The sequence below is a fragment of the Mustela putorius genome, unplaced genomic scaffold (genome assembly GCF_011764305.1).
Source record: "Mustela putorius furo isolate JIRA1106 unplaced genomic scaffold, ASM1176430v1.1 tig00003836_pilon_pilon_pilon, whole genome shotgun sequence".
NCBI classification, from domain to species: Eukaryota; Metazoa; Chordata; class Mammalia; order Carnivora; family Mustelidae; genus Mustela; species Mustela putorius.
In genome coordinates, this window is record NW_025421989.1 from 32,852,378 (window position 1) to 32,909,751 (window position 57,374).

A 57,374-nucleotide genomic window follows, 5' to 3' on the forward strand; every position below is an offset into this window, starting at 1 on the left:
TCTTGCACATGGATGTAGATCTTCAGAAAGGACCCAAATACACACCTTCCTCTCATACTTTCAGAAATTATGAGCACTCTAGAAAGATGAGGAGAGAAACATCTGAATGTGTATAATACAGCCTTTTAAGTAGAGTAATACCGTCCTGCTATTGCTTTCTATTTTGTGTGTGGTGTTGATTTACATGCTTTAATGTGTACTGTTTTTGCAAAGTGTGTAAGCTTAACAGCTGTCAATCTTCAGCAAATGATCTTTTTGCCTTTATTTTAGTGGGACCTCTGATGCCGCCCCCATACGTTTTGCTTTGTTATCTGTGCTTAAGTGGCAATTACCAGTTATCAACTTCTGTCGCTGAATTTGGTCCAAGTTGACTGCAGTAACTCTTAATAATGTGTATGTATTCAAATAAGATTGATCTTAACGATCAGTTTTGTCTCTTGTTTTTTCGGACTTTAGTATTTCAGTAGTAGAAACGTCTTCTGAAAACTAACAGCAGAATCCCTTTGCTCTTGAAAATGCAAAATATACCATCGGGTTTATATAGACTCTCCAGGAGTAGGAGTGGAACATTTGAAATGCAAGAGTTTGGTTTTAGAATCTGTCTGATCATGAAGGGCAGCCCCTTCTCTAAAAAGGAAACAGCTTTCCCAACTTTGAACATCTGGGGGAGCTCTACTTGGAAAGGCAGTCTGAGTTTTAATCTCATGGATTTAATGGCGCTAAATTAACAAACATTTTTAAAATGGATTTTGTAGAATTTAATTATTAAGGAAACACTTTGCAAAGCCATATAATGGGGAATAGTCAAGCACCACATGTTAGTTTTGGAATGTGTATTTACCAAGTGAATAGGATTTACTTCACCAAAAAGAGTTTTTGCACAATTCACAATACTTACAGAAGTATGATTGTATCAATGGAGAAAAAAAGCTCACCCTCCTAATGATACATTTCACATTCTCTAGTAAACTAGTGCAATTCTTTATTATTTTAGGGGATACAAAAGTATAATCTGTCAATAGAATATAACTGCTTATTCCTAATTGTATCTAGGAATGAATACACACTATTATTTAAAGTAGTCTTAAATTTTGAAGAACTGATCAATAAATTAATATTATTAATAAAATTGTACTCTTTGCAATACACTCGCCTCAGCACAAATGCAGATTTAACATAAAATTATAAAAAATACACCAAATAATAGAGATTAGTTGTTATTACTTTAAACTTCTAATTCCCATTAACGTTATCTCTTGCATATAACTAAAATTTTGAAAGTCTTGCACACAAAATGAGAGGCTTCTTCAAAAATGTCTTTTTGCCAAAAACAGGTTCTACGACCTCTTGCTAATTATATTATATTTCTTTAGGGGTACTTTGAGGCGCGTTCAAAGACGTATTGTTAGCAGTTAGGTCTAAATTTAAAGCAGAACATTCTGCCAGATATTTTACTATATCACAAAATGTTGTAGTACTGTATTTTATAATGAAACCAAATTCTCAAGTATTCTGGTATGTTAATATTATTATACCAAAAAACCACTTTCTATAAGTCTATTATTATGTACATAATATTTTAAAAAATGGGTATTTCAGTCCTAGAAAGAAAGTATAATGTAATACGTGACATTAAATTGATCTTTAGTCAAAGTTCGCTTAGGTATTACAGGGAAAGAGCAATCAGAGGCTTGAATGTATACATTATTCTCAAGGACAAAATGGTAAATGATAATACATAAAGACACGGTCACTGGGGCAAGTTAGCTGGGGTGCACACTGAGAAGGATCAACTTGAAAATGCTCATTAGATTTTAGCTGTTGCTATTGGTTGTTCCCGGAGGGGAAAGTGCTACAGTCAGTTGATCTTGCCTCCCCTTCGTGTGGGGGGAGTTTCTCACCGCCTTAGCGTGGTATAATGAAATCTCTTTAGAAGCAAGCTTGAGTCAGAAGCTTAGAGAAGCACCTTACTGTTTTAAAAACTGCTGTTACAATGTTCTAAGCACTGTGATCTTTCCAAATGTGTTTTCTGTATTTTGTACTGTAGAAAATAATTCACCATAAACTGGGCTCTATAGTGTTTAAAGCAATGTTATTTATTGGCTTATCCTTCCCCATATTTATGTACAGTCTACTTAATCATATGGAACCTGTGATAATCCTTTGCCTTAAATTAAAATTCAATGCTAAATATTGAGTGCGCTCTAATTAATAATTCTAAGCTACAAATTAATTTGTCCTTTAAAGCTTAATACAGTGTCAAATAAAATATTACCCAAATATTCTGTGGAGTGTTGCTGCCTATTCTGTGTTTGTGACAGTGTGTGTATCTTGATCTAGGACATGGTGGCCTGCTGGGTTCTATAAATAGATATTAGTAATCCTTTCAGAGAATGGGCCTGCTACCTCTCAGCTGTCGGCTGTATCCTCCCCTCAACCCTTGTAAATAGATTTTCCCATGCCACACAAGAATGAAGAAAAACAGCCCTTCGTGTTCTCTCCCTCTACAATTTTTGTCTTGATGTCTTCTGAATCTTCATATTCTATTTGTGTCGACATCATTTTCCTAAATAGAAAAATGACAGATATGCCTTATGATTGATGGACTGCCCTAATTTCAGCTGGGAAAGGGACCTTGTAATTATTAAGGTCTAATCCCTTATGGAACAGGTTAGGACCAGAGTTTTAGGGAGATTTAGTGACTTGCTCAAACTCTGAGGACAGGGGGGTGGGCTGAGCCCATCCTGATGTTCACAAGGTTGTCACAAGCTCAGTGAGTGAAAAGGAGTTAGTCCTGGGGCTGGCACACACTAGCAAGCAGAGGTATGCCTTGGGCTAGAAAACCGTTTCCTTATTAGGTCCTGGACTTCCCTCTGTGAGTTAGTCACAGTTACAGAGGAATAGATTGTGTAGGCAGTTTTTCTGGGAGAGCAGGCGTTGGCTCCTAAGGATTGTCTCTGATGCTCTTCAACCACAGCAAACAGCGTTTTAGACCGCTGTATCTGGAAGACTGAAGGGCATGCTTATGGGACCCACTGGAACGGTAAATCCTGGCTACAGAACTTTACACTTGTACTTTGAAAAGCATCTGTGTGGCCTGGGTATTTTTAAATGACCGGAAACGCTGGTTCTTTGAGGAATTAGGCGTTCCCTAGGCCCACAAAATACAGACTGGGATGAAAAGGCGTCCAGACCCGGATTCTGGGCCCCATTGGTCGCAGTTTTTCAAAAGGATGTGAACGGGAGCGCGGCCCAAGGGCTCTAGGACCCAGAGGCTGAGCGCGGGGCCAGAAGGGCCCGCCGCAGCCGTTGGGGTTGCGGCGCGAGCAGTCGCAGGACGCAGGTTCGCGGCCCGCCTGAGGACTGTCGCCGCAGAGACGCAGCGGGCAGTGTGGCGCGCGGGCGGCGCACGGTGCGCGTGGGCGTGTCTCGGCGGGGCCGCGCTTCCCGCCCCACCCCAGCCCGGCCGGTCGCCCCCAGGCCCCGCTCCAGCGCCCCGGCCTCTGGGCCGGCCCGGTGCCCTCGGCGGGCAGCGCAGGGCGCGGGAGCAGTCGGGGCCGGGCATGCCGGGAGCCCCCCCAAGGGGCAGGCGCCGCCGCTACCCCGTCTGCCGCCGGTGCGCGCCGCTGACGCGCGGAGATGAAATTCCCGGGCTCCGTGCTGGCGTCCGTGTTCCTGTTCGTGGCCGAGACGACGGCGGCGCTGTACCTGAGCAGCACCTACCGCTCGGGCGGGGACGGCATGTGGCAAGCGCTGACGCTGCTTTTCTCGCTGCTGCCCTGCGCGCTCGTGCAGCTCACGCTCCTCTTCGTGCACCGCGACTTCAGCCGCGACCGGCCGCTCGTGCTGCTGCTGCACCTGCTGCAACTCGGGCCGCTCTTCAGGTGCGTGCGGGCCCCCGGGTCCCCTCCCCGCTGCCCTGGCCGCGAGGGGCGGCCTTCCGGGAGGGGCGGGTGGCTGGACTGGGTGCCGGGCCCAGGCCCGCCCAGCCCTGCTCCTCGGGCCCCACCGTTCCAGTCACGCGAATGCGACAGAATCCGGGGAGAGTGGGAATAAAGCTGGGGCGGACCGCCTTCTTCTGAGGTTCTCGCGTATGAAATTGCCAATATTCAACTGAACTTGACCAACAGAAACGGTAGTTGCATATAGTTCGACCTCGTAAAATACAAGACTTCTCTAGGGTCGGGTGGGCTCTGGCAGGATTGGCTTGTGTCGTGACAAACCCTTGAGAAGTGTGTGGGCTAAATCGCCTTTAGAGCAAAAGCGTGTGCAGATTCTTTAATTTATCAAACACGTGGAGTTCCCTGTGTGCCAGGCACTGTTCTGAGCGCTCTACAAATACTAATTTATTTAATTCTTACGCAGAGCTCTAGAAATCCACGCATCATTCTCTTGGTGTGGAAACAGGGTTGTGGAAATACCTTCCGGCCCTGCCTAACTTAACAAACAACAGTCCTTGAAGCTGGAACACAGTGTGCCTTGAAGACACAAACTTGCCTGCGTTAAGGAAAAAAACCATTAGTGGCATTTCTGGAAATTAATTTCTATTAACACAAAGCAAGTAGAATGCATGGTAGTGAAGTAGACTGGCTTAAGGACCATGAAGAGAGTTTAAAATGTGTTGTGTTGACACCTTTCAGCCCTGCAAGGAAAAGCAAAACAAAGGATTCTTATCTGTATTAGAAAGCAAATTATAATACAGAATTTATTTTATTTTAAGATTTTATTTATTTATTTGACAGAGATCACAAGTAGGCAGAGAGGCAGGCAGAGAGAGGGGGAAAGCAGCTCCCAGCTAAGCAGAGAGCCCAATGCGGGGCTTGATCCCTGGACCCTGAGATCATGACCTGAGGTGAAGGCAGAGGCTTTAACCCACTGAGCCACCCAGGCACCCCTATAATACAGAATTTAGACACAGGAGAGAGATGAATTGGAAGAGAGAGAAAGGCTAGAGCTCATCTGCAGGAAGATTCAGGTAGCCAGGAATCTTTCCCTACCGGTCATCTAGTCACGAATCTTTCCCTACCAGGCAGTATCTCCCCTGCCCCAACACACCCAGAGGCAAAAAAAAAAAAAGTCCAGTAGCAAGATTGATTTGAGAGAGGCCTATTATAAAACTTTGCATTTCATATTAAAGACAGCTGTCCCCAGCTGACGCTCAGAATACTGCCCTGCAGCTCACACACAGGACAAACTGGGTGAGCAAGTCTCCCAGCCTCCAGAAGCCACAGAATCCTAGAAAGGAACAGAAACAGGTACACTAGCGGAACTAAAGTGTTGCTGCTGACATCTGAGAGCAAGGGAAGAGTTAGGAGGGAAAAAAAGAAGGACAGAGAGAGAGAGGAATTTTCAAAGTCGTGCAACTTGGAACTATTTAGTGAAGAGTTAGTCCTCTCTGGCCAAGTAGGCGACAGCATCCTGACTGTAATTCCCCCCCACCCCCACCCCCATTCAGTAAATCAACGAGATCTGACTTTGGGCAAGGCACTCATTCTTTATTAACCTCATCTGTGAAAAGAAAACTCATTGCTCACGATGTTTAAATGAGGTGACAGATCAAGGGAAACTGATAATTCTCAGCTTGTGCTACATGGTTTGCTAAGATCCCTCAGGATGCTGAATCCTCGCCGTGAAGTAGATGTCACTGTTCCCATTTTATAGATGAGGAATAGGACGCCTCAGACCATGTTCGCAAAGCTTCTTAGAAATTGAGTTCGGTTAAAAAAAAAGAAAAGGAATTGGGTTTGGTTAATTATGTTCCCCACACTATGAAAGAAAGCAAAAGAGTGTGGAGTACATTTTACCAATAGTCCCATCCTAAATTAAAACCGTTTTTGTTATCTTGGCAAAATCTAAGCAAATGACCTAAATAGCTATCCAGGTGAGTGATCTCTATCGTTACTGCCATTTAAAATCTTTCTAAATTCTAATAGTGACCCAAGACAAAGCTAGTGACGTGATATGTATAAAAATAGGATAGCACATATGAACCTGAGCTCAGGGAAATATGCCAGGTTGTAGAGAGTGGTAATTTCTGGATGACGGACTTATGGGCACTTTTAATTATCTCCTGGGAAATACAGAAAAGTATATCATTTTCCCCTTGTTATATACTACTCTACATTTTTCCATTTTTACAGTAAAAATATTTTAACTTTATTTTTAAAAAGGGTGGGTATTTTGAAGAGAACTTCTCAAGCTATATAAAAAGTTTCAATACCATAAAAAGACCTATTTCCAGAAAATTCTGAGTGGGTCATTGTCTTCTTGGGGGAAAAACAAGATAAGACAAAAAATAAAGCACCGAACCACCCTCTTCTGTCAACAAGGACTCTCTCATTCTAATGGAGCTGATTTATTTCGAGGAGATATTGGGCCCATCATCTTAGAGCTGAGGTACACAAAGCATGGGTTCAAACCTCTTAGCTTCCAGATTAAGGGAAAAGTGATTTGCTGTTGTGTATTCTCAAGACTTAATGTCTTTTTAAAAAAATTTATTTGACAGAGATTGAGATCACAAGTAGGCAGGGGGGCGGTGGTGGGGCGGGGGGAGGTAGGCTCCCTGCCAAGCAGAGAGCCCAGCCCGATGCGGGGCTCCATCCCAGGACCCTGTGATCAAGGCCTGAGCCAAAGGCAGAGGCTTCAACCCACTGAGCCACCCAGGCTCCCCAGGACTTAATATCTTATTCGAAGTTTTTCCTGCTGACAGTTTGATTCTATTTTAACTCCCAAGGCATCAGCTTTACTTCAAGATCAAAATTATTTGCCCCAAAGGAGAGTTACGGTCTGTTTCTTTCCCCTCTTTACTGATCTGACTTACTAATAGTTTGAATTGTCTTTGGAAAATTTATTTTTGATTGGGTGCTAAGTAGCCAAACTCATGTTTTTGAATTCACTTAGTTAAACTGTACTGCATTACACTGTAATAATTACGGGCTAAATACTAAAAACTAGGCCCCACTCCTTCTTTCCCTTAGGAAAGCACTGGGAAAGCACCATATGTCATTTATCAGTCTTATATTTAAAACTGTAGTTGCCGCTTTTGTGGTTGTTTCCTTATTAAGGCTAGATTTGAATGATGTGATCATTGAATATTATCTTGAATTATTTTATTTTATTTTATTTTAAGGATGATCTTATTGCAAATGATAATGGATATTCTGGAAAACCAGAGGGGGGAAAAACACCTAACAACAGTAAAAAATGTTTCTCATCCTTTTACAATTATGTTAATTTTTCAAATTAATTGGGAGAAGAAATAAATATAAATGAATTTCAAGTTCAAGGAATTTTCCTCTCTTTTTATTTACTGGTATAGTGAGGAAAGTCTGGGTTTGTAAAAATGAAAGCTAAGAAATCCTAGTAATTTTTTACAGAACATTGCAACATGATTCATCACAGTATTTCTTTGTATAATAGGCTTTCAAAAGATTTTAAAATAATAATAGCCTATATTTGAAGAGCTTTTTTTTGTTGTTTGTGAAGTGCTTCTACGTACAGTATTTAATTCCATCCACTCTAAAACCCTGAGACCTGTCATTTTCTTTTTTGTTACATTTGAGAAATTGAGACACTTGGAGATTATGCAAGTGGCTTTTAAAAGGTCAGGTGGTGCTTTCTATGTAACTAGTTTGATTCTTGTGTAGCCTCACTGAGCATGTGTGTCACATGAAGACAACATGGTATGTTGGAAGTCAGAGAATTTCTTTTGGAAACATGTTTTTATTAACTGCTTTAAAGGGTCTCTGGTACCACAGATTATTTGTGGAGACACCAACAAGCATGGTTTCAGCTAAGAGATAATTTCCTTCCCCTATGATGCTTGAAAATGGGGTGAAGTGAAAAAAAATGGATCAGCCTGCTGATTATCTATGTTATGGGTTGGTAGACTATGCCTCATAGACCAAATCCCCACTACCTGTTTTTGTGAATAAAGTTTTATTGGAACACAGCCATGCTCATTCATTTAATGTATTCTATATGGCTGCTTTTGTACTGCAGTGGTAGAGTTGAGTAGTTGGGATACAGACTATAACCTGCAAAGCCTAAAGTATTTACTCTTTGTAAATTCTTTACAGAAAATGGTTGCCACCCCTCAGTCTACATGATACTGAAAAACAGCCTTGAAAGATTTTGATGAAAATATTTAACTTATAGCTATATTTAGACAATCTCCCCCCCCCCCAAAAAAGAAAGGAAAAACCCTGCATTTGGAGTAATTGGTTGAGTCTTGCAGAATTCCAAGAAGAATGGTAGTTTTTTTCTTATCAGTTCTCTTTATCAGTAGTGGCAAGTAGGGGAAGTCTTAGGACCATACACACATTTATTAAACACCTACTATATGTAAAACTCTGTGCTGAGATAAATTTATTAATTGGGAAAAACAGTGGATTGAGAGGGTGGCCACTTGGGCTTCAGGGCCACCTTTGTCATTAGCCATTCTGGAACCTTCTATAATCCCTATTGGTAGACCTTGAAGTTTCAGTTTGTCAACAGTTCAGTACAGGCTTCCTGTTTCATACAGCACCCTCCTCAGCATCAAGAGACTGGCCTTCTCCTCTGAACCTTTGTTTTCATACATTCACCTCTTAGCCTGTGCTGGTGTTTGGTAGTTTGTTTAGTCTTTAAAAATTCTAAGTTTGATTTTATTATTCAGGTAAAACATATTTGTTGTTGAAAGGACAGAAGAGCAGAATACAGACACAATTAAAAAATTTTAGAAAAACCTAATTTGACCGCCTAAAAAGAATTTTTACCCTTTTGTTGTATATCCTTACTCATATTTTTATAGCAGTAAGTTGGTAAATTATCTTTTGGGGGAAAAAGCCCTGAATTGCGGAGTTTCCTGGTTTCTGTGATATAAATATTCCCGTCATGGCCTATTTCAGGCTACCAGTTTTTTAACAACTGGCTCACGATTCCTAACTATTTAACAGTCTCTTGAGTCAGTATGAGTCAAATTAAGCACTCCAGTGTTTATATGTATGTGTGATTTATATGTTTTTATATATGTGACTTTTTAAATAAAAAATTGAATTTTCTATATGTATTCTATTATAATTTATTCCTTTCACTTACCAAATATAGTAAACATTTTTATATATTACTAAATGTATGTCTGTACCATCAATTTTAAGGATTGGGTAATACTTCATTGACTATATATATAATGATTTATTTAATTATTGTTTTATTTTTTTTATTTTTTTTTAAAGATTGTATTTATTTATTTGACAGAGAGAGATCACAAGTAGGCAGAGAGGCAGGCAGAGAGAGAGAGAGGAGGAAGCAGGCTCCCTGCTGAGCAGAGAGCCCGATGCGGGACTCGAGCCCGATGCGGGACTCGAACCCAGGACCCTGAGATCATGACCTGAGCCGAAGGCAGCGGCTTAACCCACTGAGCCACCCAGGCGCCCCAATTATTGTTTTATTTTGGAGCCCTTAGATTATTCCCAGAATTTTGCTATTGCAAAATAATGCTATGATTCAAATCTTTGCAGTAGGCTTTCTGAGTTAATATATGAGAAATATTTTGTAAACTGAAAGTGCTATGTAAATATTAATTGTGTTCATTAATATCCTCATTGTGTATATGTACCCTTTTCCATTTAAATTATGAGCACCTCTGTGAACGAGGCAGGTGTACCCCAGCTGTCTTTGCATTTCCCACAGCACTGGCAAAGTCCATCTGCATTCACCACATATTTGAGAATTAAGACGATGGTCAATTTATTCTGTCTTGTACTCCTTATTGCATGAAGTTGCTAGGCCTCAAATAGTTCTTGTAGAAAAGTCAGTTGCATTAGCTGACCTTGAACTCATAACCTGTACTTCATTATTTTCAGTTGAACAGATTAGCCCAGGTTGTTTTACCTGTTTTTATGTATTATATCAAAGTGTCTTTGACCCCATTGAACAAAATGTACTAGACAAACCTGTCTTCCTCACCTTATCTCTCTTTCTCTTACATACACACATACACGTACCTTCTTCCTCCCAGGAAGAAACGAACAAAGACAGCAGTCACAAAATATGTCCACTTTGTATTCGTCAGAGAGCCTCTTGCATTTCCTTTCTTACATCAAGTTTTATTATTTAAAATTATAAATGTATTCTTGTTGCCATAGTGGCCTCAGGTGAGAGTACAAAGTTAATAACTTTCAATAAAATAGATGAAGCCATAAAACCTTCTGGCAGCATTATAAGGTTGCTATAAAAATGCACATTGGGAGAAAAAACATCCTTTAACGATTTTTAAACCTAAGGCCATGAGCATTTTTCTTGTTTCTAAGAAAAACCCATTTTCTCCCAACATTTTATTATGAAGCTTTTCAAACATACAGAAGACAACTTGGAAGAATTGTACAGTGCTCACCACCTAGGTTTTATAGTTAACATTTTGTTTCATACGTGTTTCCGTCCCTCGACTGACCCCTCAATCCGTGTGTGTGCGCGCGCGCGCGCACGCTTCAAACTAAATCATGCACATCAGCACTCTACTTCCCTTTAGTATCTCTATCGTTACCTAGAGAGGAAAATCTAAATTTAAAAGCCGGGTGCTGTGTTATTCTAGAAAGGTGACTGGTTAAGTCTCCATCCCTGGGGCAAGCTTATTCATAAGTAAGACATAGCTGACAGACCTCCAGACAGGACTGACTTTAGTCATGTCCCGTAAGGGTTTATGAGAGCAGAGAGCTAGGTAGTATATTGTGGTCTTATAGGCGAGTGCTAGATGGCAAACCACTCTCTGCTAGGGGCTCTCCCAACCATAGCTGCTGCTTTAGCTGAGGTGATATGGGGCATCTACTGGATGTGGAAAAAAAAAAAAAATATATATATATATATGCCTACATGTATCAGTACACACACAAACATACACACCCTTTTACTGTATTATTGCCATAGCAGTGTGGCCAAGTAGGTATTATCTCTGCTTTATAACTGAGGGAAAGGGCTCAAGGGTTAAATGACTTGCCCAGGACTGCACAGCTAGTAAGTGTCTTGGAGGGAAACTGAACATTCTTTTTTTTTTTTTTAAAGATTTTATTTATTTATTTGACAGAGATCACAAGTAGGCAGAGAGGCAGGCAGAGAGAGAGAGGAGGAAGCAGGCTCCCTGCTGAGCAGAGAGCTTGATGTGGGACTCGATCCCGGGACCCCGAGATCATGACTTGAGCCGAAGGCAGCGGCTTAACCCACTGAGCCACCCAGGCGCCCCGAAACTGAACATTCTTCTCTGACTCTGCAGCGTGAACCGCTTCCCATTCCCTACTCCGTTTCCTGGCCTCGGAGGCCTTTGGTGTCATCTCTCAATTAGGTTCACAGTCATTTCCAGCCGACCTGCTGGAGGGCCGCAGGAGGATTCACTTCATGCTCAGAACACCTCGGAGTGGATGATTTGAGAGAAGCATCTGTCGTCTAGAGTGGCCAAGTCAAAGCTTTGAGAATCAGACTCATAAGTGTAAGCAGAGACAGAATCCCGTCTGTCTCTGATTACCCTGACTTGCTGATTTGTTTGCAGGTGTTTTGAAGTCTTCTGCATCTATTGTCAATCAGGCCACATCGAAGAGCCTTATGTCAGCATCACCAAGAAGCGACAGATGCCAAAGAATGGCTTCTCAGAAGAAGTCGAGAAGGAGGTGGGCCAGGCGGAAGGCAAGCTCTTCACGCACCGGTCTGCGTTCAGCCGCGCGTCCGTGATCCAGGCCTTCCTGGGCTCAGCCCCGCAGCTGACTCTGCAACTGTACATAAGCGCCCTGCAGCAGGACGTCACTGTTGGAAGATGTATGTATATTTTTCATTTCCACCTCCATTCTGGGGTCAAAGCAGGGAGTTGAACATCAAGTTTCTTTTGTTTCATGTGAATTTCATGCATATGGGCCTTCCGTTCGGAGTCTGCATTCCAGTTACTAAACTGAAATCTTAGTTAAAGTAATAACAGTGTTTTGCTTTATGAATCTGCAGTTTGTGCAGGCAGCTCAGAAGGGTTCACCTGTACTTCACTGTACATCAATTGGGGTGGCTCAAAGACAGGGAACTAGAGCCCATGGAAGGTTCCTTCCCGCACATTGCTTATGGCCGATGCTAGCTGTTTCTGAGTGCCTCTGATCTTCTTTGTTTCCTCTTAGAGAGTGGGCTAGTTGGGGCTTCCTCCCAGCGTGGTGGCTGATTTCAAGTGTAGTATCCTGGGAGCGAAAAAGGGCAGGTGGAAGAGTATCACCTTTTGTGAACCAGCCTCAGAAGTCACGTGACATTATTTCTGCTCTGTTTTCTTTGTTGAAACAGTCAAAAATCCCATGAAGGTTCAAAGGAAAGGGAGGGGAGGAAAGCTCTGACTCTTGACGGGGAATGGCAGAGTCCTAGAAATTCATTGCCATGACCATTTTGGAAAAAGCAGCTTGCCATTGGCTGAAAATACACCTGTCAGAAGCTGGGTCTCTTTGGATTTTGCCTCCATCGTTCAGTGGTAGTTCTAAACCAGCTGAGAGCCTTGGTTGTAATGGGTTCTTTGTCATGAATGATGGAATCAAGAGTACTCTCCTGTCTTCTTGAAGTTCTAATAGGTAGCTCAGCTTTTAAATGAACACATTTGTCTAACTGTTAGACTGTTCTTACATCATCAAGTTGAGGGCAGGTTTTGTTTAAGCCAGATTTAAAAAACAAAAACAAAAAAACAAAACCTCTACATGCCTAAGACACAAGTGAAAAACCTTTATATGAGGCAAGGAAATAACTCCTCCCAAATGTTATAGGTAAAGGAAAACCACGTATTCAGGTAAGTTTTACTATATAGGTAAGCAAAAATGAGTTAAAGCCTTCAGTTGAAAGAATACATATTTAAGATAACACTGAAAATGGAATTAAAAAAATAAATCGCTCTTAATGAATGTTACTCCCCTCAATATTCTCTTCTTTCTGCCTAGGACCCTCTAGGCTCACTAGTAAAATGGCTTAATTTACGGCAGGGTCACAGGGTATTTGCACGGCAGAGCTCATTCAGGTTACCTCAGAGTGACTGTGATTCTTAAGGTATGTCAGGATGGTAAGTTGAGGTCTTGATCCTTGGTCCACTTATGTTTATGTGAAATGCCTCCCACAGCCCCAGGCAGACAGTAGGTGCTCAATAAATGTAGCAGTATCTTTGTTTTCTAAGGGCTTGTAACCGGCATGGACACTGACCAAGGGGAGTCCTCTGCATGCCACTCTACCCTTTGCCCAGTTCTTGGTGTTTCCATGTGATGGGGACACAGCAAGAGAGCAGAAGTGGTGATAGCCCATTTGATTTTGGCCAGTTGATCCAATCATTTCCCTCAAGTTTTTTGAAAATGAAGATCGTCTTTGTTGACCTAAATGAAGAGGCAAGGTCAAAAATCCTAAAAAGAGATGAATTTATTTGGGAATAGCGGAGAAATTGTAATTTGGGACCCACAAAGGAAAGGAAGCTGCAGGCAAATCCGCTGAAGGTTGTGGGTAGGCCGTCCTTCGGGGCGGGGAATGCAAAGAGGGGAGAGTTCAGTTGGAATCTGTTGGAAACAAGTAGAGACCAGCCTTAAAAATTCCCCGAGCAGACAAAACCAGTCCAGTCTTACAAACAAAGCTCAACTCCACTCATTTTGTGAGACCAGGCAACCTGGGCCATTTCTTGTTCATGCCTCTGGGAAATCATAAGCAAGTCTTTCCAAGTTGATATGAAGCAACCTCTGATTACTTCCCTATCATTAAGAAAATCACAGTATTATCAGTTTTGTTGTAAATCAGACACTATGAAAAAGCAGTCTCTCGTGCTTAATTTTTGTTTTCCTTAGGGCACAGGAGTGTGATTTTCCATTTCATGTCCTCTGGGTCTATTTTAGATTGAAGTCCTTTCACATTTCACCCTTTTGATTAAGATCTTTCACAGAACACATTGGTGATCAGTTATGTCCTTCAGGCATATTGACATTTTTGTCAAAACAGAGTTCTTTGTAGGTAGATTGTATGGTTTGTCCCATGGAGCTAAGGAAGGTTTTCCTCAGGTGTCTCTTCCCATGGAGCAGAGGACCATCCTCAGTCATTTTTCCTCACAGAGCTGAGGAGGACCCCATCCTCAAGTGTCTTGTCCCATGGAGGAGGGAAATGATATGGAATGTCAATGACCTCATTTGAACAATAAGAGGATTGAAAAATGAATCATCTCAGGTATGTCCCTTTAAGGTGGATTGCTTAGTTTCCATGATTATTTGAGTTTCAGGAAAAGCTTTTCAAAGGAAAAGAATTTTATTTTATACGTACATTTGGGAAGAAGACATTGGCTTATTAATACAAAACAGAAGAAATTTAATTCAAATTAAAAAGAGTAAACTGAGGACCAAAAGCCCAGTGGTAGCTAGTGATTGAAAAGCAATTCTCAGTCAGTTTCCCTCCTCTTCTCGGAGTAGGACACTGGTTGCCCCTGCTGGGCAGTGAGGAGGTTTAGGGCTCTGCAGTTTTATAGAACTACTTCGACAAGGCTATGGATTTGGGTCTGCTGATATGCAAAACCTTGGACAGAAGCATTGAAAGTGGTGGACATAACTTTAGAGAGATTGCAAATTGTTTTGTTTTGCTTAATTTTTGCTACTTCAACCCAAGGAAGAAAGGCTCTGGCGAAAGTGTGCCCCAAACTTTTTCTGCCCAGTATAGGGTTATATGTAGGTAGCCAGCCATAATTATAACCTTCCCAGTTCTGACGTGTTCTTTTAAGTTGATAGGACAAAGACCCTACATTAGGTATAAAAGCAGCAGAAAGAAGGATTTTTCTTATTTCGGTATCAGGGGTAAGGCAGCAATCCCTCCACATCCCTTTCAGTTGAAGGATAGTATAGAATATGTTTCTTCCACATAAAAATACATACCCGCTCTCTTCTAAGGATAAGGCATAATTGGGTCCTTTTGTCCACATTCTTTCCCTTGGGATGAAAGAAACAATCTCATAATCAGAAATGTAATCATTATTATACAGAGCACATTATAATCTGTTTGACTAGCATTGTGGGAATGATTATGCGAGCACTTTAAATTTTTATGGATCTGAAGTAACAAATGAGCTGATCTAGTATAAGTTAAGATTTTGGTTGAGGTCTGGGAGATCTCTAGGAAAAAAGTAAGTTTAACTAAGTTTCCATGTTTACCAGATATTGGTCAGTCCCCAGTGAAGTACCATTGAATGGGAGCACATTAACTTCCCATTACAAGTCTTACTGCATTCCTGTTGCCCTGCCATAGGGCATAGAATCTTCTGGAGTCCAATAGGGAGTGAATTCATGTTCATCTAGGTCATATAAAATAGTATAGTTACAAATATTTATGGGGAGATACCCTAGAGTTTTGCCATTTCCATCAAAGATTTTTTATTTATTTATTTGACAGAGAGAGAGATCACAAGTAGGCATAGAGGTAGGCAGAAAGAGAGGGAGGAGGAAGCAGGCTCCCTGCTGAGCGGAGAGCCCGATTCGGGACTCGATCCTAGGACCCTGAGATCATGACCTGAGCCGAAGGCAGCTGCTTAACCCACTGAGCCACCCAGGTGCCCTCCATCATTTTTTTTTTTTTAAAAAAGGATTTTTGGGTAAGAGTCCAGCCCTGAGTGAGAGTATTGCATTATGAGTGTGTGTGGGGGCAGGGGGGGAAGACCCAATCAATATGGGGGAGACCCATATTAACTACATATGGTAGTTAATATGAAAGTTTTAAATTTTCTGGCAGGACTGGTTTGTTATCGGGTCCAACCATTTCTGTCTTCCTGACACCAGCAGCTTTTAGATGTCCAATTTTTTCCTTTTCAGGGGCCAGTTGTTGTATTACCCTAGCTAATTCTCTTGGTTGTCACTAGGGGAAGCAGTTTTCTGGACCATGACAGAGGTTTGGTCTTTGAATCCCATAAGAGTGGCATTTTCGCAGAGACATCAGCAAGGTGGCTTTCTTTGGCTTCCAGAGAGTCAGACTTAAAATGACCAGGGACTTTAATAATAGCCAGGGGTCCTGGCAGGAGTATAGCATCAAATAAATTTTGGACGTAAGTAACATTTTAAATTTTGTCTCTGTTGGACTTGTACCTGAGGGCAGGTGTTCTCAAAGAGGCGGCTCAGGTGCTGGTGGTTGCCCAGGGCCCTCTGCACAGGCTCTGGGGTGATGCACATCTTGTGGTTGTTGGGGGCCTCCTGGCCCACCAGGTCCAGGATGTTGGTTGTCAGGTACTTGAGAATGCCAGTGAGGAAGACAGGTGTGCCTGAGCTCAGGCAGTGGATTTAGTGAACTTTTTTTCGGTAGGAGGTCCATGTGGCTAATGGGGAGCTGTAGCTTGTTGCCTGATAGAATCAGGGAAAGCACCAGCAGGAATCCAACAATTAGAAATATAAATGGGCACCTGGGTGGCTTAGTCTGTTAAGCGGCTGCCTTGGGCTCAGGTCATGATCCCAGGGTCCTGGGATGTAGCCCTGCATTGGGCTCCCTGCTCAATGGGGAGCCTGCTTTTCCCTCCCCCGCTGCTTGTGCTCTCTAGCTCTCTGTCAAATAAATAAATAAAATCTTTTTTTAAATTTTTTTACAAAAAGAAGCATATAGTAGACAATAAGGGTGCTGACAAATCTCTAGGAACTCTGCATACAGCATAGAATGAAATATTGACATTCATAATATTTTCCCTATTCGAATTTAATCTATGGAAGGCTGAACACCTCTTTTGATTTGACTTTTTCTTATGCAACTAATCAAACTAACATAGCAAGTTGAGCTATTTTTTTCTAATTTTTTACGAGGTAAAAGAACAAATCTTATTTACTTCTTAGGGACCTCAGTTTTGAGTACAAAGGTGTTGTTAAGTTTTATTTCATTTTTCACTGTGGATTCAGTGTTGGAAGGTAAAATTGAAAATTTCCCAGGAGATTTGAGAATTAAGTATACGGGTGATTGTAGCTTGGCTATTTATTAAATAAAGTAACAATACAATATTTAAATAAACATACAAAAATCACGAACACATTTTTAAATTCAGGTTTCTTTTATTTTAAAGGGAATAATAAAAAAGGGAATAATCAAGGGCATGATAAAGTCATAAGAAAGTGTTACTGTGGTGAGATAGGGAATCTCTGCTATTTGCACAGATTATGTAGAAGCGAAGTGGGAGCCTCAGTAATGACCCTGAAGATAGTCAGGTTCTAATCCCTAAAACTGTGAATGACATCGGTGGGCCTTTAATGTAATCACAAGTATCCTTATAAGAGAGAGGCAGGAGGAGTTTTGATGACAGAAGAAGAAGATAATGTGAGGATTGCTGGCTTTGAAGCTGAAGGAAAGGGCCACCAGTCAAGAAATGCAAGGAATCTAGCTCTAGAGGCTAGAAAAGGCCATGAAAGGGATTCTCTCCTCTGAGGCCTCTGAAGGGAGCAGGGCCCTACTGACACTTTATTTTATTATTTTTTTAAAAAATATTTTATTTATTTATTTGACACAGAGAGAGAGAGAGAGAGATCACAAGGCAGAGAGGCAGGCAGAGGGGGAAGGGGAAGCAGGCCCCCCGCTGAGCAGAGAGCCCTATGTGGGGCTCAATCCCAGGACCCGGAGATCATGACCTGAGCCAAAGGAAGAAGCTTAACCCACTGAGCCACCCAGGTGCCACCGACACCTTGATTTTAGCCCAGGGAAGCTGATTTCAGACTTCTGACCTCCAGAACTGTTAAGAGAACAAATGTGTATTGTTTTAAGCCACCAACTTTGTGGTAATTTGTTATAGCAGCCATAGGAAATTCTGTAACAAGTGATTTTACTTCAGACAGAAACATTCTCTTTTTGGTACTTAATTTAAAAAAAGATACATAACCATTTTTCATTATCTTGAGACTTGTGGTAGAGTCTCAGTCACATGTAGTCTCATTCATATTTATTACTTATAAGTTTTATTTTTTTATCTTATTTATTTATTTTTATTTATTTATTTGACAGACAGAGATCACAAGGAGGCAGAGAGAGAGGAAGGAAAGCAGGCTCCCTGCTGAGCAGAGAGCCTGATGCAAGGCTTGATCCCAGGACCCTGGGATCATGACCTGAGCTGAAGGCGGAGGCTTTAACCCACTGAGCCACCCGGGCGCCCCTACTTATAAGTTTTAAGCACTTGCATTTCATAGAGGAAACTGGGGGGGGGTAGATTGTGAATTTCTGTCATTTTAGCAGAGTTCGTGAATACAGTTAGCCTAGCTTTTATTCAGCTACATAGTTCCCTTATACATTTAGCAACATGGCAGAAATGAATACATTCATCTATAAACCCAACGATTTAGCCTCTTCATAGCATATACAAATAAGAAGCAAAAGTATATAAATAAAATTATGCTTAGTAATGAATGTTTTAGTATTCTTACTTGGAAATGACCTAGCTGTCCATTCTGTGTCTAATGTTTCATAATATTGGTCAAAGGTCTGCAGTTATCTAAAGATTTTGGAAACACTTTCAAGGTGACACACTACAAAACCTCATTACTGTGGAAATACAAGTTTGTCAGAACAGTGATTCAATTTGCTTAAACATAAATTGATATTTTTGTAATCTTAAACATTCTGTAGGTAATTCTAGCCCATGTGATTATAAAACTGTGTAAGTTCAGCAAAACTATACCCAAGAGGCATAAAAATGTATGCTTGTATTATATTTCACAAAAATACATATCCGAGAAATCAGTTGTTTTCGTTAAACCCCAAATATTATACTAGTTGAAATTGTCAAAGATTTACATACATTCCATATACATTTGAATTCTTAAAATACATTTTTAAAGTCTAACACATTTAAAATATTTGATTTCTGCATTTTAGGAAATTTTGGTTATATTCCATTTATATAAGCAATTACTTATCTGCATATACCAATAAGAACAGAGGTCCTCTAAATTAAGAAAGAGACTTTATAATCTAATATATTAATACCATCTTAAGGTAAGAAAATGTCACACATTCACACAGTCAGTGGTGAAGGCATTTCTGAATTACAGATATAGAAACATATAGCTCCGGAGAAACAGCTTCAATTTTACAATTTTAACCATGGATCAAGAGTAAATACAGAAACAAAATCTTCCCAGTCCAGATTTCAAAAGCTGTTTCCCTCCCAGCAGGGGCTGGATCTCTATAAACCATGAGTCCATGTAAAGAGATCTCCAGATGGTCAGATCCTCAAACCAAATTCCCATCCATTTCTGCCAACCATGGGGAATAACTTAATGGCCATAAATGAAAACAAAACAGAAATACATTAGTATAGAGGGAATTTTTAAAAAAGATTTTATTTATTTATTTGACAGAGATCACAAGTAGGCAGAGAGGCAGGCAGAGAGAGAGAAGAGGATGCAGACCCCCTGCTGAGCAGAGAGCCTGATGTGGGCTCGAGTCCAGGACCCTGGGATCATGACCTGAGCTGAAGGCAGAGGCTTTGACCCACTGAGCCACCCAGGCGCCCCTAGAGGCAATTTTTTAAAAGACAGAAAAAGGCAGAGTGAACACAGTTCTGTTGGCGCTTTGGCTTCAGCTAGGAGAGCCAAGAAAAGACACTCCTGGGCTTTAACTCTACATGAAGTACATTCTCCATGAAACATTTCCCTGCCTATCAGGCATCTCGTTGTGAGTTTCAAGGCTGTGAAAAGATATTTTTCAAAAGGTAAAATCATGTGTCACTTATATAGATATGGATACATGTTAAAAGATTTTATTACTTACAAAGGAGTGGACAGGTGTTAAAAACCACTTCAAAAGAGAACAAAGGGATGTTGATTAGGAACTTTGAAATAAAGATATCCTTGGGAAATAAAACTTTTTTTGCACCATGGGAGGGGAGACCATTGAACTGCCACTGGACCATGTGCTTTGCATGCTTATCAGTGACCTGACAGCCTATATCCTGGAGCTAGCAAGCAACAAGGCCCGTGACCTTTGCCTCGCAATATGTGGAGTGAGCAGTGCCAGACCTTGAGCTTTACTACTTCCTTAGGGATGGGACAGTCTGTCTAACTAATGATATGTCCCAATTCAGGAAGAATTGCTGATTCTGGTGTTCTAGAGCCTGGCGAGGGCCCTCATGGCCTCATCCACTGGCCGGTCCCCTCACAGTTAAGGGAGCCCCATGCTACTGCCATCAGCAAGTGCTATTAAAGGATTTGACTCCATGGGTATGGTTCTGCCTCTTCTCAGTTTCTGTCATTTTGAGTTGCAAGTGTCTGTCAGGCATCATCACAGTTTGAAGATTTAGTTTGCAAGCAAGAATGGATGTATAGCCAGGAAAGCTAAATCTGGGGCCTATAGCAGGCTCTTGGATACCCTGAGCCACTTTCCCTTGGCCCTCTCAATTTTAGCGCAGCTGTGGGGAAGAGTTCCACATGCATTGCCAGCATCCCACATCAACCATGAGTCCCAGAACACACTCTGGTATTCTCTTTTTCTGCTTCCAGGTTTTCTCCTATGCCGGAGAATGCAGCTCAGATATAGATGAGAAGTATGGGGGAACACTGTGGGGCCACCTGCAAACTAAAGGAGATGGTAGTCAATGGATATAGCCTCGGCCTCTGTCATTAAGATAGATAATTTGGGGTCCAAACTGTATAGTCCTCTGTGGATCGCCAGAGACAATGAGCCCTGGTTGCCACGGTGGTAGCTGGCTTCATGTAGTCTTTATTAGCCCTGCTACCTTCACTCCTTCACTTCACTTCCCACACTTACATCCCAGATGATCCACGTGCATCCAAATGCTTGCCTCAGGCTCTGCTGCTCGAGAATAGTCATCTGAGTTGGTAATTTGAACCAAAGCAGGCCAGGCATGTGCAGCTGTGGAAAAGGCCACTAGAGTCCTCCAGCGTACAAGTTCTTTCAGAGGCTGCAAGAACCGAGGGGCAGGTGTGTTTGAGGTTTGTACGAGAGAATGAATGAAGTCGTACACCAAAGATTCTTAGCGAAATGGGGGGAAATAGAGGGTTCATTTGATGTGAGTGCTTGATAAGAATAAAAAAAAAAAAACCAGTCGTAGTAGTTCTTAGACAAGTGAGTTGAATGGATAGAAAATGGTGGTTTAGCATAGGATGTTTCCGGAAGTGGTCTCAGAGATGCTTCTAATTCATCTCTCCTGTTTCATTTCTGCTGTATCTGGGGAAAGGCTGAAGAGGCTAGGGTTCACTGGTCTAATTTTGTAATACGGTTCTTTGAACTTTGGTAACCTAACCTAATTGTCTTCATTTTAATCAGGTCACTTCCCAGAGATGTGCCTTGGCTGGACAAATTGTCTAGCTTCAGGAATAAACTTCCTTAATGTATCACCTATTTCCAGGGCCAGCTGTGTTTTATGAACTAATCTAAAGATAACAGTTATAATTCATACATTCTTAGAGACACGTGGAAGGAATATTGAAGGATAGCTCTGTGTGTGTGTGTGTGTGTGTGTGTGTGTGTATGTGTGTATAGTGCTTTATATAAGTTTATACGTTTCTGCCATGTCTCAGTTTTTTGCATGTGTATACACACTCACATACTCATATGCACATATGTACACACATACACAAAATAGAAAACTTCAAAAGGAGTCTCAAAAGAAACACCGAAATGTTAGTTTTCTTGAGATAGGTTATGGGTTATTTTTTCTTCTTTCCAGTTATCTGTGTTTTTCATGCTTCCTCCATGAATGCTTATTAGTTCTGGTTGGGGTTGGGGAGAGTGGTCAGGCCTGATCTACTGGTCTACCCACGGGTCTTTGTCTTGCTCATTTGTTCAGTTTTGCACTTATGGGTTCTCAATATATAGTCAATGAATGGTGAAAACTAAAGAGCAGGGCAATTGTACTAATTTCAGTTTTACAGAAGAAAAGGCAGAGTGTATCATTTAAAACATTGCAATTGCAAATGAAAGAAGTCCCGACTAAAAGTGGTGTAAAATAAATAAAAATATGAAAATTAAAAATATATGTAAAGTTAATATATATATCACCTCACCTAACACATTCAGAGGCAGAGTGATCCCATGGTTGGCTGACTTACTGGCATGACGGTGTCATCAAGGACCTGGGGATCTTCCACAAGTGTGTCTGTTTCCCCTTGTGATTGCAAGAGGACTGTGTATTCATAATATATTGCTGCATAGTAAACCACCACAAAACTTAGTGACTTAAAATAATGACAGTCATTTCTTTTGCCCATGAACTTATAATCTGGGCAGATCTCTGCAGGGTCAACTTATCTCTGCTCCTTGTGGTATCAGCTGGAGCAGCTTGACTGAAGGCTGGAGAATCCCCTTCCAAAGTGGCTTAGTCACGTGGCTGGCAGTTTGGTACTCCGCTATTATTCGCTTAGCTGGGGTTGAGGGCCCGACGCCTTAGTTCTTTTCCATGCGGGCTTCTCCTTTGCTCCCTCACAGCATGGCAGCTGGGTCTTAAGAATGACTATTCTAAAAGACATGCAGTGGAAGCTTTCTGTTTCTTAATATGTTCGCCCAGAAACTGGCAGTCATTTTTGCCATTTATCAGTTACCAGACCTCAGGTTCAAAAAGAGGAGACACAGACTCTACTTCTCAATGGGAAGAGTATCAGAGAATTTGGCTGCCGTGTTTTAAAACATGTATAGGTTGTTATAGATCTAGACAACACATGTAGGCATGACCCAAGTCAGGGAGAAAGAAGAGAGAGGTTTCTTGCTGTGTGTCTTTCTTTATTGGGGAGGAACACCTTTTCTTTTTTTTTTTTTTTAAGATTTTATTTATTTATTTGACACAGAGAGAGAGTTCACAAGTAGGCAGAGAGGCAGGCAGAGAGAGAGGGGGAAGCAGGCTCCCTGCTGAGCAGAGAGCCTGACTTGGGTCTCGATCCTAGGACCCGGAGACCATGACCTGAGCCGAAGGCAGAGGCCTAACCCACTGAGCCACCCCTGGGAACCCCAGAACTCCTTTTCGTTCAGCAGAATTCTCGGGTTTCACTGGGCAGACATAGGTCAGGCTAAACCAGTCTCTAGCCACAGTACTGGAGTTACAGATGCCTCTAAGGTATAGATGCCTTTGTCCCTGAAGAGCAGTTGGGTGGGGTCTGGAATAGATAGACCAACTTCATCTACTGAACCCTGTGAATACAGCATGCAAATATCATTTTTTTTTCCATTTGCAATACAAAATTGTAAGAGGCTGGCCTACACAACTCTTGATTTACTCCAGGAGCCAAAACTGTGAGCATCTTCCTTGAACATGTGGGAGGGTTAGCCTGTAATCAGAATTAGACTTCTGCCTACAGGGAAGAATGGAGGAAGGGTACCAGTTAAGTGGAAGGCCCATCGTGTGGGCAGCACCAAGGTTCAGGAAGTTTAAGGGCTCAAAGCCAAGACTGAAACCCAGGATTTTGGATGCTTGGCCCATTGTTAGTCTTTCAGCCAACACTGCTTCTCATGGAGATGGAGAATGTAAAGAGGTAGCAAGGATTTAAGAGGCCATCATGTCTGACTTTGTACTTTATGAAGAAATCTCGTCTTCGGTGTCCCTTAAAGGTGGTCCGCCAGCCTCTGCTTGGTTATGTTCGGCAGCAGAGCTCTCCATCCTCAAAAGGCACCATTCCATTGATAAAACTTCCTTGTTAGTATGTTCTTCCTTGTATCATAAGTTAAGTGGGACTTTTCCTTTTCCCACAGAAGACAACAGGGCCAGGAGCTGAATGTGCCACATACAGGAAAAAAAAAAAAAAAAGCCACTAAAACTTGGTCAGATTCCTTTCTTCAAGATTTTCCAAGTGTGACAAACCAGCCCTACCACAGTCTGCCCCCATATCCCACTCTCAGATTCTATCAGGAAATACCTTTGGGAAGGGGTGAGAGAATAAGGGCTTCTATAATATATGTGGTAAGAAGCCACTCCCACTCTTTCCCTCCCAGAAACCACCTAAAGTGGAATTTCAAGATGCAGAGTGCTCGCAGCATGGGTAGTGGTGAAACACTTTGTTTCGTGACTTCTCAGCTGGGAACCCACAGGCCCACCCCACTGCTGGTCTCCTGAAATAGTTCAGGGTGTGTACCCTGGAGTTTGGGAGTATTCACAAGCGTAAAGACTGAGACCTGATTATGATTTGTAGATTTTGGAAGGTGGGAGACTTGAGGGAGCAGCCCCTGGGGTGAGTAGAGACCAAGGTACCATATGCCAAGAAAGGGGACAAGAGGGCTCCTTGATAGACGCTAGCTGCTGTAAGTGGCCCAGACCACCTAACACATTTATTGTTGCTCATCAAGGTTCAGGTCAAGTGGGCAGTTCTGGTCTGGGCCAGCCAGGCGCATCTTGGGTCATTTGGGACTGACTGATGGAGGATGGCTGCCCTCGGAGTGGCTCACAGGGGCTGTACTCCCTGTTTCAAGGCTTGGGGAGGAGTCAGACCACGGAAAACTGCAGAGCTCATGCGGTCTGGGCTCAGAACTCGGACACCATCACTTCTTCCACATTCTCTTTCCACAGAGCCCAGTTGAGAGGAGATTGGGGGCAAAAATAAATCCCTTCCACAATAATACCCCACCAAGCTGACACTACTAAGTAGAGATTTTTCATAGAAATCAGCCTCCTCTAATCTTCAGCCTCATGGTTAGACCTGGTTTTTTCCCACTAAAGCAGCACTAACACATCCACGCACCCTCACTTCATGGCAGACCTCCAAATAGTCACAACTCTCTCGTCTCCTTTTTCATTTCCATTCTCCAGATCTTCCATTCATTTCTCTAATGGAATGCATTGTAGCCATCAAGGTTACTGTACTCAACATAAAATCTGGCTTGTCACTTCCTTTCTTAAAACACAGCATTCATAATTGCATGTGATGTTGCAGACTTATTTTGGCAAAAACTGATAGCAGTGGGACTATGTTTTATTTTATTTTGGGGCTTTAATCTGAACTCTGTGGTTTTATTTATGTGCCCAAATGATTTTAGCTTCAGGAGGAGCCGAATAATGCAATTGGTTTATATGGATGGATATAAATTCTCCCCCCCCCCTTTTTTTTTTGGTCATACTGAGAGTGGCTAAGCCAAGATTTACCCATCTGTACCTGTACAGTGTATTTTTAAATATATAAAGGTAGGACTTGATGTTCTTTCTTGTTCTATTTCCTTTTCTTGGATTCACGCCCAGGGTATCAGCCTGTTGAGATCATTTTGAATCACGATTCTCTTGTCTTCCCAGTTTTGTCCCAGGTATATGTGTATGTCTTCAGTGGTTGACAAGAATGTGAGATTAGGACAGCCCCAAAGCCACAAGCCTCAAGCTCCTTGACAAATGCCCTTTAGCCTGAATGGAAGTAGTGAAGAGAATCAGTACGGATGGCCTATCCAGGTGCAAATCCATCTAACTGCACTCATGTTAGTATATGACTAACTATGACTTCCCCACAAGGATGTCATGAGGGCTTTTTTCGTGTTTTTCTGGCGGCCTGGTAAAAACCACACAATGTCTGCACCATCTGCCCACTTATTAACTGCAGGTATTTTTTTCTTTGTACATTAACTTAAAATATTGGTATTATAAAATATTAAGACATACAGACAGGAGTGGAGAATAATATAACAAACACCCACATACCTCCTTGCTTCCTTTATCAGATATTCACATGACATGTTTGCTTCAGAATTATGGTTTTTTTTCTCTTTTAAGAAATAACATATTAGTGTAATTGGGACACCCTGTGACCCTTGTCATGATTTCAGAGTTTAGCATTCTCTTGAGGATTTATAACTTAATTGCATTTGTACTGTGTCCATAAATACCATATATTGATTTTGCAGGTCTTTAATCTTTAGCATTCTGCAAACATCATCTTGGAATTTGCATTTTTTGCTCCACATAATTAGTATTTTGAGAACCCTGCATGCTGATGAATGTAGTGCTAGTTTATTTTGTGTGTGGTTTAAAAGTGGTCTATTGCAGGCGACAATTTTCCGTAAAGGGACAGATGGTAAATATTTTAGATTTTGCAGGCCATCATGGTCTGTGTCACTTATTCTTTGTTTTTGTATGTTTTCCTGACCCTTTAAAAATGTACAAAACCTTCTTAGCTCTTGGGCTGTACAAAAATAGGACCCAGTTTGCCAACCTTTGTTCTACATATGACTCTAACACTATTTTTCCATCTTCCTTTTGATTTTATATGGCCTCCTAGATCTCAGGTTCTTTTCTGAAGCAGAAGTCACAATGACTGTGTTGCTCACCTCCTTAGGAGGGTAGGAAGACAAGGCAGAAAATGAATTTGAAAGTGCTTTGAAATGTTACAAAGGCTGTTTTATTCCTTTCCTGTCTTCTTACTTCCCTTTTCTATCTTGTCCTTCCTTTTTGCTGGCCCAAGTAGGCTCTGAATTAAATTTCCGTGAAGAGATCCAGGAGCTCACTGAGAAGCCTAGATGGTCAAGATACACACATGAAGATTGTGTGAGGCAGCTTGGGTTTGGGGAGGTCTGAGCCCAAACCGCGGAGTATTATATTCTTACTGGAGGTTTCCCCACAGCTTTGGAGCATCAGTGCTGCGAAATTCAGGGGGCATTTTCATTCTGGGCAACCTCAGAGCTGAAACACAGCTGGTACTTTGTTTAAATCCTCTGGGACTAAGGTCAGGAGCTTGGGCTCATTGCCTGTTCTACTATTGAATAGTGCAACTGAGCTGACCTCAGAGACCTTTTGTCTCTTAATTTATAAACTGCATCTATCAACACAGGCTCCACAGGAGTGTTGTGAAAATTAAATAAGACAAGCAGAAAACATTGGTGTGTGGTACGGGCCATTGGTTAGGATGCTCACTAGAGGTTAATTAACTATATTATTAATTGTTTATTTATGGAGGGCCCCCTTTTAGAGAAGCTACACTAGATAGCAAGTCTATAAGTGGTATATGCCCTTTTTTGGGTATAGTATTGGTAACTTTAATGGATTTTAATTTAATGAAAATTTTAGCCTTATATAAGTTGATTCAAATGGGTTTGGATTCTGTGTTTTGGCTCCTTCTCTGGTCTTGAGGCAAACAGTGAGAATTAATTTTTCTTCATGGGAAGGTATTGCTAATGAATTTATTTTTTTTAAAGATTTTATTTGTTTGACAAAGACAGCAAGAGAGGGAACACAAGTAGGTTGAGTGGGACTGGGAGTGGGAAAAGCAGGCTTCCCGCTGAGCAGGGAGCCCCTTGTGGGGCTCGATCCCAGGACCCTGGGACCATGACCTGAACTGAAGGCAGACGTTTAGTGACTGAGCCATTCAGCCACCCCTGAATTGAATTTCTTTAATAGATAGACACCTATTCATATTTTTAATCTCATCTTTTGTCACTTTTGGTAAGTTGTATTTTTCTAGCAATTTGTCCATTTCACCTAAGTTACTGAATTTATTGGTGAACGTTGTTAATAATATTTCCTTATATGTTTGATATCATAGTGATATAGCCCCTCATTTCTGATACTGGTAATTCATATTCTGTCTTTTTTTCCTTGATCGGTCCAGCTAGGAGTTTATCAGTTTTGTTGATTTTTTTCAAAGAACCAACTTTGCTATGTCTATTTTTAAAACTATTCTAAAATAAGAAGTTTAATTTGAGAAAAATATGCCTAAATAATAGCATTCCTCATACATTACTGCCAGAAACCCCTTAAGCACATGTTTAAAAGCACTTGGCCTGGTGAGAGGCATGTGAACATACTAAAACTATTCTAGAAAGGTGAATTGAATTCACATTCATGTTTCTTAAGTGCGACATATTCTGTCCTTCCTTGTCCTCTGCTGTCAAAGATCACCCTGATCACAGAGTGGAGGAAAAACAGGTTGGCTAAGGGCTGGAGATTTGCAGATGGGCAAGGGAAACATGTAGAAAGGGTCAGACCTAGGGGTGCCTGGGTGGCTCAGTGGGTTAAAGCCTCTGCCTTCGGCTCAGGTCATGATTCCAGGGTCTTGGGATCCAGCCCGGCATCCGGGCTCTCTGCTGAGCAGGGAGCCTGCTTCCTCCCTTCTGTCTCTCTGCCTGCCTCTCTGTCTGCTTGTGATCTCTATCTGTCAAATAAGTAAATAAAATCTTAAAAAAAAAAAAAAGAAAGGGTCAGACTGGCTCTCACAGCTGTGTTAAAATGTGGGTAATAGTCTTTGGTATCGCTGGCCTTTTTTTTTTTTTTTAATTAAGGCTGATTCTGCAGTTTTTCAGCATGTAGGAGACTGAGAAAGATTTAGAGAGCCAAGCTTTATATTTCCAGAGATAAGTAGTTTTTAATGCTTGGTTCAGATTGGAAGCTATATCTGGTATTTCTAATTGTGCCTCAAGAGACCTAAAAGTAATTTGGAATCAGTGGATAGAATGAAATTGAATTTTCTCTAGGGAAAATAATATTAAGCAGAAATTCAAAGCATCTTGTAACAAGGTTATTGTAGTGGCATATGTTCATTGTGTTTAGGAAAAAGTAAGACAATAAATTCATGACTTCAGAACTTCCAAGAATTAGCTACTTCGAGTTGAACTTAAGGACATGCAGTTGTTACTGTCTGCTTCTGTGAACATTTTCTGAGTTGTTATGGTGTACGTGGACGAGGATCCAAATGTCAGGGTTAATTAAAGGGACTGCATTTGTGTGTGTGAGTAGGGCAATGAATTATCTAGTAAGAATCTAGAAAACTTACTCTTTGATTCAAAGTTTTCTTCATTTTTAAACCCTTTAGAAGTACATTTGAATGATGTTAGCTAGTGCTTAGTAAAAAGGATGGTAATATATTGAGCAAAGAGTTGGTTAAATAACAGTGACCGGCAGAGCAAATGTGCCATGAAACTCAGTTAAAACAGTTCAAAGGAGATGGAGATTTCTGGGTGTTTGATTTTCTGGTAAACGGGGGGCATTCCAGAAACCTATTTTGTTCATGTATTTTTCAGCCTTATATTTTATATCTTTCTGCCTTTCTTTGGAGAAGATCCCATATGCATTAGAAATATTCTTTTTTTTAAGATTTTTTTAAAAATTTATTTTTTAGTAGGCAGAGAGAGAGAGGAGGAAGCAGGCTCTCCGCTGAGTGGAGAGCCCGATGTGGGGCTCGATCCCAGGACTCTGGGATCATGACCTGAGCCGAAGACAGAGGCTTTAACCCACTGAGCCACGCAGGTGCCCCCATTCTTCCTAAATTTAACTCACCTCTGAATGCACTGGGGAAAAAGTACTCTTGTGTACTATCAAAACTTCTTATCCAGGCTTGGCTTCTGTCTGGGTGTAGGCTTCGATTTTCTTTTCGGGATTCTGTGGCTACAAGCCAGTGGAAGTTACTTAGTTACTTAACGCTACTCAGTGGGAAGGACCGCTGCCTACCCCCCCGCCCCAAACAGTATGTTGTCAAGGCTGTGCTTGGATTCCCTGGAGGATGGCAGTGCTGCTTTTACAGCTTCTCAGGTTTCCTTCTAGAGCCTGTGTTTGAAGAATCCGGCACAGGGCCTTCTGATTCCACATCCACATCTCCGCAAAGTAGGTCTTGGTAGGACAGCATGGAACTGGGGGCACTGAGCAGGTATAGTCGCACACAGAAGAACTGAGGTCTGCTTTGCAAAGTCCAAGGCATTTACTTATCCATTTTTTATTATTTATATTCTACATATTTCTAAAGGTTTTCATGTTATTTACAGCTGTAAGCACATACAAAATAAGGCCATTAAATAAGAACAGAAAAGCATTTGAAAAGAGGGAAAGGAAGATAGATTTGGGAGAAAATTATACTGAGAATCATTGTGGGAGTTGAAAAAACTAGTGGAGTAAGGAGGTGTGTGTAAATATTTGTGTGTGTGTGTCTGTGGCTCAAGTGTTGGCGAAGGCAGAAAACGGAAGAGATTATTTCAGTTGTGGAGGGTCAAGTGGCCATGCCTGATTATTTTTAAAGTTCACTGTACTTGAGTAACTGTGTTTTAAGAAGGTTTGGTGTGTCTTGCTGTAGTTGAGAAGGTGCAGCAGAATGCAGAACTTCTGTCTTGGGCTTCTGAGTAGTCCTGCTACAATCTTGCTATTAGATAACCTGATATAGGGGCCTGTGCATGGGTCAGGTACTAAGTTTCTATGTCTGGGTATGGAGGGCAAAGGTTTTCTTTTCTGTAGCTCATCTCACTGGTGCCTTGTCTCTCTGCCTGAGGCAGGATGATAAGGAAGTTGGTAGGGCAGATAGAGGAGCGTTACCCCCATTTATTATGCCTTGGGAGGTGATTCCCAGAAACCAGCTTAGTGCAGTGTGATGCCTGCCCACTCCCCAGTGCCTAGACAGCATGATTTCAGGAAGTTTTTATGTAGAGAACACTCATGTAATAGAAGATAGGTATGAAATTTGGGCTCAGTGGAAACAAGGAAGGATTGGACAACTCCCCAAATGCTTGGGAGGGATTCTCCACACTCCTTGAAGACCTGGGCAATTTCAAGGGTAGCAGATTCCTGCTTCTTGCCTTCCATTGATAAAAAAGATGAAAAGTGAAGCTAAGACCACAGCTAGGGAAATGAACCTCATTATATTTATTTAGGCATAATTGCCTACTGGTTAAGACCAAGATTCTAGAGCAAGATAGCTTACGTTTGGATTTTAGCTCTGCTAGTTGAGTGATTTCTAGGAAGTCATTTAGCATCTTTGTGTATCTGTTTTGTCTTCTGTATAATGAATATAATAAGAGTATTTACTTTATAGATTTTATAAATTTATAAATTACTTTATAAAGAGTATTTACTTTATAAAATTATTGTTAGGATGAAGTGATGAGTACCTATAAAATGTTTATACTAGTCCTTGGTATGAAGTAAAAGTACAATAATTTTTTTGGACATAAGAGAGATGATCTGGAGTATATTTTATCATCCAGTTTCCTTAGGCAAGAAATACAAATATTTTGGAGAGAAAAATAAAATCATTCAGGATCTTTGGGGATTGTAGATGGTAATAATCACATTATGCGTGCTATGAATGTTGGGCTATAATATTTGTTCTGACACTTCTGAATACAAAACAAGATAATAAATACATATTGAAACTCCTCAGTTTCTGACCAAACATCTAGAAGATGGCAGATGTTCAAGTGGGATTTTGGTAACAGTTAAGGTCTTCATCACCCAAACTTTAAAATGTATTTTATAGCATTTTAGGGTGTCATTCTGGTTACATCTTTAGAGCCAGTTTTGTTAAGTAGCTAAGTAGTGCTAAGTGAGCTAAGTAGGGGTTTGAACTGTGTTTTCTATTTGGCATTTTGCCAGTGTAGGGAAGGAAATTTTCTGGAACAACTTCATTGTGGGTTTGTAATCTAATAAACATTTATTAAGTGCCTAGTTTAAGTATAATAGTATTTCTAGATGTATTTAAGTAAACATTTCATTGAAGTATAAAAGGTGCGCACAAAACTATACTCATCATGTGGGTGATTAATTATCAGAGAGTAAATGTGCCCATGTAGCCCTCTATCCAGGACAAGAAACAGAAGAGTTCCTTATCACTTTCCCAAGCTTCCTTCCCAAAGGGTATCCACTAATCAGAAAGCAGACTTCTAACATCACAGATTTTTAATTAATTTTTCCTGATTTAAAAAAAATCCATGTAAATAGAATCAGGCCTAGCTTCTTTCATTCGACACACTTTGTGAGAGTTATTTATGTTGTGGATTGTGGCACAAGTTTGTTCTTTAGTGTAGTTGTGTAGCATTCCATTGTATGGATATACCACAATGAATTGATACAGTCTTCTCTTGATTAATACTTAGATTATTTCCAGATTTAGGATTATTAAGAATAATGCCACTGAAAAAATCCTAGTAAATAAATGCCTTTTAGTGTATATGTATATGCGCTCTCCTATGTCTATACTCAGGAGTTGAATTCCTGGGTCATAGGAATGCCTATGTTTAGCTTTTTGTAGAAACTGCAAAAGTGGTTGTATCAGTTTACATTCCCACAAGCAATGTATAAGAGTTCCAATGGCTAACACCTGGTTTTAATTTTAGGAACACAGTGGGTATATAATAGTGTCTCATTTTAGTTTGAATTTGCATTTCTTGATGACTAATGAGCTTGAGTTCCTTTGCACATCTTTAGTGGACATTTTGGTGTGTGTGTGTGTGTGAGAGAGAGAGAGAGAGAGAGAGATGATTGTTTAAGTCTTTTTGCCCATTATAAAAATTGAGTTGTATTTATCTTTTTGGTCCCTGTTCAGACCTTCCTGTATCTTCATGTTTCCATGTGGGATCAATTTCACTGGGCCCAAAATATCACCTTTATTTCTTTATAGCAGGTCTGCTGGTGACAGATTTCCTCATTTTTGTTTTGTCATAAGATGTCTTTTACCTTCATCTTTAGACATTATTTTCTTCCCACTTTGAGATGTTCATTCCTTTGTCTTCTGGCTTCCATTATTTTTGTTGAAATGCCAATGTCCTTGTTGCTTCTTTGAAGTTAATTTTTTTTGTTTGCTTGATTGCTTTTTAAGGTTTTCACTTTGACTATAGTGTTCAGCATTTTAACATGATATGCTTAGTGTAGTTTTCATATTTATCCTGCTTGGGGTTTAGTTTTATCTTTCAGCAGCTCGGGAAAATTCTCAACCTTCATTTCTTTAAATACTGTTTTGGACCCCTTTTTCTTTTTTCTCTCTCTCCCCACTCCCTGACATTTTCACTTTCCTGTAAGTCTCTCATCCTTTTTGTTTCCCCATTTTCTTCTGACTTGCCTTCTGTCTGGTACCAATTGTCTTTATAGCTATTTGTAACCTCTTAAACTCATTTGTTGATTTTTAAATTGTATTTACTATATTTTTCAGTTCCGTTTTTAAAATAGTTTCCAGTTCCTGATAAATTCTCCATCTTCTTATACAATTTTGTGAACATATTAATTACAGATATTTTTAAGTCCAAGTCAGATACTTCCAATATCTATTATCTCCTATTGGCTTGTTTTTATCATCTGTTTTCATTCTTGGATTTTGATAATTTCTTGGTTTTGTTGTTGGCATGCCAACTTATTTTTAATTAAATGTCAGTTGTTTGTTTATTTGTTTTAAAAAGAGAGATAATTTGAGGCTCTGGATGAATTCTCTTTCTCCAGGAAGATTTAACACCTTTTTTTTTTTTTTTTGAGAGCAAGCAAGTGAGTAGGGCTGGGGGGTTAGCTGGGGAGGGGCAGACAGAGGGGGAGAGAGAATAGTAAGCAGGCTCGATGCCCAATGTGGAGCCTGTCTTGAGGCTCCATCCCACTGCGTGACACCATGACCTGACCCGAAATCAAGAGTCAGACTGAGCTACCCAGGCGCCCCCAGGAAGATTTAACTTTTGTTTATAGCAGGTAATTGGATTAGATACAGGTGAATGTGATTATTTGCAACTTGAGTTGGTTGACTAATATACTTAAGTCTTTGTGAGGGCTTATCTGTTTCTGGTCACCCTTGCCCCTCCCCAGCTAACCCCCCAGCCCTACTCACCCACTGCTGGGTTCCCACCAGAAAGCTTTCAGTCAGAATGTCAATATTTGCTCCCATACCCACCTGCTCTGAGACATTACTGAAAGCTGTGTTCAAAGTCTTAGTCTCTTAGTACCTGCTGTCATACGGGCAAATATCTTGAGGGGAAAAGCAGCTTCAGAATTTTTTCTTGGGATTTTTCTTTGCGATCTTGGCCCCGGAAATACTCACTGCTTTGGTAGATCTCTGATGCCTTTGAGTGGATGTTTTTCCAGTTGTTCTTGGCAGAAATATTAAACCAAAACAAAGGAATCTACCATTGCCAGGATGAAAATCCCTTTTGGCTTTTTCATGCCAGTTTTTTTTTTAGGGAATTAAAAATGCATGAAAAGATAGAATTATACTTTTTTTTAATGCTCATTGATGGCTCTGGGTAAGGCTGATATAAATTAGTCTGTGCAGATATGGCCTTTGAATTTTGTCAGACTTTTTGGGATACTTATGGGACAGTGTGAAATTTCTTGTGAGTTTGTTCTACAGTTAGAAACGAAAAGGAACTAAGGAAGATGGACAGATGACCAATAAGCACATGAAAAGAAGAAAAGATGCTTGGCATCAAATTTTCCTGAGTCACCAGAAGAATGTAAATCAAAATCACAATGAGATACTACTTCACACCCACTTGGATGGCTAGGATCAAAAAGTTAGTAATAATAAGAATTAAGTCAATAATAGTAACAAACATTGACAAGGATATAGAGAAATTGGAAACCTCATCCGCTGCTGATGGGAATATAAAATGGTTCAGTTGCTTTGGGAAATAGCAAGGCAGTTCCTCAGATGATTAAATATAAAGTTATCATACGACCCAGCATATGATAGACTGAAGAGAATGTATTTGTACATGACCGTTCATAACAGCACTACTCAAAGTAACCAGAAATGATGCAAATTGACATCAACTAATGAATGAATTGAAAAGTGTACTGTAGTCCTACAGTAGAATATCATTTAACCATAAAAATGAGTGAAAGACTAATACATGCTACAGTATAGATGAACTTTGAAAACATTATACTAAGTGAAAGAAACTGGTCACAAAAGGCACATATTATGTGATTTCATTCACGTGAAAGTCCAAAACTGGGAAATCTTTGGAGACACAAAGTAGATTAGTGGTTGCTTCTGGCCGAGTATGGCAAGGGTCTTAGAGAAATGATAGCTAATGGGCACCGGATTTCTTTTTGAAGTGATAAAAATGTACTAAAATTGACTCTGGTGATGGTTGCACGTATTTGTGAATGGACCTCAAAGAAACCCACTGAATTGTACACTTTAGATTGTGAGTTGTATGGTGTGTGAAATTTATATCTCAGTAAAGCCATTAAAATAAAGAACCAAAGCCATTTTTGTGGTAGCAGCTGGGGAGGGAGGGTAGCAGAGGCAGATACAAGTTCATGGTGATGACGAGCTCTCTCATTCTCAGCCTCTTTATTGACAGTTTGTTAACCGATCGTTGGGGCCTGGAGTCGAATTAGAGCTGCACACTGGAAAAAAACGATAAAGTAGAACCCTGGGTTCTAGAATAAGCAGTCAGGGATCACTCCCAGGAGTAAGCTGTAGAATCCCACCAGAATAGTGATCTACTAGATAAGTGGCCCAGGAAAACCCAACACTGCCAGGATCCTCCAGAATGGTCTTGCTTCTGGTTGGGCCTCACATGCGGATGCAGTGCTTAGCTTCCTTAGTTATGCCTGTGGTCAGAGAATATTGTACTGGTCCTACATCTCCCTGTTTTGCAGGCCTGCCATGTACCTCAAAGAGGATTTTTTTAGAATGTAGACTTGAATCTCAAAGACATTTTCTAATTTGGATCTGACCTCAGGAAATGTTGGAAACGGGTGCAACTTCTTGATTGAGAAAGGCCCACGGAAGCAGATGTATTTGCATAGGAAGCCCATAACCGCAGACATCCCCCTCTGGTAAGGGGCTTTGAGAGTTCTCATTGCTCACTTCAATTATAAGTCTGTGAGAGACCTGGAGCTTACATTCTGTATTCAGTGCAGAAAAAGGGCTGTTCACAGGTTGTGCCATTTTTAATTCACTTATTCATTTATTCAGTATACATGTATCAATTACCTGCTTTGTGCCAGTCACTGTGCTAGGTGCTGGTGACAAAAATCTGTATCAAAACAGAGGCACCACATAGGAGATCGTGCCAAACCCAAGATATCAAGTGATGAAATCAAAGTCTGCATAGATAGATGGCTGTAAGATCTCAATAAAGGGGCAGTTAATTGGGCTCAGAAGAGTTTTGGAAGCATTTAGCACAAGTGAATGAATGTAGTCAAATAAAAGCTGAAGAAAAGCATCATTGATGAGTTAACACTTTAACTGAACCTTAAAACAAATCGGGTTTATCCAGGCAAAAAGACAAGGAAGACTGGCGGCAGAGAAAGAAAGGAGTTAGGACCCCGTGGCAAGAACCACATGAGAGTTAACAAGGGACAGAACCAGAAAGGCAAGAGGAAAAGAACTTCGTGCAGTACTTCTCAAACTGTAATAGTCATACTAATCACCTTGAAAATCCTGTCGAAATACAGATTCTGATTCACTGGGTCTGAGGTGGAGCACGTCTAACAAATTCCCAGTGTCTTCGCCACTGGTCCATGAGCCACACAGAGCAGCAAGAGTTGAGAGATCTACTTGGCTGTGATGGGACAGGAAGGTGAAAAGTCCTACTGAACACGTAGATTTCTGGATAGGGTGATCTGGGCTGATGGTGTGTCATGGGCTAATAGAGGAAACATCAGGAATTTTCAGGAAAATAAGTTTTGTTCTGTGGTTTTGTTTTGAGGCACTTGTAAGATCTGTAGGAAGAGAAATCTAGTAGGCCACGGGATAGAAGGAGACCATAAAAGCATGGCTCCTGAGTGGAAGAGAAAGATGTACCTATGGATGAAGTTGAGAAGAGGCTACAAGGAAAGCAAGAGAATGATTAGTAGCAAACAACGTGATCTCTTCTCCAAGAGAAGTTTCGAGAAGGTGTGAGTAAGCAGCAACCCATGTTACAGAGAGATCAGGAAGGAGCCAGACCAGAATCCAGACTGCAAGAAGTTTGAGGATGAAGGAGTGAGTGTTGTGATCAGAAATAACTCAGGAGGTTTGACTGAAAAGCGTCAAGGACAGAGGAATAGTAGACAGAAGTTCAGGGTGACGGACGGGTCCTTCCTCTCTCTCTCCCGCACCCTACTCTTCCTTCCCTTCCCTCCCTCCCTGTCTCTCTCCCTCTCTTCCTTCCTCCCTTTTAGCATTATTATTATAGCAATTTTGCGACAGGCGAAAAGATTGAGAAGCTACTATAATGAATCTCCCGTTCCATCACACAGCTCCCACAATTATGTCGGTTTTTGCAAGTGAAGGATGGTTTTTTAGATGCAGCTGACATAGGCATATTCATACACTCAAGGAACAAAGCCGAGAGAGCGAGAGCAGCTGCAAATTCAGAAGAGAAAGACGATAATTGATGGAACAAGGTTTTTGAAAAGGAAGCAAGTGGTGGAGTGCAGTACAGGTGGAGATCGTGGCTCTCGACAGTAAAGAAAGCACTTTCCAGCTGCTGAGTTGAAAGAAAAAGAGATGAAAGTACTGCCCTTCAGAAATCTGGTTAAAGGCATGCCTGGGTGCTCAGCCGTTGAGCGTCTGCCTTGGGCTCAAGTCGTGATCCCAGGGTTCAGGGATCGAGTCTCACATGGGGCTCCTTGCTTGGCGGCGAGCCTGCTTCTCCCTCTGCCCTCCCCGTGCTTATGCGTGCTCTCTCTCTTTTTCTGGCAAATAAATAACAAGAATTTTTAGAGAGAGAGAAAGAAATCTGGTTAAAATTCCTATTTTCAGAAGCTTCCTGTACTAACCCCTTCAATTGCCCTCTGCCACCTCAGTGTGCCTCGGTTCCTTCCTTGAAGTCATTCACTAAATTTGGGGGAAATGTCTATTCCACCTAAACATTTGATAAGTTTAGTCATTATTATTTGAAGATCCAGTGTCCATGGAGAGTAGTCACATCACAGAGAATTGCCATATACCGTCTCCCATCTGGGGAGCAGCCGCTGTTACCTCTCCAAAGCAACAGAGAAGCTGTTCCCCTTCTCCTACATAGAGAATTCCCCTGCTAAGAGGAATCCTGGGCAATAAAATATTCTTCATCACTTAACATAGAGATTTGGTTTGGGTGTCAAGTCAGGAAATGAGTAAATTCATGCCTAATAACAATTTGTTTCTCTATGAAATAGGAAAAGAGTTCATTTGGGAGGAGATGATTTGACGGGAATTGAGTAGGAAGAAGCTTTATAAGTATGGCAAGAGTTTGGAATAGTGCCAAAGTCTTCTGTTCAGCTTTACCTAAGGGGATGTCTTGCCTTCTAATAAAAGACTAGAGCAGCAAAATGCCCCCCGCCACACACACACTCATAGGAAATGAGAATAGGATTATTAGAGGGAAGTGAGACTTCTATGAAGTGCCACTAAAATGAGCAGGACTGCCAATGGAGCCCTTTTGTGTTGACTGTGGAAAGATAAGGTTGGAAAGTGGCATCACGGAACTTTTTTCCGTTTAAGTCTGAATAAGTAGGTATTCGCATGACAGCTTAATTCAAGAGGTAGAGATGTGCATTCCAAGCATTTTGTACAAGCCTTCTTGTCTTCCAAGTACATCTCTCTTCCTGGACCCCTTTCTACCTGTGACATTTTGCAATGACCACCCAACAGTGGGAATGACAATTGAAGTCAGTGATTTTATGACAATTTCTTTGCATTCTCAAAAGGCTTCAGTGGGTGGTTGCCACCGAGCACCAGTTGGGTAATCGTTGGCTCATTCTCTTTATAGAGAAATAAATGCAATTTGGAAATAATTGGCCTAACAAGAGAAAAATGGGTAAATGCTTAAAAAATCATTTGGGTCATTGTACTGTTAAAAGTAATAAATAATTTGAAGAACCAAAATATAACTATATAAATACTATATGTATGCAAAGATACAATTGACATTTTAATTACTTATGCTTAGCTCATCTTCTGCATATGAAATATTTTTCTTGTGGGGAAAACCGAAGGGCTAAGAGAAGAAGATTCAATGTTAAATCCTTAGGGTGTAGAAATTTGTAAAAATATAAAATACATAAAACATATAAAAATACATCACTGGTAACGTACTACTTTACAACGCTCCACTGAGTTAGCCTCTCAGGAAAAATAATTCAGTCCAATTGCTGCCCAGTATACTCCTGTGATAGTGTTTCTGTCTTTTAAATTTGATTAGTAGATGATAGTCTTTCCAGTGAATGGATTTGATGATTTAAATCAGTGCCAAAAGACAATGAAAAAAGTCGATGCTTGGAGTAAAACTGAGCTTCTCCCAGGCAAATAAGTAACAAAGCCTCAGAGCTTTTATGTCCACCAAATATAGATGTTTTTTCATTGATTTAGAACTTAAATAAGGAGGGGCACCTGGGTGGCTCAGTGGGTTAAAGCCTCTGCCTTCGGCTCAGGTCATGGTCCCAGGGTCCTGGGATCGAGCCCCGCATCGCACTCTCTGCTCGTCAGGGAGCCTGCTTTCCTCTCTCTCTCTCTGCCTGCCTCTCTGCCTACCTGTGATCTCTGTCTGTCAAATAAATAAATAAAATCTTAAAAAAAAAAAAGAACTTAAATAAGGAAAAAAACTCTTTATTCCCATGTGTTTTAAATTACCCATTTAAGGTAGAGACTATTATGTTATATGGACATTGCACTTTATGAAGCAGACATAGAAGGTATTATCATCTCAATTTTATGGGTGAGAAAACAGAACCCAAAGAGATCACCATTTCCCTGGTGTGGCCTGGCGGGACAAGACCAAAACCAGAGCCAGACTCTGGGTTCCTCACCCCAAGCCCTGCCTCCCATCTCTCCTTGCTCCAGTATTTGGAGGTGGTGCTGGTCTGTCGTAAGGGATTATATTTCATTTTCAACCATACAGTTTGTGTTAATGGCTTGGCAGCACATTTCTGAGACAGTAGCTCACAACCAGGGTTGTACTCTCGAACACAGTACCATGTCCCATTTTTTTTTTTTAAGATTTCATTTATCTGAGTGGGGGCGGGAGAGAGAAAGCCTGAGCCGGGGGTGGGGGGGTGGGGGGTGGGGCATTGGGAGAGGGAGAAGCAGTCTCCCCACTGAGCAAGGGGCTCGATCCCAGGACCCTGAGATCATGGCCTGAGTCGATGGCAGACGCTTCACTGACTAACCCCCCTAGCCGCCCCACCAGGTCCCATTTAAAATGAGCCATATTTATGCTTGGTATAAATTGAAGAAAGCCATTAGCCACAGGTTATTTTTTTTTAAGATTTTATTTATTTATTTGACAGAGATCACAAGTAGGCAGAGAGGCAGGCAGAAAGAGAGAGGAGGAAGCAGGCTCCCTGCTGAGCAGAGAGCCCGATGAGGGCCTTGATCCCAGGACCCTGAGATCATGACCTGAGCCCAAGGCCGAGGCTTATCCCACGGAGCCATCCAGGCACCCAGACTTGGTCATTCTTGACTCCGTGGGAATTTATAAGCTAAGGGAGGAGACAGAACACACTACATAAAGGAACTTACATATTCTGGCAGAGCAAGATGGCGTTAGAAAGATGTCTGAATTTGAGTTGACCCTGAAGCAGACATGGAGACAAGGCTCTGCGTGCATGTGTCTTTGGAGGAGGGGGTAAGGAGCACGGGAGAAGGGACTAAGACAAGGCAGGCACAGCAGCCAACAAAGGGAGCGGGGTTAGACAGCAGTCACCACGCATGACCAGCAAGCTGTCTGTAAGGAAACACTGGAAAATTGGAGAGGACACAGGCCTCGGAGTTGCGCTACCCAAGGCATGGGGGGCAGGGGGGTGGGCAGGGTAGTTCTGTTCCAGCTCTTATCAGGGCTAGACTTGGATCAGGAGGGCTGTCCCGGAGCATGGATTCCCTGGCCCGTAGGCCTCCCCGGCCCCTGGGCAGAGCAGCATCATGCGGCCCTGGGAAAAGCCATGCAGCACAGCGAGCGGATACGGACCGCTGGCAGTCATCCGGTGAGCAGAGAAGAGAGGGGTCTGAGAAATAGGGACGAGGAAGTATCTGCGAGAGCAGGATTCTTGGTGCCGGTGAGACTCGACCATGCTCTTTCTCTCCTCTCCCCAGGTCTCTTCATGGTCCTGTCCCTGTTGTCCATTGTATACGGAGCGTTGCGCTGCAACATTCTAGCCATCAAGATCAAGTACGATGAGTATGATGTCAAAGTAAAGCCTCTGGCCTATGTGTGTATCTTCCTCTGGAGGAGCTTCGAGATTGCCACTCGAGTCATTGTCCTGGTCCTCTTTACCTCCGTCCTGAAGGCCTGGGTGGTAATGGTCGTGCTCATCAACTTCTTCAGCTTCTTCCTCTATCCCTGGATCCTCTTCTGGTGCAGTGGCTCCCCATTCCCCGAGAACATCGAGAAGGCCCTCAGTCGCGTGGGCACCACCATTGTCCTGGGCTTCCTCACCTTACTCTATGCCGGGATCAATATGTTCTGCTGGTCAGCCGTGCAGCTGAAAATCAACAACCCTGACCTCATCAGCAAGTCCCAGAACTGGTACCGGCTCCTGGTGTACTACATGCTGAGATTCATTGAGAATGCCGTCCTCCTGCTCATGTGGTATCTTTACAAGACTGACATCTATATGTACGTGTGTGCGCCTCTGCTGATTCTGCAGTTGCTCGTTGGCTACTGCACAGCCATCCTGTTCATGCTTGTGTTCTATCAGTTCTTCCACCCTTGCAAAAAGCTCTTCTCCTCCACTGTTTCGGAAGGCTTTCAAGAGTGGCTAAAGTGTGTCTGCTGTCACTGCAGGCAGCGGAAGTCCCGTGAGTCTGTAGGCAAGGCGGATCAAAGGTCAGTCGGAGACAGAGATGAGACACCTTCTAGCAGTAAAATAAGTTCTGTGCCCAGCCAGATTTTGAATACCGAAGAGCTCTGCTCAGCTTAGTAGGACCTGAGTCTCTCGGAGTTCAGACCTACTGTTTTCTGGGTTGATCCTTGTTCTTCATACAAGGGACGGGCCCTGTGCAGTTGACAGAGAGGGAAGTTAGCTCTTAACTCCCTGTGAGTTGCTCCTCTTTAGAGAGCTCTTGGGCATGTGGGAACTATGGAGAGAAGCCAAGGAAAGCCCTGAGTATTGGAGAGGCAGCCCAGGGTCCCACTATTTATAGTTGACCTTAATCTCCCAGGTGTTACTGGCCTTTTCCCTGACAAGGGCCCTTTGCTATCTGAGTTGGGCTGGTTAGATCCATCAGGTAGAATGAGGACAGGAGCTTTCTGGTTTTCTAGGTTTTTTTGAACTGCTGGTGTAGGTAGCCTTTTGTTTTATTTTCTCTGAGCATAGCTTTCATTCAAGAGCTGTCCTCATGACCACAGAAGGTGACTAGGGTTTTGTCATCAGCAATATCATTCCTGTCAGACTTTTCAGAGAGGGCTGTTCAAGTTTGCTTTTTGAATAGGCAGATATTCCATTTTCTCTCATTAGGGCTCTTTGTACATAACCAGCTATAGCCACCTTGCCCTGCTGTGATTCAAAAGTTCCCACTTGGAGACTTTATTCCCAAGGATTCATGGATGCAAAATTGAATTCTGGGTTTGGCTTTGGAAGCCCGAGGATTTTAGGATGGTTTGTATTCCTTCAATGTGTTCAAGAGATTCTGGATTACAAGGGTTGTTAAAATATCAAAAGGATATAGGCTTTTATAAGCAGAAATCTTACCTTCTCAGGATGGTTGAAGATAAATGAATCTGCTGGAAGGCAGGTTTAAACCTCCTCAAGGTTCAGTCCCATCCTGCAATTCTGGGAAATTTGTAGTTGACTTTGTTAGGATTTGCCTTCTTGACAAAGAAGAAAAAAGAGTCTTCTCTTCCGCCTTTTCTTCCTAGCCTGTCAGAAGAGCTTTAGACAAGAGTTACATTGGTTAACTTAAGCTTTTCTAGGGAACTCCTCAGAAATCTCTCCCCAGGCGTAACTACGTAGGGCATTTTACTTTTCATTATTGGAAAGGAAAGGGTCTCCTCTCCCAAGTTAGATACTGACTTCAGAAACTTTTAAATTATACAAAGAGATGAAATGACCAGAGGATTTTTGTCTTTAACTGAATGTATTTTGATTCGGCATGATTGTGAGTTTTTTGAATGCTATCTCCAATTTTATGCTTCTGTGCTCTCCTGTCTCCAGTATAATTTCTCTTTTAATCTGGAACCGTATTTATTTCATCAAAGGATTATATAGCATATCCTCAGTTGTCTCGGGAAAATGCCCGGATCTAGTGCCATTATGTCTACCATAAAAACCTTGATAAGGAAATATCTGGATCAGGTGACTTGTCACTGACTAGGCTGGACATTGCATGGCAGTCAGGGTGTATGGTCTAAGGACCCCTAATGGCTGAACTTTCTGACCCACTCAGTTTCTTTCTTCTTTTCTTCCCCGCCCCACCCCCGACCCAGTTTTTAATAGGCAGTCTGTCAGGAGACAGGTTACACATGGTGAGTTTGAGCAGGAATTGTGGTCCAAATTAGAGAGGGATGGAGGGTCGGATACATCCAACCTTGGCTTGGAAGCCTGTCTCAAGAACTGTTACCAAATCTCAGCCTTCAAATGCATTTTAAATCATTTAAATGTAGAAGATAGCTAAGCATCTTAAATGACCCCAAACCAAACTAACAGTGATGGTCTGTCAGGCTCCTATAACCCAATTATAAGCCACATTTATAAGGCCAAAGAGGTTTGCTCACTAAACTGGACATCTTGTCATTTTTAACCCTTGACAGACAGATATCCCTGCTCTGGGACCATGTGTGTCCATTCACTTTGGGGGAGAGAAACCACTGTTATTTTCTGTGTGGTAAAAATTTAAGTCATGGTGAACTGAGAATTTTTGTTTTAAAATTATTTATATTATACCTCTGAAATGATAAAGTGATGATAGTTCAGACTGCAGAGCTAGGATGCCCGAAAGACAAACAAGCAAATTCCCTCGTGTGTTGAGAGTTAAAATGCTTTTCATTATAATTCCAATTTTTAAAACTCTCAGTGCTTTGTCTAATTAATTGCATGCCGTAACTTGTCATGACAGCTGCTCGTACTGAATCATGATCATTTAGCTGAATGGAGTTGAAGTGTTTCATCAGAATATATTGAAATAAGATCATCAAACACATTTAGGCTTTGTCTCTCCATTACTGGAGACAGCAGTGTAGAGACTGGCGCCCCCTGTGTAGCCCACAAGTTACTGAATTGTCGTATGCCTCAGTTTCTTCACCCACCAAATTTGGATGATATACTTGCGCGGCCTACCTCACAAGGTTGTTGGTTGAAAGATCAAATTAAAATAAGAGATATGAAAATGCTGTGAAAATATCTTAAAGTGCCATGCATATTTAAGGAGTTGTTCGTATAGTTATTCAAGTCCATAAACAGGTTGTTACTATGTTTTTACTGTTAGAAGAGAAATAAGCAGTGTCATCTCCATGAGTGTCTCGAGTGAATACCTTGGCCTTTGACCTTATGGAAGGGCAAGTGTAAATGGTCTTTATTCTGGAGAGAACTCAGCAGTTGCCCTTTGTCTGGCCACAGGTTGCTTACAAATATTAGCAACGAAACACATGGTACTTGGAGGAAGAAAACCTCACTGGAATCTGAGAAATTGCTTTTGGTGATTATGCGTTGTTCATTTTTGTATCTTTCATCTTTCATGAAGGACATAGTAGCTAGTGTCTTTTGACAGTTATGCTTTATGAGTTGAATGCCTGATCCTGTTAGACTTTAATTGAATATGGGTTTAATCTTTTCAGGCTTGTAAATGGGAAAATAAACATTAAAAGTGTCAAATACTGCGTTTCCTTGGAAACCACCTTAGAACATTAGTGCTGTGGTTATGAGTGTTATGTGTCAGTACCTCTCAGTCAATAAACTGTGGATGTGAACTTTTTCGCAGGCTGCTTCGCAGCCATTGACTCTAATAACTACTGTTTATGTTTCTTCATATAATAAATTAATTTTTCAGTTTCCCCTTGTGTTTCATTCCTTATACAGTTCTTTCCTGGCTTTTTGATGTCAGGGATTATTTTAAAAACAGAAATTTGAAAATGGTTTCATTGTGATTAATTATGGTTTTTTTAACCCCACCTGGAAATTCCTTCTGCAGGACGAGAAATTTGAGACTGCTAGGATTGTGACTTGCAAGACACCAACAGTTCATGGAATCTTCTGTTTCATAAGCATTTATTGCATTCGTTGAAGCTACACTGCTTGATACTGAGGTTCTGCTCAGCTGACTGTTGATTGCTGCGTGTGATACCAAAAAAAGAGGCAGTACAGATCTCTTCTAGACAAACATAAATGGTGTACTGATTCAGAAATAAACAGGTGACTTGATATTAACATAAATAATCAAATGTAAATGACAATCCATTTACAAACTATCCACTGATAGTTTTGGAAGAAAAACTATCAGTTATTGAAGGAGTTGTTTCAGAGCACGAGATAAACGGGGATTGTTTGAGTAATTCCTTTTCTGAAGATGGCCTTGCAATTTGGAAAGACTCAGCTAAAGGATAAGTCCTTTCAAAGATTGCCCTTGGCATTTAGTCAACCCCTTGAGAAAACTGAATGTCAACAAGTACAATGTTTAAGTAGGTCAACCTAAAATTACTTCATTTGCTGTTTGTAAGTGTTTCAGTTTGAAGTATTTTCAAACTAATGGAAAAACCTCAAGAAACTGCAAGGGATTCCTTTCTATCTTGCACCTTGGTCTACCTATTAACATCTTTCTGTGTTTGCTTTGTCATTCTTGTTTTGTCTCTTTCGCGCTTTATTCCGAAATACTTCAGTGTGTGTTTCCTAAGGGCAGAGGCATAGTACAGTGACTGAATTTGGGAAATTTAACACAGACACAATACTAGTTATCTGTCTGGCCTCCACAGTCCATTTAACAATGGTGCCAAACACTTCATTTGTTTTCACAAAGCTTCCCCAGTGATGTGAATCTACACAGTCCTCTTCTTGGAGGGTCTCTTTATTTAAAGTTATGAGTAAGGTTTAACTTCCTGTGAACACTGGGGCATGTTATCAGTACTGATGAACAGCTTAAAACCATACATTTGGGATGTTTACTGGTAAACTGGGAAATTTTTTCAGGAGTGCCCATTTTACGCATCAAGTTTGGCTGCCTAATATGTGAGCCTGTAGTTTACTGTCCTGCCCCACGCACCGTGATAGTTCCGTTTTACACTGTGTAGGCTCAAGTTTGTAAAGATTAGGAAGGAGCTGAGGGAAATAGATGTTATTCCTCTATGGCTATATGGTTCCCCCCCTTCCAGGAGACTATACACTCTTTGCATATCTTTCCAAAGAGGAAAGAACTCAGAAGTGGCAACTCTAGGAGCGCCTGGGTGGCTCAGTGGGTTAAGCCTCTGCCTTCAGCTCAGGTCATGATCTCAGGGTCCTGCTCAGCGGGGAACCTGCTTCTTCTCTCTCTCTCTGCCTGCCTCTCTGTCTACTTGTGATCTCTGTCTGTCAAATAAATAAATAAAATCTTTAAAAAAAAAAAAAGAAACTGGGAATTCAGAAACATCCCTAATGCTGTCATTCCCAGTGCATAATAAACCCTATCAGACTAGGCCCTTAACCTGCAAAGAAGCTGTGTCTGTTGCAGAAGCCTGCCCTAGGGAATGCCCCATTCCTCCTTCTCACCCCCTCTGCAGACTTGTTTCTCTGTCTGTGATTAGGCCCAGGAGGTCAGAAGCAGTGTTGGCCTAAGTGGGTTTTGGAAGCCAGAGCGTCATAGATCTGGAGATCTTGCCTAGACTTCTGGTCCCTCCCTGCCTCCCATCCTGAATTAATTCTTTCTCTCTGAATGATGGGTTCCTGATTGAAACCTGATTAGCTTGCTTCCTAGAGCCCTGGGAATAGCACCTTCCATAGACATCTGGTTTCATTTCTTATCAGTCAGCTTCCTACTTTAATTACCTACACTGTACAGTTTACGAGGCAGGTTTCAAGGAGCAATAGCACTCAAGAAACAAAACAGGATTTAGAAATCTATTTTGGGGTGGTGCTGTAAGACTATCTTTCCTTCTCTTCAGCACAGAGAAGAATGGTTCTCCAGTTTCACCTTCTAACAAGGGGACTTGAAGCAGAGTGACAGATTTTTTTAGAGCAACGGTGCCCAGCCTGACCTCCAAGAACTGGACCGGCATTGCCCTTCTCACACTAACTAGGTGTTTCCACACTAACGTTAGACATGTATGGAACACACTTGTGTGGTTCGTTTTCAAACCAATGGGGATGCTTTTGGGAGTGATAGACCAGGACTGATTAAATGTGTTGCTGTATTTAAGGTAACTGCGTCATCATCCCCCAGCCTCTACCATGAACAGGTCTTAAAAATTCAACTACGGTCAGGAGGGAGGTGACCTTAAAAGACCTCCTCTGTAACTGGAAATGTCAGGAATCACTACGTAGAAAGTTGTTTTTTGCTGTTGTTGGTTTCTTCTTCTTCTTCTTTCTTTCTTTCTTTCTTTCTTTTTTTTTTTTTTTTTTTTTTTTTTTTGCTCTGCTGGAATAATTTCTCAAATATACTTATCTCTTTTATCTACTTATACTCTTTTCTTTTGGAAATGAAAGTTGCTCACATGCAAATCACTTGGCTTCTCTCATTTGCAGTTGGATTCAAGAGATGAGAAAATATTTTTAGTTTCAAAATGTGATGTGAATGTTCTAACTTCACGAAGTAAATTATCCACCTTCACACAAAGTATGTCATCAAGGTGAAATGTTTCAAAGCACTAATAAATGTTATGTCAGCAGAATAACCATCCCAATAACGAAGTGATTTCTGGGCATTCCTCACTTCACCTCCCAAGTGACTTCCTTGGACTTACTAGGAATTATTTTATCAAGATACCTCCAACTACAATTTGTAGAAAACCCAATCAAAAGTGGTTTTTAAACAAGAGGATTGTTATCTGACCTAACAAGTCTGGAGAGAGGTGGTTCTAGATTGCCGTGGGCCAAATAGCCTCAGGCCCAGGGGCCTTCCAATTTCCTCTCTGCTGTCTGCAACCTGTCACTTCACCTCCATGCTCGCCTCCTTGTAATTCCAAGACAGCAACCTGAGTCCCAAGAGGGCATTTTTCTTTGGGCAACTCTTTTACTTCTGGAGAAAAAACTTTCCTAGAAGCCCCCAGCACCTACAGCAGAACTTCCCCAATTTCTTCCTGGCTGGGGTTGAGTCACATCCCTCCTCTAAAGCTGTCTCAGGCAAGGAGAATGCAATCGCCATGCTTTCCTATGACTGCACATTGTTCAGTCCCTGGGGGCTGGCAAAGGGGCCACTGTCCATTAGCTTATGGGAGGACGAATACCCACAAAAACAGGGTTCTGCTAGCAACAGCAAGTGGGGGAAATAGCCATTTGCTGGGCAACCTGTAGTGTCTTTTATTTTTTAAGATTTTATTTATTTATTTGACAGACAGAGATCACAAGTAGGCAGAGAGACAGGCAGAGGGAGAGAGGAGGAAGCAGGCTCCCCACTGAGCATAGAGCCTGATGTGGGGCTCCATCCCAGGACCCTGAGATCATGACCTGAGCCAAAGGCAGAGGCTCAACCCACTGAGCTACCCAGGTGCCCCATGTAGTGTCTTTTTTTAAACTAAAGTATAATTAACATAGAACATTATAGTAGTTTCACATGTATAGCATATTGATTCAAACAATTCTATACATTGCTCCATACTTACCACCGTAAAAGTACTCACGATCTGTTACTGTGCAATACCATTGGCGATATTCTCTATGCTGTGCTCTTCATCTGTGTGACTTGATTTTATAACTTGAAGTTTGTACCTCTTAATCCCCTTTGTTTCTCCCATCCCCCCCATCAGCTCTCCTCTGGAAACTGCCAGTTTCTTCTCTGTATTTGAGAGTCTGGTTTTTGCTTGTTTGTTCATTTGTTTTGTTTTTTTTAGATCCCACGTGTATGCGAAATCATACGGTATTTGTCTTTCTCTAATTCATTCCACTTGGTATAATACCCTCTAGGTCCATCCATGTTGTCATGTATGGCAAGATCTCATTCTTTGTACTTATTTATTTATTTTATTTTTAAGTTTTTAAAAAATTTATTTATTTGACAGACAGAGATCACAAGTAGGCAGAAAGGCAGGCAGAGAGAGAGAGGGGGAAGCAGGCTCCCCGCTGAGCAGAGAGCCTGATTCGGGGCTTGATCCCAGGACCCTGGGATCATGACCCGAGCCAAAGGCCGAGGCTTAACCCACTGACCCGCCCAGGCGCCCTGATCGCATTCTTTTTAATGGCCAGGTAATATTTCTTGTATATACGTATCACATCTTCTTTATCCATTCATCGATCAGTGGGCACTTGGGTCTCTTCTATATCTTGGCTTTTATAAATAATGCTGCAATATACACAGGGGTGCAGATGTCTTTTTAAATTAGTGTTCTCATTTTCTTTGGGTAAATATGCAGGAGTGGAATTACTGGGTCGTATGGTATTTCTATTTTTAATTGTTGAGCAAACTCCATGCTGTTTTTCGCAATAGCTGTGCGAATTCACTGCCCCACTAACAGTGCACAAATGTTCTTTTTTCTCCACATCCTCACCATTACTTGTTATTTCTTGTCTTTTCGATTCGAATCATTCTGGCAGGTGTGAGATTATTTGGATGGCCTGTGGCTTGGATTTGCATTTCCCTGATAATGAGTGAATTGTGCATCTTGTGTGTTGGCCACATGTATGTCTTCTTTGGAAAAATGTCTATTCTGGCACTTGCCCATTTTTAATTGGATTTTTTTTTTTTTGGCATTGTCCAAGTTCTCGACATTTTTGAAAATCAAGACTCAGCTAAGCTGATGAGTTGGGGAAGAATGCACAAGTTCCCTAGCCTCTCTTTCCAAAACGAAAAATCCTATACTTATTTCTTCTTGTGCTATGTGTCCCTGGTTAAGAAGTTCTCTGGAAGAAGCCATGTATTGAATAAACAGTGGCAATTAGACCCAGTTATTCTGTGAGGGTGCCCGCTAGTGGGGTTGGTTGTCTCAGTGTCACAAAGATTGAAATCGTGGAGCTGTGGGCATCTAGAAAGAGCAGGAAGGAAGACTCTCGTCAGCTGTGGAGAATCAGGAACCCCAGAGGTTCAATGGGGAGAACCAGATATTCATTCATTAGTCGCACACACATTTAGAGTGCTTCTGTGTACCTGATGCTCCACTAGGCACTGAGATGAGCAAGAAATACGTCTGGTTTTCAGAACTCATACTCTATCTGAAGACAGCCATCCAACCGGGTGATTTCAAAGCTCTTTTCTCATCAGAGCTGTGATGGCGGTATACCTAGGAGGTCCCAGGGACAGAGATAAGGAGTCCAGATCTGGGCTTGGAGGTTCAGAGAAGGTACAAAAAGAAAATGACATAAAATCCCAGACCAGGGGTCAAAATACCCTGAAGTGTATAAAGCGTAAGCCTCAGGCCCCCCAGTGAATGCTGGGAGGTATAGCATGTTCTGGCTGGGAAGGAGAAGTCAGGAAGCAATGGGGAAGCTCATCTACTAAGCATTTCTGCCACACCGTCTGAAGAGATCACAGAAGGAAGCAACCTGAAAATAAGTAATTTGCTGTGAGTCGTTTCATTCTCAATATTCTTTCATGTTGTACCAAATTTGGAGTTAATCTTTTTTCACAGGTATTTCTTTTTTTCAAAACCTCTCCTCAGACCAAATTATCTGTTTCAGGCACCATAAAACTTGGATCTGCCTCTGCTTGAGATCTGAATCATGAAGAGGCATTTGCCTGATGAAGGCACTAGAAAGAATGTTCCTGGTAAAAGGGACATCCTGTGAAAAAGCCTGGAATTAGTACAAAGGACATTTATAAGTACTGAAACAGCCTGTAGGTCCGTGTTGCTGGAATGCGAGAGAGAGCCCATCAGGAGGCACGCAGTGAGGGGGAGAAGGAACGATAGTGTTGACATGAGTCAAGCCTATGCTAAGTGTCTTGTAGCAAGTGTGGTGGCATTTCTGGCGGGGGGTGGGGGCTGGAACAAAGGGGCACAAGCGTGTATAAGGCAGCCCTTACTCAGTAGGGAGGACTTGCTCCTGCTTGGACCTCAGGCCCATGAGCTCTGAAGAGCCACGAGGGGGTCACTGGGCTGGAATCAGGAGGGTTCCAGACCAAAGAACTCTGGGGTTGGAATCCCATTCTCCTACAGTATTTGTGCTCAGGGCCACTCTCCTCTTTTCCTGGTAACACTGATCGGACTTACCGAAGCCCAACTACTGAATTAGAGCACACCTGAGCCTAGAACCCGGTTTATCGAGTCTTATTTCTTTGTTCTTTGGAACCAAAAAAGTTACCCCTATTTAAATAGATAAGTTAGGGGAAAAAAATTCAAGCCGGTATTTTAGGAGGGAGACTATTAAGTGCTTGAGTTGCAGAGAAAGACAGTTGGATCACAGGGTCATAGTTACATGGCATTGGATGGTGTGAGGCCAGAGAACAAGAAGTACTTCAACTCCTACCCGGACCACTCACCTCTTTCTTCAAAGTCCCCATGACAGTGTTTCCTGAGAGAAGAAAGGTAGCAAAATCACTGACTTCCCCACTCCGTACTCAGGTGTACAAATAAAATGTATCTTTTTAATAGAATCGATCTGAACTTCCTCATGATTCCCAATCCCCATTTAGCACAGCACACACACACACACACACACACACACACACACAGTACCCACAAAACCTTGCTAACCTTGGCTTCTCTGCTACATCAAAGTCTCCTTGAACTAAATGGACATCTTAGACTTAAAATGCTCTTTCAGAATGCCTGCCCCGCCGTCCTCCTCTGCTAAGATGGTGGCACCCAAGTGTATGGGAGAGGGACTGTGTGACTTCATGGCAGAGGACCTTGTGACCTGAGGCTGGTCTTGAGGCCAGGTCAGGCCTGTGTTAGCTCTCCCCTGGGTCCTCCACATTCTGCAGGAGTCTGCTGTTGAGGTCTACAACCGGGGCACCTGTCTTCTCTTTGCTTCCTCCACCTTCCATGGCTCACTGTGAGCTGCAGACCCCAGAGCCCATACCATTCCCTCCTTTGGGCCCTGGAACTGGGCTGTTCCCCACATAGAAGAGGGCATATGGAAGGCTTTTAGCTTCAGCCTCACATCCTACCTCTTCTGGGCAAGGCTGGACTTCCAAATCCCTAGAGCCACACCAGAGGGCGAGTCCCTGCCCTCTCTGTGTCTGACTGCACCTTTCCTCCCCGTTGCTAACACATGATTAGGCAGGGCCCCAGATAAACGTCCCTTAGGGGTCACCAATGGGAAGAGGAACAAAGGCTCCCAAACCTTTGGTATCCTCTCAATTGATTCAATATGTCCCATTCCCAGGCTTATGTCTGGGGACTGGCATCAGGATTCAGGGGGGTCCCTCTTCCCACAATCACCCAAGAGCCCACTTCCTCTCCCTCATCGCCTGGCTTACTCCGGGACAACATGCCTCCTGTTCTATGTGCTCAAGGCTGAAAGAGTGTCCTCTCCGCTCTCGAAGAGCAGGGTGGCCCCAGCCCTCTAGGATTTGCTTTTGACGTGCCTAGTGAGAGCCAAAATGGTTCTCTCTCACAACAAAGCCTGACTTCCAAGATCATGTCTTCAACTCAAAAAAACCTTTTTTGCTAAGTTCAGATGGAAACACTCCGCCTTCCTGTCCCCAGTTCTAGCCCCTATTACATCCCTTAATTCCCTCATCCCAAGCAGATGCTGCCTCAAGGTGACTAGGGACAGAGTCAGCCGCATGGAATGCAGAAGGGAAAAGTGCATTAATATGCATCTCCAGATATGATTATCACTCTTATGACAATTCTTTCGGAACAGTTTAGTAAATGCCAGGCCCTGTTCTGTGGGCTTTAACACTAATCAAATCATCTTAATCCTGGTGACAGCTTCATGAGGAAACGGGCACAGAGAGGTTAAGTTAGTTGCCCAAAGTCGCACAGCTGGCAAGGTCAACCAAGGATTTGAGTCTAGACTGGCTCCCGAGTCTATGCTTTTAACCTCCTGAGCTCTTCTCTCCCTCCACCGCCCCCTTCCCCTCTGTGGCGCTTCATTTCTGTTCTTGGGAGACACAAAGGTGGCAAGCTGCGAGGAAGCCTTCTTCCCTCACGGGAGACCCAAGAGATCTCACTACTGAAATGCCTTCTGGGAGGAATTGGAGTACAATATTTAAGAAGTAAATAAACGCTTGGGAAGATGACCTCAACTGTATTTACTATTAACCATTAAGCACCCCCTCCCCGCCATATTCAATCTGTCTCTGTGGCCTTCCCATCATGGTTTGCTTCAGGCCCTTTTGAATTCCAGATCCTTCTGTTAACCTGGGGTTGTTTATTATGCAACTCTCCCACTCACTACTGCCTCTGGATTTCTCCTGGCCATCCATGGTACTCGGCCCTACACGATTTACATGTTTCCATGTGATTACATGCTTTCTCGTTATGTCCTCCGTGCGCGTTTTACTTCCTCGCCTTGACTGGGAACTCCTTGAGGACGTGGGGAGGGGGGTCCTGCATCAGACTCGCAGCCCCCCAGCCGCACCCCCTGCAGTGTAGGGAGTGCGGAGTAGCAGCTCAGTGAACTTGCGGAGTGATTCACTTGCAAAAAGATAAATGATTTCTGTGACTTCATTGACGTTTCAACTTCTTTCCCTACTTGCTTAGGCTTCAAAAGTTCGAAAGTTACACGCCATCTCTGGGTTCCTTTATATTTCAAACAGATGCGGTGGGCTCCAGGCCCTGTTAGCACTGCTAGCTCCTTCCCTAGTGACCCTGGGCAAGGTGAGTTCACTCCTCCCCTGCCTCAGTTCCCACAACTTTAAAATCTAGATACAGGGGCACCCGGGTGGCTCAGTGGGATAAAGCCTCTGCCTTCGGCTCAGGTCATGATCCCGGGGTCCTGGGATCGAGCCCTACATCTGGCTCTCTGCTCGGTGGGGAGCCTGCTTCCCCTTCTCTCTGCCTGCCTCTCTGCCTACTTGTGATTTCTGTCTGTCAAATAAAAAAAAAGTTAAAAAAAATCAAGATACAGCTGTACTCTCCCACTAGGTTGACGTGAGGAGTAGATGAGCTAACACACACTCAACACTCAGACTAGAGCTCGGCATGTTGTAAATGTGCAATAACTGTCCGCTCTACAAAAATAGATGTATTTTCTTCATTTACCTTTTAATGACACTCCTACTACCCTCGGGTTTCTAGACCACCCACTTACCCTCACCTGGCGAAACACGATATTTTAAATATTTTCAAGTTTCTATGCATTCAGCCATTTCCTCACATTTTTCAAATCCGTGATTTCCGAACGGACTCCTTGACAGGCTCCTTCTCCTCGGCCACCAGGTGGCGGTGTTTGTTCAGCCAGGGACCTAGCGATGGCCCTCGCCTTACATGGGAGTCCAGCCTGAGCTTGGCCTGCTGTTTCAGAAGTCACACACTCCCCCTGGGTCGTCTGATGGGCTGTTCCTTTCCTTCTGCTTCTTTTCCCTTGGACCGCTTGACCCACCTGTGTTCTACATCTAACCGCCTCCTCAAATCTGCACCTTGTAGACAATGGCCTTGCAGAGACCCGGTTGAGGCTTGCATACCAGCTAGCAAGGTGCCCACCAGAAATAATGCTTTCAGGAAAGATCTGCTTTGAAAATCCGGGAAAATTCAATAGTAAGTCACCAAATATTCAATCACTAAAGGGGCAGGAAAGTCAGATGCCCAGCCAGTGTCTTTACTCTAAACTCGTCACTCCATTCCAAGCCCACAGTAGGCCAAGATAACCAATCAGGACATCTGTTGCCACCCCGTCATTTGCCATGACCTCAGTCATGTCAGCACAGCTCTCCAGAAAGTTTCCAGTACACAACAGGCCAGCAAGACAAAACCACATTTGCCGTCCCAGGTAGGGCAGGTTTCTGGGTCTGAGAGGGTATATGTGCCGTTCCCAGGTCTTACAGCCTGCACTTAGGGCTGCTGTCTAGACCTCACCGCCATTCCTCTTTCCCAATATGAGCTATCACCAATGAGCCCATTCTATGTGCAAGGCATTAAGTGAGTCACAAGCATCATCTCATCTTCAAAACAGGGCTGAGAAGTAACAGTTACACATGTGGAAACCATGGTGGGGGTAACAGTTGGTCTAAGGGGCGCCTGCGTTCTCAGTGGGTTAAGCATCTGATTCTTGATTTCAGCTCAAGTCATGATCTCAGGGTTGTGGAATCGAGCCCCCTATTGGGCTCCGTGCTCAGAAGGGAGTCTTCTGGGGACTCTCTCTCCCTTTCCTTCTGTCCCTCCCCACCTCAAAAATAAATAAATCTTTAAAAAAAATTGGTCTAAGTCATGCAGCCAGGAAGTGGAAGAGCCAGAGTTGAGTCCAGGCCATCTGACTTGAAAACCCTTGCTCTTAACCTCCCACTCCCTTGAGGGCTTCCAAGACATCACATGTTCTTGCTTCAGAGGCCAAAAGTAGAACAATGCCTGCCATCACCCTTGTACCCACCCCACACCCACACTTGCCAGATGTCACTCTCCCTCACCACCCGTGGCTCACAGCTCTGCAAAAAAAAAAAAAAAAAATCAGAGTTGGTAACCTGACCTGCCACTCCGGAAAGGCTGTGCTCCTGTACTCTGGGGTCCCATCTCCAACAAGCTGGGAAAGAGCCCCTATAATCCCCACAGAGGCAAGTTAACACTATGGCAACAGGAGGTGGGACATAGGGTGAGGGAGGTGACGGGATCTGCTGTGCCGAAGGAGGCTGCGTGGACTTGCAAATGTGGGGAAAACACAAAGGGTGACTTGCAAGAAGGCCTGCCGGTCCAGAGCGGAGGTTTAACCTCTCCGAGTAAGTCAGTCATTCCTCCAGACCCCGGGGAAGGGCTAGCTCCTGAAAGGCCCATAAAGAAATAAAGAAATTATCCTCCGAGTGCCTCTTGAGGTGAGGGAAGGGGTCAGCCCTTCCGTATCCTGGGTGAGATAGGTTGACACACCATTTCTGGGACACGATGCATTGGACAAAGGCTGGTGACAGATTCCACATGCCTGCTGCTTCAGTCCTGGGTCACATTTACCTTCCTGTTCGGATGAAGAAGAGGGGAAAAAACAGATTGCCCTCATGCTTTTGGTTCACTACATGATGCTTTATTGACCTGGAAAATGCGTAGTCATGGAAACCGTGGAAGGCTTGTTCTGGAAGGGTCCACTAGCCTAGTGTTGCCATCCATATCTTTTGTAACTTACATTCCAGAATTTTTTTAACCCGTGGCTTGCAAACCACCAAGGGATCCCAAAATCACTTTGGAGGGGGGCGGTTAAAGTCTGATTTTTTTTTTTTTTCAGAAAAAGGGAAAGAGACTAGAATTGAATACAGAGGAAAGTAGGAAAATGCATTGCATGTATAACGTCAATTATTCATTATTCTTCGGGGGGGGGAGATTTTTGTTTCCATTGTATACATTTATGAGTATCCTGAGTCACAGTGTAAAATATCCTTATTGTGACTGCAGTCAGAAATGTTTGTGAATCTCTTAACCCAAGTCTCAACTTGACAGAATGGGAAATCCTCCTTTTGTTCAGAGAAGGACAGTATTTGTAATCATCTGACACTGGACACAACTCAAATAGCCACCAACGCTAGAAAAGAAAAATAAAGTGTGGGGTAATTGTACAGAGGGAATTTTATCTATACAGCAAAGAAAGTGAATGAACTATAGCTATATGTGACAAAATGGATGAGTCTTACTAATGTTCTTTTGAACATACAAACACAAGAAAATGTCTACTTTATGATTCAGTGTATGTGAAAATTTTAAAAGGCAAAATTAAACTCTGTGACTTAACCCGTAGGTGGTAAAATCATGAGGAAAATGATAATTTCATAAAGCCAGGTTCCTGGTTACCTCTGAAGGGAAGGCAGTTAGACTTTAATCAGAAAGGGATAGACCAAGGGAGGGATACCACAGGACTGGTAGTGTTCCATTTCTTTTTTTTTTTTTAAAGATTTTATTTATTTATTTATTTGACAGACAGAGATCACAAATAGGCAGAGAAGGAGGCAGAGAGAGAGAGGAGGAAGCAGGCTCCCTGCTGAGCAGGGAGTCCGATGTGGGGCTCGATCCCAGGACCCTGGGGTCATGACCTGAGCCGAAGGCAGAGGCTTTAACCCACTGAGCCACCCAGGCACCCCTACTGTTCCATTTCTTAAATCTGATGGTGCCTACATGGGTGTTCACTTTAAAATTTTTAGTTAAATTGTACATTGATTTTTTTAAAGAAAGGATTTCATTTATTTGTTTGAGAGAGGGAGAGAGAGGGTGAGTGGGAAGAGGGACAGAAGGAGAGGGGCATGAGGGCAGAGAGAAGCAGACTCCCCACTGGGCAGGGAGCCCGACGAGGGGCTTGATCTCAGGGCACTGAGATCATGACCTGAGCAGAAGGGAAATGCCTGATGGACGGAGCCACCCAGGCGCCCTTGTACACTGATGTTATATGCCCTCCTAGATACGCATCTTTCCTTATTTTTAAAGAGATTTTCAAAAGTGAACAAATTGGTACCTTTAAAATCTACATTTTAATTAGTTGCTGTGAAACATCTTGTCAATGAAAGTCTCACAGAAGTAATGATATGGTTAAATTATGCCAGAGCCCGTTAGTGTTGTCCAACAGAAATTTCAGTGATAATGGAAGTGTTCTACGTCTGCACCACTAATGACATGTAGATATTGAGCACCTGAAATCTGGCTACTGCTGCTGAGAGATTCAATTTTAAATTTTATTTAAGTTTAAGTATTTCAAATATAAAGACCCGCATGTGGCTATCAGCTACCATATTGGG

The 57,374-nt window shown here is 42.2% G+C and overlaps 1 protein-coding gene across 1 annotated transcript; it reads left to right on the forward strand.

The window, feature by feature from the left end:
* The first annotated feature begins 3,459 nt into the window (after positions 1-3,459).
* Positions 3,460-44,505, forward strand: XK (X-linked Kx blood group). The gene is made up of 3 exons (XM_004754882.3): positions 3,460-3,884; positions 11,522-11,784; positions 40,611-44,505. The coding sequence occupies exons 1-3, from the start codon at positions 3,640-3,642 to the stop codon at positions 41,435-41,437; spliced, it is 1,335 nt and encodes a 444-aa protein (XP_004754939.1). The 5' UTR covers positions 3,460-3,639; the 3' UTR covers positions 41,438-44,505.
* The last annotated feature ends 12,869 nt before the right edge of the window (positions 44,506-57,374 follow it).

Excerpts from the sequence above, each read along its gene's own strand:
- XK (XM_004754882.3), top strand. The coding sequence starts at position 3,640 with ATGAAATTCCCGGGCTCCGTGCTGGCGTCCGTGTTCCTGTTCGTGGCC. Across the intron at positions 3,885-11,521 it reads CAACTCGGGCCGCTCTTCAG|GTGTTTTGAAGTCTTCTGCA; the intron begins GTGCGTGCGGGC and ends ATTTGTTTGCAG. Across the intron at positions 11,785-40,610 it reads GGACGTCACTGTTGGAAGAT|GTCTCTTCATGGTCCTGTCC; the intron begins GTATGTATATTT and ends TCCTCTCCCCAG.